At 44.0% G+C, this 69,837-nt stretch overlaps 1 protein-coding gene across 1 annotated transcript; it reads right to left on the reverse strand.

The window, feature by feature from the left end:
* Positions 1-22,049: 22,049 nt before the first annotated feature.
* Positions 22,050-34,557, reverse strand: ZNF260 (zinc finger protein 260). The gene is made up of 2 exons (XM_036885808.2): positions 34,422-34,557; positions 22,050-28,121 (listed from the first exon to the last, which is right to left on the reverse strand). Exon 2 carries the CDS (start codon positions 27,648-27,650, stop codon positions 26,421-26,423), a length of 1,230 nt encoding a protein of 409 aa, XP_036741703.2. The 5' UTR covers positions 27,651-28,121; positions 34,422-34,557; the 3' UTR covers positions 22,050-26,420.
* Between the last annotated feature and the right edge of the window lie 35,280 nt (positions 34,558-69,837).

Here is a 69,837-nt window from a genome sequence, read left to right on the forward strand (position 1 = left end):
AGAAGCAAAGGTGGGCATTGCCCTTCATATCCGACACATGCGACAGGCAGGAATTCTAGTCCCATGCCAGTCGCCTTGGAACACCCCTCTACTGCCTGTTAAGAAACCAGGGACAAATGACTTCCATCCAGTACAGGACTTGCGAGAAATTAATAAGTGGGTGGAGGACAAGTTGACACTGGGCCAGACTCTTGTGGTCATGACACCCCACGCCATTGAGGGAGTTTTAAAGTGCCCTGCCAACCAATGGCTGTCAAATTCGCGTGTCACCCACTATCAAGTTCTGCTCCTTAATCCACCTCGTATCCGCTTTGCTGCTAGCAAAGCATTGAATCCAGCCACCTTGGTACCAGATCCAAACCTAGATTCACCCTCACACGAGTGCAAGGAGATCCTCAGCCACCTACAAGGAACACGCCCCGATCTGGGAGATGTTCCCTTGTTGGATCCCAATACTACTTGGTTCACGGACAGAAGCAGCTTCATCAAAGATGGGGTAAAATATGCAGGGGCAGCAGTGACTACAGAGACAGAAGTCGTATGGACATCCCCCCTACCCTCAGGAACATCAGCTCAGAAAGCAGAACTGATAGCCCTCACCAAAGCTCTTCAATTGACAAAAGGTAAGCGGCTAAACATATATACTGACAGCAGGTATGCCTTTGCCACAGCCCACGTACACGGGGCCATTTACAAAGAAAGAGGACTATTAACAGCTGAGGGAAAAACTATCAAAAACAAGCAAGAGATCCTAGACTTGCTACAGGCCATTTGGCTTCCCCAGGTGATTGCTATCATACATTGTCCCGGGCACCAAAAAGGTGAAGGGCAAGTGGCCCAAGGAAATAATAAAGCAGACTTGGCAGCTAAAGAAGCCACCCTAGCAGAGGCACCCAAGGCCCTAGTAGCAGTCAACACCCCACCCCCAGCTGCTATTTCTCCCACCTTACCAGAAGTACCAGAATACACTCAGAAAGATCAGTCTGAGATCCAGAAGCAGGGACCACATTATGCACATAAAGATGGACAATGTATCGAGACCCAAGAGGGGACTACATTCTACCCTCCCTCCTAGCTGCCCACCCAACTAGTCTCACACATTCATCAGATCACACACCTGGGAGAGCGTAAAATGACAGAACTGCTCTGGAGCTCCCATCTCCGGGTCTATGGCCTCCGATTATTAGTCAATCAGGTAGTCTCTCGGTGTAGAGTTTCCCAGTTGGTCAACACGAAGGGAGGAACAACTGAAAAGGGGGTCTGAGAAAGAGGTACAAGACCTGGAGCCTATTGGGAAGTAGACTTTACCAAGGTCAAACCAGGAAAATATGGTTACAAGTATTTGCCAGTATTTGTAGACACCTTTTCCGGACGGGTAGAAGCCTTTCCAACCAAAAGAGAAACTGCTGTAGTAGTTGCCAAGAAATTCCTGGAAGACATTATTCCAAGGTATGGCCTTCCTGCTTTTATTGGGTCAGACAACAGACCAGCTTTTGTCTCTCAGGTAACATAAGGGCTGAGCCATATATTGGGGACTAATTGGAAGCTACACTGTGCATATCATCCCCAAAGCTCAGGTCAAGTAGAAAGGATGAATCAGACCATTAAGGAGACTTTAACCAAATTAATTGGCGGTGACTGGGTGACTCTTCTCCCCTTCATTCTGTTCAAGGTCAGGAACACTCCCTATAGACTAGGCATGACCCTGTTTGAAATTCTATTTGGCAGGCCTCCCCCAATTCTTCCCAACTTGCGAGCTGATCTGTTAGCTGAGCAAAAAGATAAAAACTTTCTTTCCTCCCTACAAGCTTTGTTTCAGGTCCAAGAAGCCTTACATCAGAACTTACAGGCGGTGTACTACAAGCCTCCCCCAGAGCCCCATAATTTCCAACCTGGAGACTTGGTACTGATCAAAAGGCATAAAAAAGAAACCTTAGAGCCGCGTTGCAAAGGACCTCACACAATCATCCTAGCAACTCCCACAGCGATCAAAATTGATGGGATAGCAGCGTGGATCCATCACACTCAGGTCAAGGCCGCTCCTAGAGATCAAGAGTCTGCATGGACAATTCGAGCCCATTCGACTGACCCTCTGAGAGTAAAAATTACCCGACATGTGGCTGCTTCTAGTTCTCCAGGCTTTATTTAACCCTGGAACTAATGGTGGCAGCAGTGGCTGGAAGTCCCCACTTCCCAAGGAAACTTGAGTGGATCATCATCAAGTCCGAGACTGGAGACATTATCAACTCTACAGAACAAGAAGGACACCCTAAGTCATGGTTTCCCAATCTGTACTTTGATGTTTTTAAGTTGTTTGGGACAAACTGGGGCTTAAGAGGGGACCCCATATACCCACACCCAACCCAAAGAATAGGGTGTAGGACCCCAGGGTACTGAGACCTGAAACATCAACACAATTTCTATGTCTGTCCCAGACATAGCCGAAGTCAGTCTCAGCAGGCTAAATGTGGGGGCCCAGAACACTTCTGTGCTGTCTGGGGCTGTGAGTCTATGGGAAAGATAGATTGGAAACCCTCTGTACAAGGTGACTGGATACAAGTTAGCCAATCTAAGGGGCCTACCTGCTGGAGTAACCCAGACTGTAACCTGATCCGCATTCACTTCACCTCCGTAGGAAAAACTAAGTGGGAAGAATGGAAATCAGGGAGGATGTGGGGCCTTCGCTTTTATGCAGAGGGAGCAAACCCAGAGTTCTTTTTATGATTATGCTCCGGGAGGCCCCACTCTTAAATAAACCACCAGTCATTTGGGGACTGAACCCAGTGCCTCCTCCTCCACTCCTGGAGGAACTTCAGAAATCTACTGCAGGACCTACCTACCCTTCACCTAGGACAGATCCAAGGTCAGATTCAAAGCTACGCCACTTAACCTTCTCCCCATCCCTAACCGGACCCAGTCTCTTCCACCTAGTAGAGGCCACTTTTCAGGTATTAAATATCTCCAAACCAGAAGTAACCCGATCCTGCTGTCTTTGCCTAGACTCTAGACCCCCTTTCTATGATAGCATTGCTCTAGTAGCCAATTTCTCTACTGAGACTGACTCCTCCAAATGCCAGTGGTCCCAAGGGAATTTTGAGTGTGCTCCTAGAATTACCCTACAGGCCCTCACAGGGCAAGGACTTTGAGTTGCCACCAACTGACTGCCTCCTTACCTTCACTTATGTAGCCAGACTCTAAATGTTAAGTCCAAGATCCAATCATACCTAGTAGCCCCTCCCAACACTTGGTGGGCCTGTAAAACAGGAATAACTGCTTGTATCCATGCTGACACCCTTAGAACTCATGATGATGTCTGCATTCTTGTGCAACTCATCCCCCGGATAGTAGTGCATGGTGAAGAAGAAATCATTGATAGCTATTCCCTAAGTCAAAGGAGTCTAAGCAGGCAAAAATGAGAAATTATTTCCACCATAGTAGTCTCTGCCATTTTGGGGGCCGGGCCGGCCGGTGCTGGTACAGGCATAGCATCTCTAGTCCTCCAAGATAAAATTTACAAAGCCTTCAGTGATGCTATCGACCACGATTTCCAAACAGTAGAACTTACTCCAGCCTGGCTAGAAGAGTCTTTGTCCTCCCGAGCAGAGGTTGTACTACAAAATAGAAGAGGACTTGACTTACTGCTCTTGCAACAAGGAGGACTATGTGTAGCCTTAAGAGAACAGTGTTGCTTCTATACCAATCACTCAGGTGTTATTCAAAAGTCTTTGACTGAACTAAAAACTAGAATTCAAAACCAGCAGAGAAAGAGCAGCCACCCAAAACTGGTATGAAAGCCTTTTCAGTTGGTCCCCTTGGCTACCAACTTTATTATCAGGAGTAGCAGGCCCCCTCTTACTTCTGATACTAGCTCTTACATGTGGCCCCTGCCTTATCAATGCCCTCCTCAAATTTGTACAGAAACGGATCTCCACCGTCTAGCTCCTGGTCCTTAGATCTCAGTACAGGCCCTCGAATAAGGAAGACCCTATTCCATTACTTCAAAAATTTGAAATAGAACAAAACTCAAGGGGGGAATGAAGAGTCCTGACTAAAGAGTCTGGGCATAAGCTACTCCATTTTTTTAATGACTTCGTTTTGTGAGAAACAGGTCACGCCCACTCTGTGCATGGCCCGCTCTGCACACGGCCCATGTCTACTCACGGCCCGCTCTAGTATAAAAGAAGAATAAACTTGTACTTTGCGGTCTCCACCTGCGCGTGCGAGACCCCAGCATGCTGGCTACCCAATAAACGCTCTTGCTTTTGCATCCATGCGTCTCCCAGTTATTTGGAAGTCGATTACACGGACCCAACATACCTTCTACTGCCTAAGAGAAACCTTTTCTCCATGGTTTGAACCATCTTAGGTCCAAGTATTCAGTCCCCTGATCTAGAAAGTGAGTATGGGGTTTTCTCATTCATCCTTACAGATCATGTTGTGGTAAGTCTGGGTTTTTTTCTCTTTCCAAAAGCTATTGAAGGAAAATACTACAAGGCAAGATGATAAAGGCATAGGATAGTCTAAAATATTTTTATGTGATGTGTCCAAATGATATTAAGTGCTGAGGTTTTTGAAGAGTCCAAATATATATCACCCCACTTTGTCCCATTAGTTGTTATCTGAGATGTAAGACAAAGAGATAAGGCACATGGAGGCCAAATAATACCTTTATTATAGATAAAGGCAAATTGGAGGATAACCATCAGTGAATTATGACACCACTGAATCATGACAGCAGTGAATTATAGTGACAAGTGGATGTCACCAGTGAATCATGACAGTGACAGAACAGGCTCTTAATCCCCAATCTCACGGCATGGCCTAGAGCACTGGGGAATGAATGCCATATGCAGACAGGCAGATTCCCCAGCAGAAGAGAAAGAAGTATGACCAGGGCAGCTTATGCCCAGGTCTTCTTCCAAACTCTGTTTCAATCTGGGTCCAACAGAAAAAGAAGAAACTACACAGTAATTTAAACAGGGAAAGTTTAAAGAATTATTAAGCAATGACAGTAATATTACTAATAAGATAGAAAGGGACTCAAAGGTCTCTAGGGCTGAGGCAGAGGACAAAGGAACAAACTCAGAAGTTGGGGGGTGGGGGTTCATACCTTATCAAAGACCACTGGATGGCAGAGAACTTTGCTGGGTTGCCCAGGATAGATATGATTCACACTTACTAGGCAGTAGGAGATGAGGCTGATAGTAGGCATGTAGAGGGAATTGGGACACCACTGTGGATACTGCTAGAATCTGGAGCCATAGAGGCTTCCTTTTGCAGGGACCTAGGACACATCATGAAGGGCTTAGGTTAGGACAGCTCCAGATATCTCTGTGAGACAGAAGGCCAGATACTGGCTTGCTGGCTGGCTGGCTGCATGGGGCCCCCAGTGTGCATGTGTAGGGCTATGGAGAGAGGGCAGGGAGTGGAGGCCTGGCTGGGGCACAGATACATGATGTCTGCTATGATGCCTCTGACTGAGTAAAGAATGGAGAAAACATGGTGGCCAAATGCTAGAAAAAGCTGTTACTCAAAAGTACTTTGTACTGGAGAAATCTGTGGGGCCAAGCAGGGGAGAAGATAGCTTACTTTCAGGGACCTGAGTAGGTGCCCTACCAGAACCAAGGAGAACTTCTTCCTGTGATGTCTCTCCAGCAACCTCTAATGTCAAAACTTAACATCATGCAATCTGGTAAAAGAAAAATGGTTAAAAATAAAGATCTGTTTTCACAGGTCAGGGCTAATTTGAAGCTGAGAGGCAAGAAATTGTCTAATCAGCAATTTTGTTCCATCTCTCCAGGAGAGAAATTAAGAGGTAGGGCAAGCAGTTAGAAGTGTTTAGGTAAAACCTCTCTTCTTGAAAAATAGGTAAGTGGGGAAGATGCATTCTTCACTAAAAATTCCTTTACTTCCAAGGAGTTCCTCTCTTGTTCTCCTCCCTTGTGATTTGATGATTTTCTTGGTATACTTATATTCCTTTGTCTCTTTCTTTTATGTAGTTACTACAGTTGTTTGATTTGTGGTTACCATGAGGCTTAGATATAGCAATTTATATTCTACAACAGTCTACTTTAGGTTGTGTTCCACTTGGGAGAGCAAACCAATCTCTGAAATCCAAACGGGCCGTGAAAGTAAAGGAATAAGCTGATCAATTTCAGTTTGAATTCAGTAGAGGTTTATTGAGGGGATCTTACCTGTAGAATATTGCCCTGGGCATCTACAAGACACATAGATCTCTTTGCACTGCTTTGTATTTAGGGAGGCTAACTCCTAGAGACAAGGAGGAAGGGTCTGCTTGCAGGGCAGTCACTTGTATGCTCAGTGCTAACTTCTCAATATTATCACTGGAATAGAGCAAGGAGTCCTGCCCCAGGCAGCAATGTATTGTTTCAGTCTGGATATTATAAGAATACTTAATTGCATGTCAAAGAAAGGAGTGCAAGGGTGATTCATCAGTCAACTTGATGGATTTGACAAGATGGTATTGCTCTTGCTCAGACAGGTTGACAATATAAGTTTGATTCCATTCTAAAGCTCAACATTTTTACTCCCCCTACTCCATAATTTGTTTTTATGTCACATTTTACATCTTTTTGGTATTCCTTAGTTTTATTTGTAGATTTTTACTACTCTTGTCTTTTAACCTTCATACTAGCTGTATAAATGATTAATCCACTACCTTTACTATCTTTTTTACCTTTCCAGTGAAATTTACTCTTTCATATGTTTCCTTGTTAATAATTAGCATCCTCTAGACCAACTGGGGAGAGTCGACATCTTGACAATAGTGAGTCTTCTCATCCATATACGTGGAATGCCCCTCCATTTAATATGTCAGCAGTGTTCTATAGTTGTCAGTGTACAAGTCATATGGTTCTTTTGTTAAATTTATTCTATTTTATTCTTTTTTGATGCTATTGTGAATGAAACTGTTATCTTAATTTCATGTTGGGATTGTTAATTGCTAGCAAGTAGAAATAAAATTCACATATAAAAAAATAATTAGCATCCTCTCTTTTCAGTTTAATCAGTCATTTAACATTTCTTGACAGGCCAGTCTTATTGGTGATGAACTCCTTTAACTTTATTTATTATTTTCTTTTTTTAGATAATTATTTTTTATTGAAGGGTAGTTGACGCGCAGTATTACATTACATTAGTTTCAAGTGTACAACACAGTGATAAAACATTTATATACATAATTCTAGGTTCCAGCTATCACCCTACCAAGCTGTTACAATATTTTGACTATATTCCTTATGCTTACATTACATCCTGGTTACTTATTTATTTTACCATTGGAAGTCTGTTCGTTTTTTTTTTTTTTTTTTTTTGTGAGGGCATCTCTCGTATTTATTGATCAAATGGTTGTTAACAACAATAAAATTCTGTATAGGGGAGTCAATGCTCAATGCACAATCATTAATCCACCCCAAGCCTAATTTTCATCAGTCTCCAATCTTCTGAGGCATAACAAACAAGTTCTTACATTGAGAACAAATTCTTACATAGTGAATAAGTTCTTACATGGTGAACAGTACAAGGGCAGCCATCACAGAAACCTTCGGTTTTGCTCATGCATTATGAACTATAAAGAGTCAGTTCAAATATGAATACTCATTTGGTTTTTATACTTGATTTATATGTGGATACCACATTTCTCTCTTTATTATTATTATTTTTAATAAAATGCCGGAGTGGTAGGTAGATACAAGATAAAGATAGAAAACATAGTTTAGTGTTGTAAGAGAGCAAATGTAGATGATCAGGTGTGTGCCTGTAGACTATGTGTTAATCCAAGCTAGACAAGGGCAATAAAACATCCATGTATGCAGAAGATATCTCTCAGAACAGGGGGGGTGAGGTTCTAAGCCTCACCTCTGTTGATCCCCAATTTCTCACCTGATGACGCCCCTGCGACTGTGCCTGTCTTAGGTTGTTCCTCCCTTGAGGAATCTTACCCGTCTCTGGCTAACCAGTCATCTTCCGGGGCCATACAGGGAAATGTAAAGTTGGTAAGTGAGAGAGAAGCCTTATTGTTTGAAATGGTTAGCTTTTTATTTCTTTGCATATTTATGCCCTGTGGCTTCTATGCCCAGCATTTGTCTTGAGGTATCTTTACCACTTGGAAGAATTATGATACTCGGTAAATTTGATATGAGGCACGAATTCTATTTAAGGGTTGTAATTAGGAAGGAAGAAGAAAAGCTATAGAAGTAGCAGGTGGAAGAAAACATGGGAAGATTGATTATTTCTTTGACATATCTTCTTATAGAGTAACTTCAGCATGTATAGGTTTTAAGCTACTACTTAAATTGAGCACACACATTAACATAATAGGAGTATAGTTACATAACCAAAGCATACCTGTAATTACCAGCCATCTCCAGTGAAACCAAGAAAACCAGTTAGGCACCTTAGGCATTTGTGAAAACTTATCGATAATATGGTGGATATTGTCCAACTGAACTTGAACAGTCTGAGAGAAATCAGACAAATTAAAACAACCCATTCCTGGGGAATGTTCACATCCCTTATGTTCTCTTAACAGTAAATAGTCTGTAGTTGTAAGATTTTGGAGCGCTACAATTTGCACTTCTCCTAATTCTTGGTTGAGTTCCAACAGTATAGATCCAGTCAAATTTGTTGTTTTACTGTATGCACAGGCCAGCTTAGATATCTCCTTCATTCCCATGGCAAGTCCAGGAGCTGGTGGGATGAGTGCATCTACAGCTCTAGCAGTGCGTGGATCTTTGTTGGGGTTTTTTGATGATCATCTTCTGGCATGAGTCTTCCAGAGAGTGCTGATGTTGGACGTTCTCTTTCACGTCGTATCTTAGTTCATTTTCGGGGTAGCCCAATTAGGCTTTGATCTTCTGTATAAACGCAAACAGACCCTTTGCCTACACTTTTATATGCCCTTTATACCCTTGTGTAGAACTCATTGAAGGTTACCACACAGGAACTGCCCTTTTTTTGTTTTGTTTTGTTTTTGGTATCACTAATCTACACTTACATGACGAATATTATGTTTACTAGGCTCTCCCCTATACCAGGTCTCCCCTATAAACCCCTTTACAGTCACTGTCCATCAGTATAGCAAAATGTTGTAGAATGACTACTTGCCTTCTCTGTGTTGTACAGCCCTCCCTTTTCTCCTACTCCCCCATGCATGCTAATCTCAATACGCCCCTACTTCTCCCCCCCCTTATCCCTCCCTACCCACCCATCCTCCCCAGTCCCTTTCCCTTTGGTACCTGTTAGGCCATTCTTGAGTTCTATGATTCTGTTGCTGTTTTATTCCTTCAGTTTTTCCTTTGTTCTTATATTCCACAGATAAGTGAAATCATTTGGTATTTCTCTTTCTCTGCTTGGCTTGTTTCACTGAGCATAATACTCTCCAGCTCCATCCATGTTGCTGCAAATGGTTGGATTTGCCCTTTTCTTATGGCTGAGTAGTATTCAATTGTGTATATGTACCACATCTTCTTTATCCATTCATCTATCGATGGACATTTAGGTTGCTTCCAATTCTTGGCTATTGTAAATAGTGCTGCAATAAACATAGGGGTGCACTGATCTTTTTCATACTTGATTGCTGAATTCTTAGGGTAAATTCCTAGGAGTGCAATTCCTGGGTCAAATGGTAAGTCTGTTTTGAGCATTTTGATGTACCTCCATACTGCTTTCCACAATGGTTGAACTAACTTACATTCCCACCAGCAGTGGAGGAGGGTTCCCCTTTCTCCACAGCCTCGCCAACATTTGTTGTTGTTTGTCTTTTGGATGGCAGCCATCCTTACTGGTGTGAGGTGATACCTCATTGTAGTTTTAATTCGCATTTCTCTGATAATTAGTGATGTGGAGCATCTTTTCATGTGTCTGTTGGCCATCTCTATTTCTTTTTTGGAGAACTGTCTGTTCAGTTCTTGTGCCCATTTTTTAATAGGGTTATTTGTTTTTTGTTTGTTGAGGCATGTGAGCTCTTTATATATTCTGGACATCAAGCCTTTAATGGATGTGTCTTTTTGAAATATATTCTCCCATACTGTAGGGATCCTTTTTGTTCTATTGATGGTGTCTTTTGCTGTACAGAAGCTTTTCAGCTTAATATAGTTCCACTTACTCATTTTTGCTGTTGTTTTCCTTGCCCGGGGAGATATGTTCAAGAAGAGGTCATTCATGTTTATGCCTAAGAGGTTTTTGCCTATGTTTTCTTCCAAGAGTTTAATGGTTTCATGACTTACATTCAGGTCTTTGATCCATTTTGGGTTTACTTTTTTATATGGGGTTAGACAACGGTCCAGTTTCTTTCTCCTACATGTAGCTGTCCAGCTTTGCCAGCACCACCTGTTGAAGAGACTGTCATTTCGCCATTGTATGTCCATGGCTCCTTTATCAAATATTAATTGACCATATATGTCTGGGTTAATTTCTGGATTCTCTTGTCTGTTCCATTGGTCTGTGGCTCTGCTCTTGTGCCAGTACCAAATTGTCTTGATTACTATGGCTTTATAGTAGAGCTTGAAGTTGGGGAGTGAGATCCCCCCTACTTTATTCTTCTTTCTCAGGACTGCTTTGGCTATTCGGGGTCTTTGGTTTTTCCATATGAATTTTTGAATTATTTGTTCCAGTTCATTGAAGAATGTTGCTGGTAGTTTCATAGGGATTGCATCAAATCTGTATATTGCTTTGGGCAGGATGGCCATTTTGACGATATTAATTCTTCCTAGCCACGAGCATGGGATGCGTTTCCATCTGTTAGTGTCCCCTTTAATTTCTCTTAAGAGTGACTTGTAGTTTTCAGAGTATAAGTCTTTCACTTCTTTGGTTAGGTTTATTCCTAGGTATTTTATTTTTTTGGATGCAATTGTGAATGGAGTTGTTTTCCTGATTTCTCTTTCTGTTGGTTCATTGTTAGTATATAGGAAAGCCACAGATTTCTGTGTGTTGATTTTGTATCCTGCAACTTTGCTGTATTCAGATATCAGTTCTAGTAGTTTTGGGGTGGAGTCTTTAGGGTTTTTTATGTACAGTATCATGTCATCGGCAAATAGTGACAGTTTAACTTCTTCTTTACCAATCTGGATTCCTTGTATTTTTTTGTTTTGTCTGATTTCCGTGGCTAGGACCTCCAGTACTATGTTGAATAACAGTGGAGAGAGTGGATATCCCTGTCTAGTTCCCGATCTCAGAGGAAATGCTTTCAGCTTCTCGCTGTTCAATATAATGTTGGCTGTGGGTTTATCATAGATGGCCTTTATTATGTTGAGGTACTTGCCCTCTATTCCCATTTTGCTGAGAGTTTTTATCATGAATGGATGTTGAACTTTGTCAAATGCTTTTTCAGCATCTATGGAGATGATCATGTGGTTTTTGTCTTTCTTTTTGTTGATGTGGTGGATGATGTTGATGGACTTTCGAATGTTGTACCATCCTTGCATCCCTGGGATGAATCCCACTTGGTCATGGTGTATGATCCTTTTGATGTATTTTTGAATTCGGTTTGCTAATATTTTGTTGAGTATTTTTGCATCTACATTCATCAGGGATATTGGTCTGTAGTTTTCTTTTTTGGTGGGGTCTTTGCCTGGTTTTGGTATTAGGGTGATGTTAGCTTCATAGAATGAGTTTGGGAGTATCCCCTCCTCCTCAATTTTTTGGAAAACTTTAAGGAGAATGGGTATTATGTCTTCCCTGTATGTCTGATAAAATTCCGAGGTAAATCCATCTGGCCCGGGTGTTTTGTTCTTTGGTAGTTTTTTTATTACCGCTTCAATTTCGTTGCTGGTAATTGGTCTGTTTAGATTTTCTGTTTCTTTCTGGGTCAATCTTGGAAGGTTGTATTTTTCTAGGAAGTTGTCCATTTCTCCTAGGTTTTCCAGCTTCTTAGCATATAGGTTTTCATAGTATTCTCTAATAATTCTTTGTATTTCTGTGGGGTCCGTCGTGATTTTTCCTTTCTCATTTCTGATACTGTTGATTTGTGTTGACTCTCTTTTCTTCTTAATAAGTCTGGCTAGAGGCTTATCTATTTTGTTTATTTTCTCGAAGAACCAGCTATTGGTTTCATTGATTTTTGCTATTGTTTTATTCTTCTCAATTTTATTTATTTCTTCTCTGATCTTTATTATGTCCCTCCTTCTGCTGACCTTAGGCCTCATCTGTTCTTCTTTTTCCAATTTCGATAATTGTGACATTAGACCATTCATTTGGGATTGTTCTTCCTTTTTTTAATATGCTTGGATTGCTATATACTTTCCTCTTAAGACTGCTTTTGCTGTGTCCCACAGAAGTTGGGGCTTAGTGTTGTTGTTGTCATTTGTTTCCATATATTGCTGGATCTCCATTTTGATTTGGTCATTGATCCATTGATTATTTAGGAGCGTGTTGTTAAGCCTCCATGTGTTTGTGAGCCTCTTTGCTTTCTTTGTACAGTTTATTTCTAGTTTTATGTCTTTGTGGTCTGAAAAGTTGGTTGGTAGGATTTCAATCTTTTGGAATTTTCTGAGACTCTTTTTGTGGCCTAGTATGTGGTCTATTCTGGAGAATGTTCCATGTGCACTTGAGAAGAATGTATATCCCGCTGCTTTTGGATGTAGAGTTCTATAGATGTCTATTAGGTCCATCTGCTCTACTGTGTTGTTCAGTGCTTCCGTGTCCTTACTTATTTTCTGCCCGGTGGATCTATCCTTTGGGGTGAGTGGTGTGTTGAAGTCTCCTAGAATGAATGTATTGCAGTCTATATCCCCCTTTAGTTCTGTTAGTATTTGTTTCACATATGCTGGTGCTCCTGTGTTGGGTGCATTTATATTTAGAATGGTTATATCCTCTTGTTGGACTGAGCCCTTTATCATTATGTAGTGTCCTTCTTTATCTCTTGTTATTTTCTTTGTTTTGAAGTCTATTTTGTCTGATATTAGTACTGCAACCCCTGCTTTCTTCTCGCTGTTGTTTGCCTGAAATATGTTTTTCCATCCCTTGACTTTAGTCTGTACATGTCTTTGGGTTTGAGGTGAGTTTCTTGTAAGCAGCATATAGATGGGTCTTGCTTTTTTATCCATTCTGTTCCTCTGTGTCTTTTGATTGGTGCATTCAACCCATTAACATTTAGGGTGACTATTGAAAGATATGTACTTATTGCCATTGCAGGCTTTAAATTCGTGGTTACCAAAGGTTCAAGGTTAGCCTCTTTAGTATCTTACTGCCTAACTTAGCTCGCTTATTGAGCTGTTATATACACTGTCTGGAGATTCTTTTCTTCTTTCCCTTCTTGTTCCTCCTCCTTGATTCTTCATATGTTGGGTGTTTTGTGCTGTGCTCTTTCTAGGAGTGCTCCCATCTAGAGCAGTCCCTGTAAGATGTTCTGTAGAGGTGGTTTGTGGAAAGCAAATTCCCTCAGCTTTTGTTTGTCTGGGAATTGTTTAATCCCACCGTCATATTTGAATGATAGTCGTGCTGGATACCGTATCCTTGGTTCAAGGCCCTTCTGTTTCATTGTATTAAATATATCATGCCATTCTCTTCTGGCCTGTAGGGTTTCTGTTGAGAAATCTGATGTTAGCCTGATGGGTTTCCCTTTATAGGTGACCTTTTTCTCTCTAGCTGCCTTTAAAACTCTTTCCTTGTCCTTGATCTTTGCCATTTTAATTATTATGTGTCTTGGTGTTGTCCTTCTTGGATCCTTTCTGTTGGGGGTTCTTTGTATTTCCGTGGTCTGTTCGATTATTTCCTCCCCCAGTTTGGGGAAGTTTTCAGCAATTATTTCTTCTAAGATACTTTCCATCTCTTTTCCTCTCTCTTCTTCTTCTGGGACCCCTATAATAAGGATATTGTTCCTTTTGGATTGGTCACACAGTTCTCTTAATATTGTTTCATTCCTGGAGATCCTTTTGTCTCTCTCTATGTCAGCTTCTATGCGTTCCTGTTCTCTGATTTCAATTCCATCAGTGGCCTCTTGCATTCTATCCATTCTGCTTATAAACCCTTCCAGAGTTTGTTTCATTTCTGCGATCTCCTTTCTGGCATCTGTGATCTCTCTCCGGACTTCATCCCATTTCTCTTGCGTATTTCTCTGCATCTGTGTCAGCATGTTTATGATTTTTATTTTGAATTCTTTGTCAGGGAGACTGGTTAGGTCTGTCTCCTTCTCTGGTGTTGTCTCTGTGATCTTTGTCGGCCTGTAGCTTTGCCTTTTCATGGTGATAGGAATAGTTTGCAGAGCTGGGACGAGTGACGGCTGGAAGAACTTCCTTTCTTGTTGGTTTGTGGCCCTCCTCTCCTGGGAGAACAGCGACCTCTAGTGGCTTGTGCTGGGCAGCTGCGCGCAGACGGTTTTCTGCTTCCTGCCCAGCTGCTATGGAGTTAATCTCCGCTGTTGCTGTGGGCGTGGCCTGGCTCGGGCAGCTACTCCAAAGTTGTGTAGTCGCGTTGGAGCAGGAGCGGCTGGGAGGCTATTTATCTCCGTAAGGGGCCTCCTTGCTCCCTGCAGCCCAGGGGTTAGGGTGTCCAGAGATCCCCGGATTCCCTACCTCTGGATTAAGTGTACTGCCCTGCCCCTTTAAGACTTCCAAAATCACCCGCCAAAACAAAGCAACGACCACCAAAAAAAAAAAAAAAAAATGGTCGCACGCTTTTCTTATGTCCTCCGGCACCCGGCCTCCTGTGCCCGCTCACTGTTCTTGCTGCCCTGTTTCCCTAGCATCCAGGGCCCCCTGGGCACGTACTGTGTCTGCACTCTGGCCCGGATGGCTGGGGCTGGGTGTTTGGCAGTCCTGGGCTTCGTCTCCCTCCCGCTGTGCCTATTCTTCTCTCGCCGGGAGCTGGGGGGAGGGGCGCTCGGCTCCCGCCGGGCCGGGGCTTGTATCTTATCCCCTTTGCGAGGCACTGGGTTCTCTCAGGTGCGGATGTGGTCTGGGTATTGTCCTGTGTCCTCTGGTTTTTATTCTAGGAAGGGTTGTCTTTGTTATATTTTCATAGATATATGTTGTTTTGGGAGGAGATTTCTGCTGCTCTACTCACGCCGCCATCTTCCCCCCCTCTCCTTTAACTTTCTTGTCTGGAAAATTCTTTCTCTCTCCTTCAATTCTGAAGAACAACATTGCCAGGTATTCCAGTATTTTTTTTTCAACACTTTGAATGCATCATGCCACTCCCTTCTGGACTGCAAGATTTCTTCTGAAAAATCTCTTTGTAGTCTTCATGGTAGTTCACTTGTATATAACAAGTTGTTTATCTATTGATGCTTCTAATATTCTGTCTTTAACTTTTGACTCCTTAATTAGAATGTGTCTTGCTGTGGGTCTCTTCGGGTTCATCTTTTTAACTCGCTGGGCTTCCTGAGTCTGGATGTCTGTTACGTTCTCCATGGTAGGGAAGTTTTCAGCCATTATTTCTTCAAACAAGATTTTCATCCCTTTCTCTCACTCTTCTTCTTCTGGGACCCCATTTTAATGCAAACGTTAGTCCCTTTCATGTTATCCCATAAGCCCCTTATCTTCATTTTTTCCTGTTTTTTTTTTGTTTCTCTAACTGTGTGAGTTCTATGCCTTGTCTTTGAGTTGACTGATCCTTTCTTCTGCCTCATCTAGTCTGCTATTAAACTCATGTTTTTCTCAGTTCAGTTATTATATTTTTCAGCTGTGATTTCTATTTGGTACTTTATTAAATTTTCCATCTCTTGTTGAAGTTCTGTGTTAATTCATTCTTCTCTCCATTTTGGTGAAAATCTTTAAGACTATTACTTTGAACTCTTTATTAGGTAAATTACTTTTCTTCAGTTTATTAAGGTTTTCTTTGCCTGAGGTTTTTGTTCTTTCATTTGGAACATCTTCCTTTTTCTTTATTTTGCTTCATTCTCTTTGTTGGTTTTTATATAGTGGATGAAAAAACCACCTCTCCTAGTCTTGAAGGAGTGGCCTTGTATAGGTGAACCTTGTCTCTCAAACCTTTGTGCTTGTTCAAGAAGCCTATTAAGTATTTAATAGTCCCCAGTAGCTGAGGGGCTAACCCTGTCAGCATTCCTATGGGGAGGATCTTGAATTTATCCTCTTTGGAAGCCAGACCCTCAGACATCAGGTTGTATAAGTATGAAACATATAAAGTCCTGTGAGCCTGCAAATTGAAGTCCCACTGGCTAGGCTATCTGGCAGTATTCCCTCAGCAGCAGTTGGGAAACTGTGGCTCCAGAGAAGTTCATAAGCTCTTCTCTGGGAGATACCAGTGAGCTGAAGACAGAGGGAAAGCACCAGGAGAGGGTCCACAACCTACATTCTTGGAGCATAGCTCCATATCCACTAGATATATGCCAAACCTGAAGCCTATCTTTCTGGCTATAGCTCCTGGATAAGGAAAGAGAAAGAGGACCCCTTCAGAGAAAAACTTGGGTGGTGTACCTCAGCCTATTTGTGCAGTGCTTTGGGGTGGCAACCTGCCAAGACCTGTCTCTCTGATTGCCATAGTCCTCAGAAATGCAAGTTCCCCTGGCCACGAGAGTCAGGCCATCACAGGGCATCTGCTGGGTGGCAGGCACAAAATCCAGGGCACCAGACATATAAACCAGGGCACCAGAAGTGTATAACAGACTCCAGGATATACTAGTGCTCCGCAGTGTGGCAGAGAGTGTGCAAAGGTTACGCCCACCCTCTGAGGTCTTTGAAGAGGATTAGAGTTAGCCCCTAGGTGCATATTTAATCAGAAACCTGCCCCTTGGGCCACAGTCAAGATGATTAGCTAATAGGCCTCCTTCATAGAAAAACTGAGCTCCTGGTTGTGTTGCCTGTTGCTGTGTCCTGGGCATGGTAGCTGTTTAAGAACTCTTTCTCCATTGGTGACAGTCCAGTGTTACCAATGAGTGTAGAGTTACCACTGGCTACCAGAGCCAGGTGATGTAGAGGTATCCCATTAGTAGCTGCAATAATTGGGCTGCCAGATAGGGGTTTGAGCTTTTTTCTGGGTGACACTGATTATTACAGTCCAGGAATGCAAGCTCTTCTGACTTCTAGAGCTAAGCAGTCAAGAGGTATGTACAGTAGCTGCAAAGACTGGGGCACAAGATGCACATAAAAGCCCCTGTGTCTCACCTGAGGGGATTACCCCAAGGCAAATTCACTCTGGATTGAGACAAAGAAATGACAATGAAACATTCTTTGAGGGGGAAAGGGTTTATATACTTTATTCCCACAGTGGCCAGTCAAGCACTAGAATCCTGTCCACCGCAGAAGAAGCCTGCATGCAGTAAGCCAGTCTCTGCCTCTGGGCCTCTCCACCCCCGCGACTAACTCTGACTCTGTCCTAGGTGCTGCCACCACTCTAGCCACTGCTTTCCTGCAGCCATGCAGCCCAGCGCACAGGGTGGAGCTCTTAATATAGAGTCAGTAATAACATATTGCTCACACATGTGTAGTGAGTGAGCGGATGAGAATCTTGGCCATAGGAACTTTCATTTTCTCTAGACCAGTGCTGGAGCATGACCCAGTGGGCTTCTAGATGTATACTAAATTAGATGCCTGCCATTCAGGCTGACACTCTTAAGCAGGTGAGCCCCCGTAAGTCTGAGCACAGTCAGCTGTTTCTGAGTGGACCCTAGAGTGGATAAGTCTGAGTGGGCCCTTTAAGAGCTGCCTCCTAGATCACTACAATCTTGTGGGTCTTGGGGTACAAGCCCAGCTGTTTTTCAAAGTTAGATGTTTTGGCGGCTTGTGTCTCAGGTACAGGTCCTACAAATTATGAGTTTCCTGACATGTGGTCCAAACCATTCATTCCCAAGGGAGATGCACTGGAATTTGAGTTTTCTCCATGTGGGGCTGTGTGTGCTGGAGGCAGGGTTTAGGAGTTTGTCCTAGACTGTCTGTCTTGCCAATGGCTTTCAGCTCCAGGCAAGTTCACTATGGATTCAACGTGACTACAGAAATGATAGTAGAACATTCTTGGGGTCAAAGTGTTTATATCGAACTTTATTTCCACAGTGGCAGGTCAATCAGTAGAGTCTCGTCCATTCACAGTGAGACTGCATGCAGCAAACCAGACTCTGCCTCTGGGTCTCTCTGCCTGCACAGCTGTCTCAGTCTCTGTCCTCGGCACTGCCACCACTCCAGCCTCTGCTCTCCTCTCTTGCAGCCTTGCTGCTGTGTCACCATGTCGCCCAGAGCACTGGGCAGGGCTCTTTATTATAGAGTCAATAACGATGCATTGTATGGGCAGGGCCAGCTGAGACTCCTGGCCACAGGAACCTTCATCTTATCCACACTCTCCTGACTGCTTCCGTGTGGTTCTTCTCATTTGCCCAATATGTAGTTACCATTCAGTTAGCCTTTAGGTGTTTTTGAGGCAATTTTTCCACATGTAGCTGTAGACTCAGTTCATCCATGGGAGGTGGTGATTCAGGCTTCCTATATCACTATCTTGAACTGGAACCCATTTTTCAGCCCCAAAGATGCACATAGGGGCTAACTCTAAATTTTATTGAGTTCCAGAAGTTGAAACAAAGCATGCACGTGCACGCACACACATATATTTCAGATTGGCTCTACCTCTTGACTACTTAAGCGAGGATTGCTCTGAGCCTTGGGATCATCCCAAAGTGAAATCTGTCTTCTCAAGTCTTTTACTTAGCATCTTGTGTGATATGTATCTTGTATGTCTTTCTAAAGTCTCCTATATATAGACCCACTTTTGAATGTCCTCATGTCTTGCCAATGGGTTTCAGCCCCAAGCAAGTTTGCTAGGGATTCAATGTGACCAAAGAAATTGACAGCAAAACGGTTCTTGGGGTGAAAGAATTTTATTTTATTTTTCAACTTTATTTTCAGGTGGCAGGTCAAGCACTAGAGTCCCGTTCACTCAGAGCGAGTCTGTGTGCAGCAAGCCAGTTTCTGCTTCTGGGCCCCACTGTCTGCACAGCTGTCCTCTGGGCCTCTCTGCGCAGTCATCCCATGCAGCCATCCTCTGGGCTACTGTCCTCAGCACTACCACCACTCCAGCCTCTGCTTTGCTCTCCTGGAGCCTTGCAGCACTGCACCATGTCACGCCCAGAGCACTGGGCGGAGCTCTTTATATAGAGTCAACAGCCATGTATTGCCCACAGGTGTGCAGTGAGCTAGTCAACCAGGGCCAGGTGAGAATCCTGGCCACAGGAACTCTCATTTTATCCACACTCCACCCCTCCATGATTCTCTCTCAATCTATGTGCCCTTAGTCCTCTGCAATGGTCCCTGTGCAAGGAAGCTCCAACATTGTTCTCCAGCCTCTCCAGCAAAAAGTCTTGCAGACACACAGGCCAGACTCATGGCTCTGTCTCTGACCTCTGCCTTTTTAGTCTTAATGGCTGGAACTGCTGCTCTGGTTTCAGTTGTTGCCATAGCTCCAGTAAGATCCTATTTGGCTTCTGGTCTAATTTCCTTCCATCTGCTCCTGCCCGTATCAAATCAATCCACATCTGGGTCCTTGTAACCTTCATGGGTCCCCTGAAATTCTTGTAATAGGTCTTATTTCTTTCCAAGTTCTTGTTGCTTCAGCTACTGTACATGTCACCTGGCATTTTGTAATCTCTGCCTCAAGGCAGGCTGCACCGTTAGGGAAAACAGCTTTCCCATATCTGATCCCAACAGAACAATTCCATCCACCCCTAAGTCCCACAGCCACAGGCTCAGCCTGAGCAGAGGGGCGGACCATAGAGTGCTCCACGACCTGGGGAGGGGGCTGCTGGTCTCCTTAGGGAACTTTCAGCTGCTGGGTCTTTATTATCTTTACAACCACTGGGCGTGCTTTCAATACAGGAAGCGACAGTGCCTCTGGCACCACCCCTTCATCCTTCCCCAGCTCCTCCATTCCTGGGGCTGATGGCACCTTTCTCTCCTCTCCCCCAAGTGCCTCTTCTACTACTGTGCCTCACAACAATGCCAGCTCAGTCTTCAGAAGCTCTCTTACCTTCACCTCAATGCTTCGCAGTTGATGTCCTCATGCCACCTCCACCTGTGCTTCCCTCAGTTCGTCCTTTTTCTTGGTGGCCTCTTCCTCCTTCAGAACACCTGGCAGAGCTGCCATCTTGTCTCCAAACTTTGCTGCCAGCACTCTCGTGCTGTCTCCTCCTGCCGCGTCCAGGCCACCTCCTTCCTCAGGGAATCCAGAGGTTTGCAGCTCACATTCTCATACCGCCATTTCTTGGGTCTCCTCTGTAGACTTTTTTAATACTGTGAGAAGCAGACAACCCACAGTCCCCACTGCCTCCCGGGCACTCTTTCTCAAAGGATCTGCTTACTATACCCAAGGGCCACCCCTACTGCCTCACGTGTCACCTCCACTCCTCTCCAGTCCTGGGATGGGGCCCAGTCCTCTAGGAGGCAAGCCACCTCAGACCATATACCCACTGGGGGACGATCCACTGTCTTCCCATTCACAGTCCTGGGATGGGGCCCAGTCCTCTAGGAGGCAAGCCACCTCAGACCATATACCCACTGGGGGACGATCCACTGTCTTCCCATTCACAGGGGCAGCCCGCTGAAGCACCCCTCCCATGAGGGCAGCCTTTTTCCTTGGTCAACAATGAACCCTGCTGAGTTTCGCCAATTGTCTTGCCAATGGGTTTCAGCCCTGGGCAAACTTGCTATGGATTCAGTGTGACCAAAGGAATTGACAGCAAAGCGTTCTTGGGGTGAAAGGGTTATACTCAACTTTATTTCCAGGTGGTAGGTCAGTCACTAGAATCCCATTCACTCAGAGCAAGTCTGCATGCAGCAAGCTAGTCTCTGCTTCTGGGCCCCTCTGCCTGCACAGCTGCCCCACACAGCCGTCCTCTGGGCCTCTCTGTGCAGTCGCCCTGCACAGCCATTCTCTGGGCCTCTCTGCACAGTCATCCCACACAGCCGTCCTCTGGACCTCTGTCCTCAGTGATGCCACCACTCCAGCCTCCGCTCTGCTCTCCTGCAGCCTTGCAACCGCGTAGCACCCAGAGCCCTGGGTGGAGCTCTTTTTAGAGTCAATGTATTGCCCACAGGTGATCAGTGAGCTAGTCAACCAGGGCCAGGTGAGAATCCTGGCCACAGGAACTCTCATTTTAGCCACACCTAATTTCCCAAGGTCTTACCCCAGCTTCTCCTTTAGACCATAGATTATCTATTTTGTTTCCAGCCATAATCTTTCTTTAGGTATCCGTAGGTTTCTAGTACACCTTAGAAATTTAAGCAGTGCCTGGTGCTTTTCCCACCTGCTTTCCGAGTAATTAGAAACAGATGAGTTACATTAGTCCTTTTTGCATCAAGGCAGGTTAGAACAGATGTACGTAATTTGCAAACACGGTCTGTTCTAGTCCCTCCAGATCGACAGGGAAAATGGGTGCTGCTTACTCAGACTAAGATCACTTCCATGCTGGGAGAGTGGGGCAAGAGTAAAAAATGCCACAAAACATTTTGAAAATGGCTTTTTCTTGACTGGTCATGTTTCTGTAAACCTTTTACTGTTTTCCAGGGGCACCACAAAGTTGGTGCAGAAAGCTTGGATATTTTGTTTGTAGTGATTCTCACCTGGCCCTGGTTGACTAGCTCACTGCACACCTGTGGGCAATACATGGCTGTTGACTCTATATAAAAAGCTCTATCCAGTCCTCTGGGCATGACATGGTGGCACGGCTGCAAGGCTGCAGGAGAGCAGAGCAGAGGCTGGAGTGGTGGCAGCACTGAGGACAGAGGCCCAGAGGATGACTGCATGGGATGACTGTGCAGAGGGGCCCAGAGGAAGAGACTGGCTTGCTGCATGCAGACTCGCTCTGAGTGATGGGATTTTAGTGACTGACCTACCACCTGGAAATAAAGTTGGGTATAACCCTTTCACCCCAAGAACATTTTGCTGTCAATTTCTTTGGTCACAGTGAATCCACAGTGAACTTGCCCAGGGCTGAAACCCATTGGCAAGACAATTACACTCTAATGAAAAGTGCCCTTGTCTTATTTATATATTAGTATGAGTACATTACCCCATATGTAATTGAATGGAGTTAAATTAAACAAGAAAGGGTTTTAGTTTGGGCTGCTTTTAACAAAATACCATAGACCAAGTAGTTTAATAGGCATTTATTTCTTAAATTTCGAGAAGCTGGGAAATCAAAGATCAGACCACTGTCAACTCCTGGTGAAGGCCCAATTCCTTCATTGCAGACAGCTTCCTTCATTGTGTGCTCACATGGCCTTTCCTAAGTGCATACACCTGGAGACAGCTTTCTCTTCTTCTAAGGGCACTATTCCTATCATGGGTGTCCCATCCTCATGACACAGTCTAAAACTAAATACCTCCCTAAGGCCCACCTCCAAATACCATCACACTGGGGATTAGGACTTCAACATCTACATTTTGAGGGGATACATTCAGTCCTTAACTGGGATTTTTTTAATTCACCCAAGTAACAAACCCTCTTTGAATATAACAGTATAAAGCAGGGATGGGTTTCAAATATCTTGTTCAGAATGCTCCTGATGAATGACATGAATCACAATCTCAACAAATGCAAAGGTATACTATGTCTGGGGGCAGAGCTAATATAAATGTTATTACTCTCAAAAGAAATGTATATATTTAATGCAATTCCAATTAGAATACTAAAGGATTTTTGTAATTGAGAAAATTTTCCTCATTTGATAAAAAGAAAGTTAGCAGAATAGCCAATAAAATTGAAAAACAGCAAGGAAAACTTGCTCTATTATGCAGTATCAAAATACAAGAGGGCTCATGTTAAATAAATGTTATCAATTAATGTTATTAGTATAGGAATAGAAAAATAGTTTAGTGAAGCGAGAATACAGAAATAGATCTTGGTATAAATAAAAATACAAGGCAGTTTCAGGTGAAGAAAAGATCATATGCTTAAAGGATTATACAACAGAAGTTTTACTTGAATAGGAAAAGGATGGCATCAGTAAAGAATTAAGAACAGGCCATTCTCACTGACCCATGTCTGCAAAGTTGACTGTAGACTTTCGATTTGCTTTTCTACAAGTTTTCTTGAATACCACCGAAAATTCTTCATTTGCAGCCTGTACCTAGATGGGAACCTGCGCTGTAAATTGGCATGTAGACACTGACAGCCTATGTGACTCATGCATCAAGTCTTGGGAAACCTTGAGCAGCTTCCCTGTTTTGAAGTGGTTATCAGTTTTACAACTGTGTGTGCTCCCATGTGATGTTGGCACACCATGCAGATACAGATGCAGTGGATTACTGTGAAATATCCTGGATGAGAATGTTGATGTTCCTAGGTGCTGAGGTAAACCACACACATTCTTTTTCTCCTGTGTAGTGCTTAGACCCCAGGAGCTGTGCTTGCTTGGGGAGTAGCAAGACTGATGAACATGCTGTGAAGACACTTTCTTGACAGGACAAAGCTAGTAAGAAACCCAATCCTGGGTTAAAGCCTACTCTGTTGTTTGACTGCCAGTTCAAATCTGTGATTTCTGCTCGTGGACATTTAGACTGGAGTCAGAGATGTGTGACTTGCTCCTGAACAGATAGATAAAACAAATTATGCTGTACAACCAGAAACCCATCTGGAAGAAAACATTGAATTTTCATTTCACATGACAAAAATTAAATTTTAGAAATATAAATTTCAGTATATATATTTACATACTGAAAGAAAACAACTTGCAAGAAATCCTAAGAAATAACATATGATCTAGAGATTAAAATCTCTGTAACCAATTTATAAGCTTTGAAAAAATTAATGTTTGATTATATAGAAATTTTAAAAATCTTAATGGAAAAATCATTTATTATATAGACAATTTCCTAATGTCTAACATATGAAGAGGTCTTCAAACTTGACAGAGATAAATAATACTATAGACAAATGGGCTGATTATGAAAATTTACAATGAAGTAAATCCAGGAATGGATGAGGTTTATAGTCATCAGACACGCATGAATTTAAGTAGTATAATGCCATCTATTTCAGGAATAGTGTTTTTTAACAAAATGACTAATAGCATCTATTAAAGTTTAAAAATAGCATATATCCCTTTATCTGCCAATCTCTTGCCTGTAATCTATTCTCCAGAAATAAAAATGCCTCAAATGTAAGAGCCACTTATAAGGGTGTTAACTATAGTGCTGTTTGGTGGCAAGATGAATCAAGAGATGGCTAAATAAATTTATAGTACACAGTATCACAGAATAATATGCAGCAGTTGCTCATCCTAGTCTATCTGAGAATCATAATTCCTGTTCCTGGGCCTTGGCAATGGTCAACTATAGGCACCAAAAGGTAATCCTCCTAGCTTGGTCTGAATTAGAGCTCCTAGTTGCTCTGGTGACTTTAAAGCTGTGTAAGCACAAAAGCAGAGAACACTTAAGGAAAACGAGAGAATGCTTAAATGAGGAATAATAGAAAACATAGGATAATTTAAACTCATGTAAAAAGATATGCATGTTATTTGGATACATTACTTCAGATACCCATGAAAACAACCCATGGCATATATAATCCTAAAACTAACCTTCAAAAATGCAAACAAGCAGTGTAGTGCTATAGTTATATTAGCATTTCATTACTGTGAGCTTTAAATTGATATATTTGAAATCAGCCTAAGGTGTTAAATGTTGCATACTCATTTTTATCACTATTCAAAAAGAGCACTAACAACTTTCTATATGTCAATTTGTTGTGGAAAGGAATCAAGTAAACAAAAATCCTCAAAAAAATTGCTTCAAATAAAAAAATACTGTTTAGTCTGAGCTTCCTTCTCAGCACTATTTTCTCTGAGAAAACAAACAAGGGGGCTTGGAGGCTAGCTGGATTGTGTCTGGCAGAATAGAGAAAAAAATTTAAGAGTAACATGGTTTCCTCATTTAAAAAATGTCACATTTCTAATGCCAACACTGGTTATGTGGACAATTAAAATTTTTGATAAATATTTCAAGTGAAACTCAATCCTACCAAGTTGGCAAGCATTATCAAATGATATGAACCTTAAATGTACATGATCTAATACATCTGTTGCAAAATCATGCTGTAACTTCTGATTATACAGATTAGTGATATGACAGAATTTAAATAATTGATTTAAGCTAACATCCTAATTAAAAATTTCATATTTTAAAGATATTATTTCAGAAGTATTTTCTATAAAATATTAGCATCTAACTGGGAATGAATATATTATAAAATGTACACCATATACAGCTTTCCTATTCCTCTTTTACAATTTCCAGAAGTTTAAAAAGAACAAACTTAGAATAAACATACATATTACAAAGCCCAGAATTTACTAATTTTTTCTTACATTTACTTGGAATCTTTATTTTTAATAAGAGTTAGCATTTAGATATAAAAGTGAAGTATCCTTTAACTGTCATGCTTGGTCCCATTTCCCTTCTATCACCTTTCTTTCTAGAGGCAATCATTTTCGGGAACTGAATGTGTATTCAATTCATTCTTCAGAATTTTACATAAAAATGTTCACCCATACAAATGCTTAATACTAGTGTTGGTTAGTATTAATTCCAACTCACACAGGTATGATTATATTAATCACTTCATTTTTTACATGATTTTTCAGATCTTTCCATTAATACAGATAAAATATATGAACTGCTAGAAAATGTGCTTTCATTCATCCATTTCACAAGCAACATTTATTTCCAAATTTTGTTAACATAATTATTGCTGCAATGAATAAAGGTACATGAATCAGTTTCTTGGGTACATGTATAAAATATACTCAGGAGTGGGTACTCTGGAATCTATTTTAGATATTCTTTCCTAGCCAAGGTTTTAACAACATTCTCTTACAAAATTTTCATATTACTAAGTTTTGCTTTTTAAATTCTAGTAAGCACTTTGGGATTTCATAATAATGTACGATGATAGCAAAGATCTCATATTTTTCCATATGAAGAATCAATTACCCTAAGACCATTTTTTCAGTCACTCATGATTTCCCTTCCAACTTGTGATACCACCTCTATCAATTTATCAATTCCCCATAAAGACATGCACACATTTCTGGATATAGTATTTGTCACAATCTCTTTTCTATGACTGCATCAAGAGCAAATAATTTTGACGATAATATATGTAGCAAAACATGTAACAGAAAATGACAATTTTGTCTCTTAATTTCAAATATTTATACCTCTCATATCTTTGTCTTAATGCATCAGGTAGGCCTTCCAGAACCACATTGATTAGTGTCCATGACTGGATTCATGGACACTTCAATGATATCACTCCTCAAAATACAGCATTAACAACGTTTGTTGTGGAGGTTCAGGTTTTCATACTATGACTCATTAAAATTCTCAGTATTTTAAGTTTTGAGTTGTCCCTGAAGGACTTTCCACATTCACGTCACTTCACTTTCAAATGAATTGTCTCATATATTAACAACTATGAATTCTGTTGGAGGTTTCTCTGATTCCAAGACATTCATAGAGCTTTAATGAGTATGAATTCTCTGGTGTCTAATATGATGAGACTTCTGGCTAAAAGCTTTCCCACATTCGCTACACCGATAAGGTTTTTCTCCAGTGTGGATTCTCATATGTAGAGCAAGAGTTGAGAACTGAGAGAAGGCTTTTCCACATTCATTACAACCATAGGGCTTCTCACCTGTATGACTTCTCATATGAACAGTAAGAGATGAGCTTTGACAGAAGGCTTTCCCACATATTTTACATTCATAAGGTTTATCACCTGTATGAATTCTCACATGTACAATAAGTGACGTGATTCTAGAGAAGGCTTTTCCACATTTATTACATTCATAGGGCTTCTCCCCTGTATGAATATTGTGATGTTTAATGAGGTATTGCTTCTGCCTGAAGATTGTTCCACATTCATTACATTTATAAGGTTTCTCTCCAATATGAATTTTCTCATGCTCAGTGAGATTCGATTTTCCACTAAAGGCTTTTCCACACTCCTTACATATATAGGGTTTCTCTCCTGTATGACTTCTCTGGTGTCTAATGAGGCTTGACTTCTGAATGAAAGCTTTCCCACACCCTTTACATTCATAAGGTTTCTCTCCAGTATGTATTCTTTGATGGATAATGAGGTTTTCCTTCTGGCTAAATGCTTTCCCACACTCATTACATTTAAAGGGTTTCTTCCCACTATGGATATTCTGATGTTTAATGAGGTACTGCTTTTGACTAAAGGCTCTTCCACATTGATTACATTCAAATGGTTTCTCTCCTGTATGAATTTTCTCATGCTCAGTGAGATATGACTTGCCATTGAAGGCTTTCCCACATTCCTTACATGCATAGGGTTTGTTCCCAGTACAGTTTCTCTGGTGTTTAATGAGGCTTGGCATCTGAATAGAAACTTTTCCACATTCATAAGGTTTCTCTCCAGTATGCTGTTTCTGATGAGAAAGAAAGTTACCCTTCTGGCTGAAGGTTCTTCCACATTTATTACATTTATATGGTTTCCTTCCTGTATGACTTCTCAAATGTAGAGTAAGGGATGAGACTCGAGAGAATACTTTACCACATTCAGTACATTTATGTGATTTCTCTCCAGTATGCATTTTCTTATGCTCTATGAGGTTTTCTTTCAGACTAAAGGCTTTTCCACATTCATTACATTCATAAGGTTTCTCTCTAGTAAGAATTTGATCATGCTGAAGGAGATCTGTTTCAGGCTGAAGGCTTTCCAACATTCTTATGCACAGATATTTTCTCTAATAGGAAATCCTTAGTATTTCTTGACATGTGACACAGACTAAAGCTTTTCCACATTCACTAAATTCATATGGTTTCTCTCCAATATAATTCTCAGGTTATCTATTGAAGTTGAATTTATGGTGAAAGATTTTTCACACTGGTTATCCTGAGATTAGACGATTACAAACTGGGATGAAATAGAGCATTCCCATTGCATTCACAATGGTCCTTTCCTAGACAGCTTCTCTCATATTTAAGTATAAATTATGTTCCAAACTTTTAAACTGAGTTCCATGCACTGGGGTGTAGTCTTAAAGAATCAATGTCTGTGCTCAGAGAAAATACTTTTCCATTGCCCAGCTTTTCTGAGTTTTCCTTAGCTGTATTTTCATGGAGAAGGATGACACTTAATTCAGAACTCTTTCATGGTGTATCTTTATCTATTTATGAATTTGTCCAGGCCTTTTCTATAAAAGGGAGTATAAAAAAAGTCATCATGACAAGAGTTAATAACTGTGAAATATCTGGTGCCTGACATGTAGTGAATGTCCAATAAAATAGCTATTTTCACCATTAATTCCAATCAGTACCACCTGTGAAATTATCCACTATTTTAAATAAAAGTTCAGAAATGTGCTACTGTAAAACAGACTATTTCAAACCTAGTCTACCAGTATCAAGAAAGTTCAAGTACAAATAACATTCATGGGTGCATGTAGCTTAAATTGCATTTAAATGTACCCCTGTATACTTCATAAATCAGTAAAACAAGGGAAAACAAAGAACAGGTAACAAACAATATAAAAGGACAAAAATAAAAATAAAAAATGAATACAAGGATTATTAAGGATACTTACATATGAGACTCCATCAAAATGACAGTAAGGGGATGAAGAGCATATGCTCATAAAAACTAAAAGGTTGGGGAGACACCAAAGGATGAAAAGTATTAAGAAATCTTCAAAGCAAATAAAGGACAGTAAATTAGCTGTAGAAATAAGTGGCTTAAATAAAAAAGCTGAGGATGCCACCAGGAAAAACAAAGTAATTTATGACACAGTTGTCAACTGAAAGGTTCTCTAATTGGAGATTGCCTGAGAGTGGAAGGTGGGGGGTTATAGAATTATTACAAAAGGAGCAAATGATGCACTCAATGCTTCTAAATGGAAGGAAAGAGAAATTTACTATCCAAAGTATAACTGAAAGCCACCAAATTTAGTGATGACAGGCAAAGTGGATGAGAGTACCATACTGAAAAGAAGGGGAGGAGTAAAAGCGTATATGCAGAATAGGATCCCAACCCATTTTTACTGCTGGACTCCAGGAATGCTGGTGGTTGCCAGTGTCAAACAATGGAAGGATTTTTTCCTGAAAAATCTGAAGATCATGGGAATACCTACAGATACTGACATTTGAAGTCATATAAAAGAAACATGTAGATATGACTGAATGTTGTACAGTGAAGCCCAGTTTTATAAGCCCCACCCATGCACACAGATATTATAAGTCTTTCTGATATTACAATGTTAAATACTAATGTAAGAGCTAAAGATCACAAAGGTTTGATGAAAAGCCCTAACATGAAAAATAAATGAAAACAGGAAAAAACAAACAGAACACACTCATTCAATACTAAAGCTAGCATCACAGAAAGCTAAGAAATTATATAGCAATGACATATTAACAGGATTCTAATAAAGAAGTGCTTTTGGAAATAATATGATGCAACCTTAAAAATTCAATAGATTAAGGGGGGAAATTCCAGGAAATCTCCTAGAATAAAAAAAGGAAGACTGGAAGAGAGAAAGGAATAGAGAGTAATGATTGGAAAATGAGTGGATTAGTTGAGGAACCCAGGAGGTTCAATATATACACTAAAGGAGTTCCAGAGGAAGTATGAAGAAAAAAATGAACACAGGAAATTATCTGAACCCTATCTTCCATATTAGCATGATGTTTAAAAATAATTAAATCAAAAATAGGCAAAACAGCTATATAACATGTGGGAATAAACACCTATAGACACAGTTTAGTGAGTTAGAAATGGCTGCCTATGTGGAGTAGGAACTGTGAGTGAGGAAGACAGAGAAAGCACAGCTTCATTGTAATCCTGTTTGACTTTTAAAAGCCCCTATTCCTTATACCTACAGAGATGTCCTTGAAGACTCGGCCTTTTAACTTCAACCAATCTATAACCATATAACTACAGATAGTGCTCTTTTTATCTAATTGTAATTGAGTTTCATATGGGCTAACAGCAAAGTACAGATACATTTAATAAAAAAAAAAAAAGGAAATAGAAAGCAGCCATTTTTACTTCCAAATCTGATTTACTGCAGTGTTTTGATTATTGACACTGTCATTTCTGGATACAGAAACTGTCATTGACATCAATTTCAGCTTTCATTTATTTTTTTCTTTCATTATGCCTGATATATTGACACCCAAGCTCTTCTCTTGTTAAGAGTCCTTTTCTTGGCCTCTCTCTAAATACTTTCTTTTATAATTATTTTCTATCTACTAGCTGGAATCCTTCAACATTATCCTGATCTATCCCTCTCAAATATTGTATCCTCATTTTCTTATAAATCATTGCAAGAACTGACTCAATAATATACGGTCACTCATATCAACGCTGTGATTTCCATAATTAGAAAAAAAACTCAACTCTTACTGCATGTCATAAGCAAAAATTCACTCAAAATAAATAGACCTCAACATAAGCATTAAAACTATTAACATAAAGAAAAAATTGTAAAGTAGGCTTCATCAAAATTAAACACTGATGCCCTTTGAAAAATACAGTTAAGAAAACAAAACAGTAAAGACAAAGATTGAGAGAAACTAATAAAGGGCTTGTATCCAAAACATATAGAACTCCTGAAACACAGTCATAAAAAGATAAATAATCTATTTTAAAATGGGCAAAGAACTAGAATAGACACTTCACAAAATAAGATATATGAACGGCCAATACGTACATTAAAAAAATTCTTAATTAGTATTCAGAAAAAATGCCTATTAAAGCCCCAATGAGAAAATCCTCAATAAAATATTAGCAAACCTAACTCAAAAATACATCAAAAGGATCACTCATGACCAAGTGGGATTTATTCCAGGTATGCAAGGATGGTACAATATTTATAAATTAATCAATGTGATACGCCACATTAACAAAAGGATAAGAACCTCAATAGATGATAAAAAAGCATTTGACAAAATTCAACACCATTCATGACAAAAACTCTCAACAAAATGGATGTAGAGGGAACATATCTCAACATAAATGCCATAAAGACAACCCACAGTCAACATCATACTCAATGGTGAAAATCTTTAACCTTTTCCACTAAGACTAGGAACAAGACAAGGATGCCCATGCTCTCCACTTTTATTCAACATAGTACTGGAGGTCCTAGCAACAGCAGTCAGACAAGAAAAACAAAAGGTATCCAAATTGGTAAGGAAGAAGTAAAATGTCACTACTTGCAGATGACATTATACTATATAGATAGACACCCCCAAAGACTCCATGAAAAAACTATCAGAGCAATAAATGGATTCGGTAAAGTTGCAGGATACAAAATCAATAAACAGACATCTGTTGCATTTCTACATACTAGTAATGAACTAGCAGGAACTAAGAGAAATGAGGAAAACAGTTCCATTTATAAATGCATCAAAAGGAATAAAAACCTAGGAATAAACCTAACCAAGGAGGTGAAAGACCTGTACTCTGTACAAGGCACTAATGAAAGAAACTGAAGAAGACACAAATAAATAGAATGCTATCCCATGCTCATGGACAGGAAGGACTAATACTGTCAAAATGGCCACCCTGCCCAAAGCAATTTACAGATTCATCGCAATTCCCATCAAAATACCAATGGCATTTTTCTTGGAACTAGAACAAATAATCTTAAAATGTATATACAATCACAACAGACCCTGAATAGCCAAAGAAATTTTGAGAAATAAGAACAAAGGTGGGAGTATCATGCTCCCTGACTTCAAGCTATACTACAGAGCTACAGTCATTAAAACAGTATGGTATTGAGCCAGTAACAGAACCATAGATCAATGGATAAGAATAGAGAGCCCAGAAATAAACCCATGCACGTAGTCAATTAATATATGACAAAGGAGACAAGAATATATAACAGGGAAAAGATAATCTCTTCAATAAATGGGGTTAGGAAAACTGCACAGCTACAGGCAAAAGAACAAAACTGAATCACTGCCTAACACCTTAAAAAAAGTAAACTCAAAATGGATTAAAGAGCTAAATATAAGACATGAAATCATAAAACTCTTAGAATAACACAGGCAGGAATCTCTTGAACATCAACACGACTAATTTTTTTCTGGATATGTCTCCCTGGGCTGGAGAAACAAAAGCAAAAATAAGTAAGTAGGTCTACATAAAACTTTTAGCTTTTTAAGCTTCTGTACAACAAAGGAAATGACAACTAAATGAAAAGGCAACCTAGCGGATGAGAGAATATATTTGCAAATGATATGTCTGATAAGGAGCTAATACGGACAGTGACTGCAATGGGGTATGGGGGGGACTCGATAATCTGGGTGAATGTAGTAACCACATTGTTTTTCATGTGAAACCTTCATAAGAGTGTGTATCAATGATACCGTAAAAAAAAAAAATGCAGATAACTGTTGAATCACTATGTTGTATAACTGAAACCAATATAATATTATATTATCAACTATATTTCAATAAAAAATAAGTAAAAATAAATTCTACATGGAAGGAAATTAAAGGACTGTCAATCCAAGTGTGAGAGTGTGAAGCAATTTGAACATACATTTTCAGTTGGAATAAATAATACATGTACTTTGGAAATTTGAGAGTATTATATAAAGTTAAATATACACTTACTATTCTTCCCAACCATCCTACTTAGACATTTACTCAAGAAAAATGAGTATGTATGTTCACACAAAGACTAGCATGTGAGTATTCATAATAGCATTATTAATATCAGCCCCAAAACGGAAATAATCCAAATGGCCATCAACTGTTGAAAAGACAAATTATGTCCATACTATGTAAAATTAATCAGCAATAATCAGCAATAAAAAGGAGTGAAATATAACAGCAACATGAATTAATCTCAAAAACATAAAATTAAGTCAAAGAAATTCAATGCAAAAGATTACGCCCTGTGTAACTACATTCATATGAGATTCCAGAAAGGGGAAAGCTATTATGACACAGAGCAGATGAGTGGTCACAAGGAATGGGGAAGGTGTGTGGTTCAACTGCAAAAAAGCACAAGGAACTGCTGATGGAATTGTTCTGTATGTTGATTTGTGGTGGTGGTGTATGACTACACACAAGTTACCAAATTTATTAAGTAACATATACTTAAATGGGTGACTTATATTTTGTAAAATAAATTATATAAAGTAAATTGTATCTCAATAAAATTGAAAAAGTAAATGCTTGGAGAAGTTTTAGCGTAAATGTTTACATTATTTTGACAAGAAATAATAATAAAGTAAGCATTCAAACTAATGATTTATAAATAAGTAAACATAAGAAAAACAAAAATTAGTAAAGATAAAAGAAATTATTACAAATAGAAAAACAAATAATAAATTCATGAGTTGCCACTTAGGGAAAAGCTAAATGGAATAAAAGCAAAATTACAAAAATAAAAAATGACCATTTGGAAATAACCACAGGCAAATAAAGACTGTAGAGACCATTTTGCTCAACCCGATTCAAATAAATTTGTAAAAACAGCAAGTAAGTTTGTAAATATCTATCAAATATACCTGGAAAATGGAGACTAGAAAAGACAGAAAACTTAAACAGAGAAATAAATATAGAAAAAAAATAGAGACAATTCTTAAGATCACCCTAAAGCCCAAGGCATAGATGGCTTAACATGTATTTTAGTAAACTTTTAAATTACAGTAATACTATAAATTTAAAAACTTCCAATTAATTCTTAAATTCATTAAATTTGCAAGATTATGATGATCAGTACTAAAGGTACTATAATATACCAAAAGAAAATGCAAAAATTACATCTCCTTGTTAATTAAAGCCCCTGTAGTTTTATAGCTTACCACAACATACACATACTTATCAAAACTGAATTTTTTATACTGTAAAATGACAGTTCTGAACTGAACATCATCTGAATACCGTGCAAAATGATCCTTTTAACAGCCATTTGTTTTGTCATTTAAAAAACATTTTCAAATTATAAATCAAAATGCTCTAATGCTAAGCAGTCCTTTGTGTTAGAATGTCTTGAGTTGCAAGCGAGATTCTATGGCCTACAAAGCCTAAAATATTCACTATCTGGACCTTTACAGAAAAAGCTTACTGAAGCCCCTGCCCTAGAGAGGTGACTCCTTCCTCTTCCACATGGATGGAACCAGGATACAATGTTAAACCAGCTTCAATCTGGAAGAAATCTGGGTCTTTAAAGAGCCAAAAAGACTAAAGCTACCATGCAAATATTGATACTCACCATGCAACACCAAATCTAAGCTGTAAAAACAATACAATTGGGACTGCAGATGAAGCTGGCATCCAGAATAGAGGTTAGATGGCAACAAGTCTTCAGGTTTAGAGAAAAGAAGAGCGCTAATCGAGGAAGAGTATCTGGAAATGTTATGCAGGCACCTAAAGACTATCACTCCAAAAGCCAAGGGCTGATAAAATTTCAAAAAAAATTTCAGAGATTGCAAATTCAATGTATAACTGTAATGAGCCTTTATCCCATTCATACCTGCTAGGTTCTTTCTTACTCAGCTGGAGAGCACCTCCTTTACATTTCTTCCTTAATCATCCATTGCTCTTCTGATTTAAATCGGTGACTTTAAACTTCTAAATACTGACACAGGACTTGTACAATACTGTTGAGGGTCAGAGCAGCATCCTGGTATTCAGGCTGAGCCCTTAGGGCCCTCAGAGATTTTGAAGAATAGGAAAGGGCAGCTCCTAGGAATGCACAAGGAAGCTACCTGTGAAAAAGAACAAAGTAATGATCACCCTTAGGCTTGGAAGCTCAAGTACACAATACTTATCTGCACATGGGCAAAAGAGTATTTGTACTTTGCATCTCAGGCCAAATCCATTATGCCATTTAAATGCTCCACACATTTCAGAAGTAGGAAACAGAAGGCACCTTATTTTGAGAATTTAGGTTATAGAGAGCAACTGTGAGACTGAGTTGTTAAGAGTTCTCCAGAATCACAACCTCTACAGGTTCCTTTTAGCAGGGGTATGACAGATAAAAAGGTCAGACTTACTCAGCTCTTCCCATACACAGATGTAAGAGGCTTAGAATCTGGCTGAACGGTGCTGTGAATTAATGAAACAGGTAATACAAAAGGCAGAATGGATGTAGGCAGACTGCAGGAGGAAGGAGACATCAGTATGATATTTTGGATATAAAGAGTTTGAAGTTCATGTGCAACCTCCCCATGGAGCTGTCCATTTGGATATAGGAATGATGAGTTCAGGACAAGCCTCAAGTAGGAATGGACATTTGTGAGTCATCTGTGTCAGCTGAAGTCATAGCAGTGGTATTTTTTTGTTCATAGAGTTTAGAGGTAAAAGAAAAATATGATCAAAATCAGAAACTCAGGAACACTCATAGTTAAGCAGAGACATAAATCGCTAGTGGTGTTTTTTTTTTTTTGTGGGGGTGGATGGGTGGGAGGTTGTTCCACAGTTTTGATGGGAATTTAAAAAATGAGAGTATAATCATGGAAGTGAAAGAAACATTCAACAGAATGAGGCAGTGAGAAACATCTGAAAAGGAATGGAGTGACGAAGAAATTTTAATTCCTCCATCCCAGTTAAAAATGGAAATGTACAAAACAAATAAAAGGTGATTCTTACCTCTGCCCCAGCTGCTGCATCTCCTTCCCAAGGCAGTTTTTATTTTGTGTTAATGTCAAAAGTTTCTTAATGCCACTACAAATACACATACCCACTTATTCAAAAATGTAGTATATTACAGCAAATGTGCACCTTGCATTCATGTTAACAAGTATCTTGCTGACTTTTAATATCTAAGATATGATATATATATTTCCATTTGCTCAAGTCTTTTGGGCCCTTAATTAACATTTAAAAATAACATTCATTTAGTTTTATGCAGTTCATGTTTATGTTTTATCTTATTTGTCGTTTTAAGTAAAATGCTGTCTTCTCTACAACTATGATTACTTTTTGTATATATCAAAGCTGTTATTTCTGTATATGAATTTATGTACTATTTTATTCAAATATGTTTCTGTGATAGAATATTGGAAGAAAGTGTCTTTGGAGATAGAAGATAATTTATTTCACATTTACCAAGGCCATTTAGTCTGGAGAAAATCTGTCAAATTAGAAGTCAGATTGCCATGCTCATTGATAAACTAGGGAACCTTAAATCGGTTACTTGATCTCTCTGCACCAAAGAAAGGACATGCTTCCCAATTCTGTGCTGTCTGCACTACTGCCAATAACCTTTTAAATCTATTTCTGGGTTCGGGGCTTCTCAAAGCCAACTTCGCCTAAGTTCTCCAAAGAATTAAGGAAAGTCAATACCTTTTGTTAGTCTAGACACCAAATAACAAAATTTTCGATGTATTTTATCGTACAAAAAAAGTAATGCTGATTTTGTTTTCTAAATCACAGTCTTTTACATTAAATTCGCTTTAAAAACTACCTGTCGCTCAATTGTTTAGCCTTTACCCTTATCTTTCGGAAAAACGGATGCTCCAGAAAGATTCACAATTATCATTATTTAGAGGTTACTACAACACAAAGCTCACAATGCCATCCACCTTCACAAACCTGGAACAACACAGCTTCTCAAACAGGTTGTAACTCTACAACCTTCTCACACCCTAGGCAACCAGCCAGCAAACCCGCCAGTTTCCTGGGCCCCCACCCCCATTTCAGATAAGCTTTGAACAGTGTACGTCGTAAGAGGCGATTCTTCTCCTTCGGCCTCTCCAGCCCTGTCGCGGGCTCCGCGAATCCTTCCCTACAGCCTCCCTGGTCGGATTCGGAGATCAGAACCCAGGTCCCAACCTAGGCCGGCGCTTCGCGGAGCTGAAACCACACTCACCAGCGGACAAAGGCTACGATGGCGGGACAGAAAGCCTGCGCCTGCGCACTCCGTGAGTTTGGCTAGCACTCCCAGAGGGCTACTGGGCGCCAAGCCCGGGGTCAGCACCCGACGGGATCAGTCGGTATTGGCCGGTCTACCACTTTCTTTTCGTGGACTACATTTCCCAGAAGTCCCAGTGACTCCAGTCAGCTTTTGGCGCGTTCTCTTCCTCCGCCGGAGCTCGTGATACTGTCTCCTTGGTAGGGGGAGCTGTGTAAATAGGTCGAGTCTCCTAAGAACTTGTTAACTCATTTCTGGAAGAAGGCAGTGGTGTGCCTTGGGATATAATAAACCCAGCTCAAGCATGCCGGGCTGACCAAGTAGGAGCCGGGGTCGGAGGCTACCCCGGGAAACCGGAGGACTGCCGGGCGCTGTTGGAGGCTGGGGGAGGGTAAGGGTGGGATCTCGGGCGCAGCTACGGCCGGGCGCCATCTTGCCCATCGCGAGTGCCCACGAACTACATTTCCCAGAGAGGGCTGCGTCCCCTGGTCCTCCCCACAGCGGGGGAGCTGGCTCTGAGCAGAGCTGTCACTGGACCCAGTTAGTGGCCTGCGTACTGTTCCGCCCAGCGAGATTTGAGTTGCACTTACTGTCGGAATGGGCTGAGGTGGGGCTGTTGTGAAATTGAGTGACTGTACCCCTGGTGTATGTGTGATTTGTAACTGTGTGTGCTACGGTTGGGTGCATATGTGAGGAGCTTTATGCGGGTGTGACTGGGTCCCCATGGTGTACTTGTTCATGTGTGACTGTATAGGTGTGGGTTACCTGTAACTGTCTCTGTGGTGGGTATGTGATAGTGTTGTATGACCTTGTGTTCCTCTTTGGGTGCAGGTATAGGGAAATTTGTGACTATTTCTATGACTGCAGCACTGTGGGGAAGGGATGGAGAGTGTTTGTAACTGAGAGTGTTACTTTGTGTCAAGCGGTGGGTGTGCAGCAGTCTGTGGAGTGGGGGGGAGTGTCGTACACAGTCACACAAGGGAGCACAGGACTGCTCTAACTCTTGAGAAGTAAAGACCCTGACTCTTTTCTATGACACTGAGGTTGAATTGGAAACCTCATTCTCTTCTGATAGTGCCCCCTTCGTGGGGGAGACGAAAGGGGAACATGATTACCTTGCCCTTGGGCCCCAATAAAGGTCTGTTGTCTCCTTCCCCATCTCCATCCTTTCTCAAGAGAGTTCTGCAGAAAAGGAAATAATGGTTGTGACATCTAAAAGCCGTGTTCAATGTGCTCTGGTATTTTTCTGATATTTTTAATTTTTTTCAGGTTGTGATTATTTTTTTCTTTCTTGGCAAATGCCTAACAAAAGCCAATCAAATAACCTGGAATCTACTGTAGGCATACCTCTTTTACATCCTTCCCAAGTATTTCCTTTTCTATACATTGAAGGTTTGTGGGCAACCCTGTTTAAAGCAAGTCTTATCTGTGCCATTTTTCCAATGGCATTTACTCACTTCTTGTCTCTATCACGTTTTAGTAATTCTTGCAATATTTCAAACTTTTTCATCACTATTATATTTGTGATGGTGATCTGTGATCAGTGATGATTTACTGAAATCTCAGATGATGTGTAGCATCTTTTAGAAGTAAATTTTATAAATTAAGGTATGTGCTGTGAAAATTAATAAAGGGAAACCTCACTAATATGGCATTGGGAAGCCAGCAGGGGGAGGGAGCTCTTACACCCACCACTCAGAAATCTCAGACCCCAGGGAAGAGACAGATGCCGTACTGTTTTAGCTACTTTGCTAATCAGCAAGATAAAGGTTTCTGCCTTCCACTTCTGGGACTCTAAATTTACTGCTGTGGACTTTTGCTTCTAACAGTTCTCCCAGTTTGGCCCTTTCCTCTGTAAGAGTGTTCCTCTCCTTTGTTCAGTGGACATGCCTATGGTTTTGCTGTATTGTAGCCACCATGTATCAGATGCAATTCTCTGCTATTCCCTAAAAACACTTATTTTTTCTTTTACTGCTAAAATAGCTGTTTTATTCTCAAGGTTAACATTACATGGGGTCAGGAGTGGGATCCAGAGAATACCCCAACAACTTCAAGGCTGGTGAGCAAACAGGTGCCAGTACCCATGGAGCCCATTGACCTCACTGCTTTCTCTATGACCCTAGAATTTGAGGGTACGTTTCTCTTGGATTTTGAGCTCCGTCTTTGCATTTTTGAGCTCTTCAGGCTTTATTTGGGATCTGCTCAAAGGTCTTGTCTTTTCTGAGAGAAGTCATTTGGCCTTCTAATTCCGAATTAGACTGTTCTTGAAGAAATGTACCAGCCTTCAGACTGACTCCTGTTTGGAAGTGGACTGTTCCTTTTGGAACTGTGCTACTCTTTGGTCCATGTCCTTTCAGGACTGTTCCCATGAAACTGTGCTAAGCCTTCCATCCAACTCCTATTTGGAAACAGACTGTTCCTGTTGGATGGAACTGTGCTGGCCTTTGGTCCATACATATCTTTTTGTTGCCAGACAGCTGCATCTGGGGAGGTCTCCCCCTGTGCACTAGGTGAAGCACTAGGAGAAACCTGAACCTGGATGGGCGAGGGTTCTTGACTCTGAATGGGAAAGAATTCTTGAGCAGGTCAGAAGAGTGTAGGTAAAGAAGGAATTCATTAGAGTGAGAGCAGCAGGGAATGGCAGCTGTCTTGCAGGTAGAAGAGAACAGGAAAATGCAGAGGGAAAAAAATTCATGGCCTAGGTCAGATTCCCTTGCCAACTCCTGAAGCCAGGGTCACCTGGCATCCTGTGTCTGCTTGGATCTGCATGGCATGGGGACTAGCCCCTACCACCGTGGGATTTGGGGGAGCCACAGAACACAGGATGGAGTGAGATTATATTCTGAGAACTTCCCAAAGAAAGGAGATTTTCAGACAGGCTACTAAGAGCAGATTGCACAAGCAGCAGTTTTGTCCAGGTCATCCAGGTGCCAGAAACATGCGAGTCCAAATCTGAGCTCTTAGCAGCCCCCTTCCTACTTACTATGAATAACGTGGAGAGAGAGTGAAGACTTGGAAATAAAATGAAATTACAAAGAGACAAACTGCAATAATTTGGACTGTGAGAAAGCTTTATTTGAAGTATGTGCTTAAGGAAAGTGTGGGCATCCTCAGGAGGTACACTGAAAGTTTGGGGATTCTCTTTTAAAGCTTTCAAGAATGGGGCAAAGGGAAGGGGGGTGTTGTTGGGCGTAGGCTTGACTTGTGGTCTCAAGGTGCTTATCTCTGGTGAGAGATACCACGTCTCCTTTCCTTTATTATCAGTCCTCCAGCTAATTCTGCTAAATAAGCCCAACACAAGGGATTTATTTATCCTGTTCTTCTCCAGCATAGTAGTGGGGACATATCAGTTAAGACTGCCTGCCCTGCCTTAAGATAGGCTGTTGGGCTATTGTCTGATTATTAGAGAATGTTAGGAATTTTACTTCTCAACATTCTGCTTTTTAAAATGGAATCTTAGCCTTAAGATGGGGTCCCTCCTGTTCCTACTATACTGTTTCTATCTTGGCATTTTTCATTGTAGGCAGGAAAAATTAATTATAATGCTTGTCCTACGTCTCTGCCCTACTTCACTCCTTAGTTGGCTCAGAGTGGAATGAATTTCCAGAGTGGAAATCAATCTCTCTTTGTCTTTTTTGTCACTGCAGCTACACTCTGTGTGCCCAACCCTCCTGCCTCACAACACTGAAACTGTGTAAATAGCAGGGTCTGAAATCTCAACAGGTTTCCATCTCTGAAAGAATTCTCTTTTGTTGAATCCCTTGAAAGGTTCCCTTTTCTTCTTAATTTCTCTGCCCTATTCATCTATTGGGCCAAGATTTCTTAAAAATATATGTACCATGTTGGAATTTATTTCTCCCAAAAGGAGGGAAAATAATTCTAGAATTTGACAGTAGTAATCAAAGTAGCCAACTAGGGTAATTAAATGAACCTTAAACATCTTTTATTTGCTCTGTCTTTTATGGCCACTACAGCTCAGTGTGGGGACACTGATTATTTGTTCTTCCTGGAACAGCTACCATCCTCTCTATGGGCAAGATCTTCAATTGATATTGGTGGGATCCATAGTGCACCTCCCGTCAAGTTTCAAATAGATTCCTCAAAACCTCTCCCCAGAATTAAATAATACCATGTAGGTGAAGAAGCTCTTCAAGGCATGAAGCCCATATTGGAAGATACAAGGTTCAGGGCCTTATCCCTGCATTAGTTTTTGTGATACCCCTGATTTACCTTTGAGAAAACCCAATGGCTAAAGATGGAGGTTTGTCCAGGACCTCTGAGCATGAATAACATGTTATCCCTCCTAATTCCCATAAGCAACTGGACATCCATTCCCACTGAAAAGCAAACTTCATCTGTAATTGATCTATGTGGTGCATTTTTAGTATTCCAGTTGATAAGGATAGCCAATATCTTTTTGCTTTCACTTGGAAGAACGGAAAGACACCTGCACAGTAATGCCTTGGTTTTACACACAGTCCTTACTTTCATAAACCCTGAAGGTTGATTTGGATGATACAGAGTTTTTTCTATAGGCTCTGCTTTGTTACAATATCAAGATAATTTGCTTCTCTGCTTCACTTCTCAAAAATCTTCATAGGAACACCATACCTGTGTACCTGTTAAAACTTTTGTCCTTTAAGGGGCATAAGGTATCCAAAGAAAAATTGCTATTTTCTCAAACACAGTTTTGATACTTAGGTTTTCAGATCTTGGAATAGGACTACATTCGGATCTAGATGAAACCCCTCACAAATGACAGATCACTTTTTTAAAATTAATTTATTTTGTTGTCATTAATCTGCAATTACATGAAGAATATTATGTTTACTAGGGTCCCCCCCTTCACCAAATCCCCCCCACATACCCCATTACAATACTGTCCATCAGAGTAGTAAGATGCTGTAGAATCACTACTTGTCTTCTCTGTGTTGCACAGCCCTCCCCATGCCCCCCCCACATTATACATGCTAATCATAATGCCCCCAGTCTTTTTCCCCACCCTTATCCCTCCCTTCCCTCCCTTTCTCCCCAGTCCCTTTCCCTTTGGTAACTGTTAGTCCATTCTTAGGTTCTATGATTCTGCTGCTGTTTTGTTCCTTCAGTCTTTCTTTGTTCCTATAGTCTTTGGGTTTGAAGTGAGTCTCTTGTAAGTAGCATAGAGATGGGTCTTGCTTTTTTATCCATTCTATTATTCTGTGTCTTTTGATTGGTGCATTCAGTCCATTTACATTTAGGGTAATTATTGAAAGATATGTACTTATTGCCATTGCAGGCTTTAGATTCGTGGCTGCCAAAGGTTCAAGGTTAGCTTCTTTAGTATCTTACTGTCTAACTTAACTCGCTTACTGAGCTATTTTAAACACTGTGTGGTCATTCTTTATTTTTTTCCCTTCTTATTCCCCCTCCTCCATTCTTTATATGTTGATTGTTTTATTCTGTGCTCTTTTGTGCTTCCTTTAACTGCTTTTGTGGGTAGTTGATTTTATTTTTTGCCTTTAGTTAGTATTTGGTTGGTCTGCTTTCTTTGCTGTGATTTTATTTTCTCTGGTGACATCTATTTAGTCTTAGAAGTGCTCCCATCTAGAGCAGTCCCTCTAAAATACCCTGTAGAGGTGGTTTGTGGGAGGCAAATTCCCTCAACTTTTGCTTGTCTGGGAATTGTTTAATCCCTCCTTCATATTTAAGTGATAATCATGCTGGATACAGTATTCTTGGTTCAAGGCCCTTCCCTTTCATTGCATTAAATATATTATGCCATTCTCTTCTGGCCTGTAATGTTTCTGTTGAGAAGTCTGATGATAGCCTGATTGGTTTTCCTTTGTAGGTGACCTTTTTCCTCTCTCTAGCTGCCTTTAAAACTCTGTCCTTGTCCTTGACCTTTGCCATTTTAATTATTGTGCCTTGGTGTTGTCCTCCTTGGGTCCTTTCTGTTGGGAGTTCTGTACACTTCCATGGTCTGATCGATTATTTCCTCCTCCAGTTTGGGGAAGTTTTCAGCAATTATTTCTTCAAATACACTTTCTATCCCTTTCTCTCTCTTCTTCTTCCGGTACCCCTATAATGCAGATATTGTTCCTTTTGGATTGGTCATACAGTTCTCTTAAAATTGTTTCATTCCTGGAGATTCTTTTGTCTCTCTGTATGTCAGCTTCTATGCATTCCTGTTCTCTGGTTTCTGTTCCATCAACAGCCTCTTGCATCTTATCCATTCTGCTTATAAATCCTTCCAGAGTTTGTTTCACCTCTGTAATCTCCCTCCGGACATCTATAATCTCCCTCTGGACCTCATCCCTTTGCTCTTGCATATTTCTCTGCAGCTCCATCAGCATGGTTATGAGCTTTATTTTTAATTCTTTTTCAGGAAGACTAGTTAGGTCTATCTCCTTCTCAGGGTTTGCCTCTGTGACCTTGGTCTGTATCAGTTTCTTCTGCCTTTTCATGGCAATAGATATATTTGTGGGGAGCTGGCGCATGTGTTGGGTAAGAGAAAGTCCCTTCTTGTCAGTTTGTGGCCTTCCTCTCCTGGGAGAACAGCAGCCTTTAGCGGCTTGTGCTGGGCAACTGCGTGCAGATGGGGCTTCTGATCTTGCCTAGCCGCTGTGGAGTTTATTTAGCTCTGCAGTTGCTGTGGGCGTGGCCTGCCTCAGGCTGCTTCTCCAATATGGCGGAGCCGCGTTGGAGGGGGAACAGGCGGGAGGCTGTTTATCACGGTGAGGGGCCTCCGAGCTGCACTGCAGGGGTTCAGATGCCCAGAGTCCCCCAGGATTCCCTGCTGCTGGGCTAGTTGTCCCGGGGCACTTCCATCCAGCTGTGGGGTCCCTGTCCCTTTAAGACTTTCAAAAAGCACTTGCTTTTCTTTGTCCCGGGTGCGCCGGCTGCGGGGATCCACTTACAGGTCTTACTGTCCTGTTTTCCTAGTTTCCAGCACCCCATGCATGCACTGTGTTTGCGCTGTGGTGTGGATGGCTAGGGCTGGGTGTTCAGCAGTCCTGGGCTCCCTCTCCCTCCCCACTCCAACTCCTCTCCTCCCGCCAGGAGCTGGGGTGAGGGGCGCTCCGGTCCCGCCGTACCGCGGCTTGTATCTTACCCCCTTCACGAGGCGCTGGGTTCTCGCAGGTGTGGATGTAGTCTGGCTATTGTCCTGTGTCTTCTGGTCTCTCTTTTAGGGAGAGTTGTATTTGTTGTATTTTCAAAAGTATATGTGGTTTGGGGAGGAGATTTCCGCTGCTCTATTCCTGCCGCCATCTTGGTTCTCTCTCCTGACAGATCACCTTTTGACTCCCTGTGGCAGTTCACATGAAACTCCTCTAACCAATGCAGATGTTTCATGGTTTACTGACAGTATTTATTTAAAGGATGAAAATTGTAATATTGTGCTGGGTATGTGTTTGCAACTACTTTTGAAATCATTGAGGCAGTACCTCTACCTCTGGCTACTTTGGCCCAATAAGCTGTGTTCTGTGCCCTTGCTCGAGCTTGTACCTTAAGCCAAGAGTAAAACTGAAAATGCTTATACTGATAATTGGTAGGTCTTTGGGGTAGCTCATGACTTAGGAATATTATAGAAACAGTGAGTTTTACTAACTTACGATGGGGATAAAATTAAAAATGGCTCCTATGTCCAAAATTTATTAGGTACCATATTTTTGCTCAGGAGTCTGTCCATTAAGTATTATGGTTCCTGGGCATTCTAGACTTGACTCCCTGGAGGCCAAAGGAAGTACTTTTGTTAAAGAAGCCAATAACCAAACCTCTGGTATGTTTCAAAGGGATGTTTTCCCAAATGTGCATTTGAAAAAACTGACCAGCAATGCCAAGCGGTTGGCCTCAGAAAAGGAAAAACAGTATTGAAAAAGCAATAATTGTTGGTTTGATAAAAAGAGTGAACTTTGGTTTGGACCAAATAACAACCTGGCCCTACCAGAAATTCTTAAATCCCCTCTTGTAACTCCAGGGAGGAGAGTGTTCCTGACCTGGGGTGAGTGCCCTGTGAATCTGATGAGTTTAAGTCAAGGGAAGAGCAGGTTGGGAGAAAGGATTTTATTTTTTAGAGTCACTAGCCAGGCTCCGGTCCATCCCTTCTGGCTGCGGCAAGCTCTCTTCTTCCCTGCCTGCCCCTTCCAGGAGGAACTCCATGGGCAGGTCTTGGTGACTGGGAGATGCCAGACTAATTATGTACCCGGAATGGAGGGAAGGACAGAGTGGCCATTTTCTCTCCATCACTTGCCCGGATCAACCAGAGGCTCTGAAACATCCATTGGTATGTAAATGGACTAAGACCAGGTGGGAAATTCTGGAAACTGCCATTTACCCCACACCTCTACTTACCATTGTATGTGCATTAAAAATGATAGCATTCTACCCTAAGAATGCAGCACTCCAGTTTGAAAAAGACAGATGCACCCCTATGTTTATTGCTGCACTATTTACAATAGCCAAGATACGGAAGCAACCTAAATGTCCATCAGTAGATGAATGGATAAAGAAGATGTGGTACATATACACAATGGAATATTACTCAGCGATAAGAAAAAAACAGATCCTACCATTTGCAACAACATGGATGGAGCTAGAGGGTATTATGCTCAGTGAAATAAGCCAGGCAGAGAAAGACAAGTACCAAATGATTTCACTCATATGTGGAGTATAAGAACAAAGGAAAACTGAAGGAACAAAACAGCAGCAGAATCACAGAACCCAAGAATGGACTAACAGGTACCAAAGGGAAAGGGACTGGGGATGATGGGTGGGAAGAGAGGGATAAGGGCGGGGAAAAAGAAAGGGGGCATTATGATTAGCATGTATAGTGTGGGGGGGGCACGGGGAGGGCTGTGCAACACAGAGAAGAGTAGTGATTTTACAGCATCTTACTACGCAGATGGACAGTGACTGTGAAGGGGTATGTGGGGGGAACTTGGTGAAGGGGGGAGCCTAGTAAACATAATGTCCTTCATGTAATTGTAGATTAATGATACCAAAAAAAAAAAGCATTCATTAACCAATACTGTTGGTGAAATAATAAGGCCGCAAAAAAGTGCCTACCTCACTTGTCCCACCTGTACATGAAGCCCCCAGACATTTTAAGTTGCCCAACTGGCCATTTACGATTTGGGAAAGGAATTTCACACAGCATCCCCATCTCATGGATAAAAAATGGCTTAGTCATGGTTTGTTTTCTCACTGGACCAAAACTTTCCCTTGTAGACAGCCTATGCTGCTTCTGTGGCTAAAATTTCTGTTAGAAAGAATAACGCTACTTGGGAACCTGTCTCTAACTTCATGGTGGCCAGGGAACCCATTTCTTGGTCGTGTATTTTAGCTCTGTGCTGTCTGGTCAGTTTTACCACACTTTCATTATGCATACTATCCTCTAAATTGTCATGGTTAGTGGAATGCACTGTTGGACTATGAAAACTAAATTGGCAAAATTTATGAGGACCAAATAGCTTGGCCAAAAACATTGTCATTAATCCTGAATAGTGGACTGTCACCTTTTGAGATAGTCCAGTGTACTTGGCCCCTGCCTCCTTTAACTCACAGCTGATAAAAGGAGATATTTCAATACTGTAAAGGTCCAATTGCTTCTATTAAAAATAACCATGCTTTTTCTCTAGTCATCAGGGAAATGCAAATCAAAGCCACAATGAGATATTGATGCCAGGGTTCTTGTTTGCAGAGTTGAAGAATGAACTTAGCAAACAGTCAAGGTAGGAGAGCCAGGGAGACTTTTATTGAGAGATACAGTGAGAGGACAGACAGAGCTCCTGGCGTGAGCCAGGAGGGGACAAGAGAGCCCATGGTGGTGCATTGTATAGGGGTTTTATAGGCAGTTGAGGATATTTGGAAATGTGAAAAAAAAAGCTTTAAGGTGTGGACTTGTTTAGTGGTCCATGAGTATTAAAAATTAACATAAGGAATTTCCTGCCTTGATTTCTTTGGGATACTGGCGTCTTGGTCTGGGAGTATATCAAAAGGCTTCCTGCCCTACCCCCAAGCTGGGCTGAGGTATTGTCTGTTTGCTAAAGAGTAAGTTAAGAATCTTATTTGTTAAACTTCCTGGGTGTTAAAATGCAATCTTATCTTTAAGGTGGAATCCTTCCTGCCTTTTACTATGTTGTTTACAGCTGGGTCTGCATGCTAAATTAGTTGCCCAGTTTGCAAAATCACCTCATCAGATCTGAAGGAGGAAAGACAGCACATAGGCCTGGGCCTTTAAGCATACTAAAGTGAAACTTACACATGATTACAAATGATTAGCATAGTAAAAACATGTGCTACTCTTTCTTATCTGGTGAATATTAACTGATCTTACTGAATAATGACTCTAGAGCTTAATGTTTAACACAAAGTTTTGGTAGGGGGTTTCCTTGCATGTAGTTAGTTACATTGCTCTGACTGTAAATAGGCTGCCTTGCTTTTTCCAGAGGCCCTCACCCTATCCTGTCTAAGCCCATGGTCCTTGTCTCAATATTACTTCGTACCTGTTAGAATGACCACTATCCAAAAGACAAAAAAATAACAAGTGTTGGAGGGGATGTAGAGTGTATGAATGGGTTAGCATGAGAACGGCCATCTTAAAGGCCGGGAAGTCATTTTCTGAGTACGTGACTTGAGGGAAGAGGTTAATGATAAGCACCTGGTTGTGGGCGGTTGCAACACGGGTCAGATGCATTAAGAGCTTATCTTGCTAAACCACTCTGTACGGGTCAGAGAGAGCTTATTTTGCTAAACCACTCTCGCTTAACCCCCAGGAAGTGGCGCAAGCCAAAATAATATGTAACTGTGGAAAATTACTGTGAGTTAAGTGCTTTGAAAATGCTATATAAACCCTTGGCTTTGAGTGCTCTGGGTCCTTGTTGAAACCCACTGCGTCGGGCAGACACTTGGACCCCAGCTAGCTGGAAATAAACCTCACTGTGTGACTTGCATTATCGTGAGTGTCCTCTGTCTGATCAAGTAGTGATCGACTCCAGACCCTAACATTTTTGGGAGCTCGTCCGGGTTCAAAGACCCTTCCTCAGGGAGACAGATGATGCCCCTGATACCGAGGTTTGCTCAGAAGCCATGGCAGGAGGTTTGGCCACCTCCAATAGGGGAGGACTGAAACAGGTCCTCGACCGGAGAGACTGAAACAGGTCTCTGCCTGGTCCCAATTGAGAATTCTCGCAGAAAGAAAGGAGCGGGTTACAACCCTGGAGGCTCCGTTGCTGAAAGTCGTGGGAGATGTCCCCGATGAAAGGGTGCCAGAACGACGTCTGCAGTGGACGCCATTTGGACAGCTAGGTAAGGATCCTGAGCGTTGTGTGATTGAGATGGCACCTGTGGATGTGGTGTGGCTGACCGGCCGGTGGGTGTTAGAAAACTCAGTTTGAATTTGTATGTTTGCTGGCTTTGTGTCCCTTGTCTTCTTATGGCTTCTTTTTATTTATTTATTTATTTATTTATTTTTTATTTTGGTATCATTAATCTACAATTACATGAAGAACATTATGTTTACTAGGCTCTCTCCTTCACCAAGTCCCCCCCATATACCCCTTTGCAGTCACTGTCCATCTGTGTAGTAAGATGCTATAAAATCACTACTTGTCTTCTCTGTGTTGCACAGCCCTCCCCGTACCCCTCCTACACTATACATGCTAATCGTAATGTCTAGCTTCTTTTTATAATAATAATGGGACAGGATCAAGTAATGCGTAAGACCCTACTTCTGAACCACTTCCCTGAAATCCGTGCCAAGGCTCACAATTATGGCGTGTAAGTAAAAAAAAAAAAAAAAGATACCTTCTGCTTTGCAGAATAGCCTACTTTTAAGGCGGGCTGGCCACCCCAGGGGACCTTTTCCCTAGACATTATTAAGTAAGTACGAGAGGTGATCAACCGGCCCCGATTACAGGGCCACCCAGACCAATATCCCTATATTTTGATGTGGCAGGCTTTGGTGGAAAGTCCTCCCTCCTGGCTAAAATCATTTGTCCCCAAGAAGCTGGAGGATCCCCCCAGGTACTGGCCGTCTCTCGGGGCCCCCACCACCTGACTGTGCCCACTCTTACGGCCCGCTCGAAACTCCTGGGGGACCCGTCCAAGAAACCCGTCTTACACAAAGGGTCAGACCTGTACCCCTCCCTGATAGACCTAGATCTTGAAGAAACCCCCCCTCCATATGCGCCTATGGCACCGCTCCAACCTGAGTCAGCCGCCCCTCCCAAGGCCCCTCATCCATCTCCCCGTCAGCACCCCCAGCCCCAACCCAGAGACCAGCAAGGGGATTGAGACCCCGCAGACAATGGGAAGAGACCCCAGAAGAGGAACCGTCCTCCTCCACCTCAGCCGGGGCACCCGTTCTCCCCGTACGGGCCCTGGGAGGTACCAGCCCAGATGGGGAGCGCTCTTACCAGTATTGGCCCTTTTCAAGTAGTGATCAGTATAACTGGAAGGCTCAAAACCCCCCTTTTTCTGAAGACCCAAGGGGTCTAACTGACCTATTTGAGTCTGTCATGCATACATATAACCCTACCTGGGACAATTGTCAGCAGCTCCTTAAGACCTTGTTCACTACCAAAGAGCACGAGTGAATCCTCACCGAGGCCAGAAAGAATGTCCCCGGTGACAACGGGCAGCCGACAACCTTGCCAAACCTGATCGACGAGCGCTTCCCCCTGAATAGACCAGATTGGGACTTTGGGAACATGGAAGGTAGGGAGTGTCTCCGAGTCTACCGCCAGACTCTTATGGCAGGTCTCCGAGTGGCGGCACGCCACCCCACCAATTTGGCTAAGGTAAAAGCTGTAATGCAGGGAGAAATGGAAAGCCCAGCCATGTTTTTAGAACGCCTCTATGATGGTTATAGACAGTACACCCCTCTAGACCCCCTGGCAAAGGAGATTCAGTCAACTGTGATTATGTCCTTTATAAACCAAGCTGCCCCAGATATTAGGAAGAAATTATATAAGCAGGAAGGATTGGGGGAAATGACCATTCAAGATCTGATGAAAGTGGCAGAGAGGGTTTTCAACACTCAGGAGACCCTGAAGAAAGAGAGAGGATCAGATCAGAAAAGAATATCAGGAGTTACAGGAAAGGATTAGGAAAGAAGACAGAGAGCATCTGAGTAGGGAAAACAGAAGGCACCAGAAGGAGATGGCCAAAATCCTGCTAGCAGGGGTGCAAGGCAGCCTGGGCAGGACCAGGTCCAACCAGACTGGCCCGACCTCGGAAACCGTGGCCCAGGCTAGATAGGGGACAATGCATGAACTGCAAAGAATATGGACATTGGAAGAGGGAATGCCCCAAGTGCCAGGGCCAGACCGGACAGGACGCTTGGGTTTTGCTGGCGGGAATGGACAGAGACTAGGGGGAACGGGACTCGGGTCCCCTCCCTGAGTCTTGGGTAACTGTGTATGTAGAGGGGAAACCAATGGGATTCATGGTGGACACAGGAGCCCAGTACTCAGTTTTAAACAAGCCTACGGAGCGTCTGTCTCAGAAAACCAGCCTGGTGCAGGGGGAACTGGGTCCAAGGCTTATTGATGGACCAGTAGGCGCCAGGTGGACTTGGGCCGCAATCAAGTGACCCACTCCTTCTTGGTTATCCCTGAATGCCCGGCCCCCTTGTTGGGGCGTGATCTCCTAACCAAGGTCCCAGCCTGTATCCACTTTGAGCCAGATGGCATCAAAGTGATGGATGGCCAAGGACAGCCCCTTCATGTCTTGACCCTGTCCCTCGCGGATGAGCATTGCCTATTTGCCCTGCAAGGCACCTCTCCCCCTACAGAGTGGCCCCATGAGATGGATTACTGGCTTAGAACGTACCCTCAGGCATGGGCAGAAATAGCAGGTATGGGTCTGGCGACCCGCCAAGCACCAGTAGTGGTCAAAGTCAAAGCCTCGGCCCAGCCTATCCAGGTCCGCCAGTATCCCATGTCCACTGAGGTGCAAAAAGGGATTGCCCCACACATTAACCGCCTCTTAGAAGCTGGGATACTGAAATCCTGCCACTCTGCCTGGAACACCCCGCTTCTTAGCGTTTAGAAACCGGGGGGAAAAGATTACAGGCCAGTCCAGGACTTGAGGGAAGTAAATAAGAGGACCGAGGACATCCACCCCATGGTCCCCAACCCTTATACCTTACCAAGTCACTTGCCCCCTTCACATGTTTGGTACACCACCCTAGAGCTAAAGGATGCTTTTTTTAGCATAGCCCTGGCACCCAGCACCCAACACATTTTTGCCTTTGAATGGCATGATGACAACACGAGAACCCCCGGACAGTTGACCTGGACTAGACTACCACAAGGCTTCAAAAACTCTCCAACACTGTTTAATGAAGCCTTAAATCAAGACCTGGACTCATTTAATCAGAGCCATGATTCAGTTACACTCCTGCAATATGTAGATGACTTGCTTCTGGCAGCCCCCACTGAGGCCAAATGCCGACAGGCCACTGGAGACCTCCTCCAGGAACTGGGGCAGTTGGGCTATCGAGCCAGTGCAAAGAAAGCTTAAATATGCAGGCAGACAGTCACTTACCTGGGATATGAATTAAAGGGAGGAACCAGATGGCTAAAAAAGGCCATGAAAGAGACTATTTTTAGGCTTCCAGTCCCGACCTCAGCCCAAGAGGTCCACGAGTTTCTAGGGACGACAGGCTACTGCCGACTATGGATTTTGGGGTATGCTGAGATAGCGAGGCCCCTGTATGAGGCAACCAAGGATAAGGCCCCCTGGGCCTGGGAGCCAGAAAAACAAAAGGCCTTTGACAAACTCAAGACCGCCCTCTTAAAGGCGCCAGCCCTGGCATTACCAGACCCCCTGAAATCCTCCACCCTCTTTGTTGATGAGAGGAAAGGAATAGCAAAAGGGGTGCTAGTGCAGCGTCTGGGGCCATGGAAGCATCTGGTTGCCTATTTATCCAAAAGACTCGACTCAGTTGCAGCAGGATGGCCCCCATGTCTAAAGATCATCATGGCAGCAGCCCTAATGGTAAAGGATAGAGACAAACTCACTTTCGGCAGCATCTAAAGGTGGTAACTCCTCATGTGATTGAGGGAGTCTTAAAACACCTCCTGGTAAGTAGATGACCAATCCCCGCCTGATCCATTACCAAGGACTCCTGTTAGATGCACCCTGGATCATCTTTGCCGAACCTGCTGCTCTAAATCCAGCCACCCTTCTGCCGACCCCAGATCTAGAGGCCCCCCTGCATGACTGCCAAGAAATCATGGCAGAAATCACCCAGGTGCGCCCTGATCTCCAAGACGCCACCCTCCCCAACAGTGAGTTGGTATGGTACACTGACGGAAGCAGCTTCATCATGGATGAGATGCGAAGGGCGGGTGCAGCAGTAGTGGACCAAGATGGGAATGTCGTTTGGAGTGCCTCGCTTCCCCCAGGGACCTCAGCCCAAAAGACTGAACTAATTGCACTGGCGGAGGCGCTAGAACGGGCTGAAGGGAGATGAGTGACTGTCTACACCAATAGCCGCTACGCTTTCGGCACTGTTCATGTGCATGGCGCCATCTACCAGTAAAGGGGCTTTGTTACAGCAGAAGAAAAAGAACTACACAATCTCCCAGAGGTACAGAGGTTGCTGATGGCTGTGCAAAAGCCCCGGGCAGTTGCAGTAGTTCACATCCCTGGACACCAGTCTGCCCAAATCTTGGAGGCTGAAGGAAACCGGCGAGCAGATGAGGCCGCCAAAAAGGCGGCAATAGCTTCACCAGCTTTGGCACTCGCCCTGCCCACGCCCGAGCTTCCACGCCTGCCCCCACGACCTGATTACACCCCCAGAAGATCTCCAGTGGATCCAAAACCACCACTGCCCAGAGCCTGATCAACATGGGTGGCATCGAGACCCAGAGGGAACACTAATACTGCTGGCAAAACTAGGACTGCTCCTTCTTTCCAACTTGCACCAAGCCACCCATTTAGGAAAGAGGAAGTTGCTGACAGTTCTCGAGTCCGCCTGCCTTAAGTTCCCCTGACAAGCCATCCAGATCCAGGAAATCGTGGACCAATGTGTCGGGTGCCAGGCTATGAGACCCAGTAGGAAGGGACCCCTACACACAGGTACAAGGATATGGGGGAGGGTGCCGGGACGGAGCTGGGAGGTGGATTTTACTGAAGTAAAACCTGGGAGGTATGGATATAAGTACTTGCTGGTATTTGTTGATACTTTTTCAGGCTGGGTAGAGGCCTTCCCCACGAAACGTGAGACTGCCCAGGTTGTTGCTAAGCCATTATTAGAAGAAATCATACCCCAATATGGAGTCCCCAAGGTTTTAGGGTCTGATAACAGTCCAGCTTTCATCAGTAAAGTCCTACAGGGACTGGCCCAAGCAGTGGGGACCAATTGGAAGTTACATTTTGAATATAATCACCAGAGCTCAGGGCAGGTAGAAAGAATGAATCAGACCCTAAAGGAGACCTTATCTAAATTGGCCATCGAGACTGGCGGGGACTGGGTGACCCTCTTACCCTATGCTATCTTCCGGGTTCAGCACTCCCCTCATGTGCACGGATTGACTCCCTTCAAAATCCTATATGGGAGACCACCCCCCATTATTGTCCATGCCTTGCCAGATCAAGACCCTAATGTGACCCCAAATTATCTGGCCAGTTTGAAGGCCCTGCAGGAAGTCCAACATGAGATTTGGCCCTTGGTGCACTCTCTGTATGAGACAAAAGACACCGAATCCGGAACATGGCATCACCCCAGGGGATTGGGTATGGGTAAGGGGGCACAGGACCCAAACCTTAGAAGAAAGATGGAAAGGTCCTTACGTAGTAGTTCTGGTTAACCCAACTGCCTTAAAGGTTGATGGCATTGGACCTTGAGTCCACCACTCCCACTTGCACCGAGCCACCCAGCCAGAGCAAAGACAAGCCAGAGAGTGGACCGTGTGGCAGCACCCTGATAACCCCTTGAAACTACAGATCTTGAGACCTCGGGAACACACCGAATCTCCCGCCCGGCCTGATGATGAAGTGGCTGCTGGTCCTGACCCTGCTCAACAACTGGAGAGAAAACCACGCAGAGACCAACCCTCATCAACTTTATAAGCAGACATGGATCCTGATGGATGGACAAACTGGTAAAACTGTCAGTGAAACCTCCGGCACGGCCCCACTAACCACATGGTGGTCGGATTTATATTTCGACCTCAGGGAGCTTTTCGGACTCTTGCAGGGGAGAGAACACAATTATCATGTCCTACAGAAATGGGCACTTATTGACACAGCTCAAGGACAAGCACAGGGGTTCTGGGCCTGCCCTGGCAATCTAAGAAATAGCTGGAAGACCTGTGGTGGCTTAGAAAGTGTTTACTGCAAAAGCTGGAGTTGTGTAACCTCTAATGATGGGCCCCGAAGTGGGCAGTCAGAAATCGAGATTTAGTTAAATTCACCCTCAGAGATCCCAACAGCAGGGTACCCCAAGTGCGTATATAATTTAACCAAAAACAGGCTAAAAAGGAAAATTCCTGGATATCTGGAATAACTTGGGGTTTTCAGCTTGATATGGGCCAGTTTGCCTGGGTCGGCCCTTACCCAAGTGGACTTCTAACCATTAAACTGGTTATCCATAAGTCTCAGACAAACATGACTTCTGTGGGTCCAAATCAAGTATTGGCTCCTCCTGCCCCTACTAAGAACCCAGATAACAAGAGCACCTAGAAAAAAATAACAGAACCCTGGACTAATACCTCAGTAATCCCCCCTGGCACCTGCTGCACAGGCCGCCAAGGACCCCCTATGGAAACTGATGCATGCTATGTATGAGACCCTTAATGCTACCAGCCCTGACCTCACAGCCTCATGCTGGCTATGTTATGATATAAAGCCTCCACTTCATGAAGCTATAGGCATAAAAGCCACTTATAATGTATCAACTAGTGAAAATCCCTCTCAGTGTTCATGGGGAGACTGTAAAATAGGCTTAACTCTACAACATGTGAGTGGTAAAGGGACCTGCCTAGGGAAAGTGCCACAGGATAAACAAAGTTTATGTACTTCCATAAATGCCACCCCTAGTTGGGATGACATAAAGTGGCTAAACCCAGAAAGTAATGGATGGTGGATATGTTCCAGGACTGGCCTCACCCCGTGCCTCTCAACCTCAATCTTTAACGCCTCTAAGGAGTTCTGTGTCCTAGTGACTGTGATACCCCGCATCCTCTACCACCCCGAGGAAAGCATGTATTCTCACTGGAGTGAAGGCACAAGCCAAAGAAATAAGAGAGAGCCCATCACTGCTCTAACCATTGCCACCCTATTCACTTTAGGAGTAGCTGGGGCCGGAACCGGCATAGCCTCCCTGGCCGCTTGTTGAGAGCAGCCATAGATGAAGATATAGAAAGAATAGAGACCTCCATTAGTCATTTACCAAAATCTCTCACCTCCCTATCCAAAGTTGTACTCCAAAATAGAAGAAGACTTGATTTATTGTTCCTCCAACAAGGGGGACTATGTGCTGCACTAGGAGAAGAGTGCTGTTTTTACGCTGATCATTCAGGAATAGTAAAGGAATCCATGGCTAAAGTAAGAGAAGGATTAGCCAAAAGAAAGAGAAAGAGAAGCACAAGAAAACTGGTTTGAAGCTTGGTTTAATAAGTCTCCCTGGATCACCACCTTAGTTTCTACCCTAGTTGGCCCATTTATTTTACTTGTATTCATTTTAACTTTTGGCCCCTGCATTCTAAACAAACTTATTAATTTCGTAAAGAACCGTGTTAATACCGTCCAACTCCTGGTCTTAAGACAACAATACGAAAAATTGCCCACTCCTGAAGGCCCCTATGACTGCCCTACAAATGAGCAGGATTCTGAAAGGGCAAGCTCCTGGATTCTACCTCAGCCAATCAGAACCCGGATCGTACTTCAGCCAGTCGGGACCCGGATCGTACCTCAGCCAGTCTGGACCCGGATTCTATTTTCAGCCATCAGAGTTTGGTCTCTCTCTCCCCTCCAGTCAGCAAGAAGTACACCCACCACCCCTAGACCCTGATAATTGACCAGAGCCACGACCTATCACCCCACCAACTATCCCTAAGCCCAGCCAATCAGCCAGAGCCAGGACCATCACCGCACAAACCACTCTGGAAAACCATAAAACCTTTGTGTTTTTGGAAGCTCTCTGTCTCTCTGGCACCTGGCCACTGCATTGGAGCAGGTGTGAGATTGAGCTCGGGCTGGCTCGAATAAAGGCTCTTTGCTTTTGCATCCATGTTGGCTCCCTGGTGGTCTCCTGGGATTCGCGACTTGGGGCACAACATTTTGGGGGCTTGTCCAGGATCCCAGAGACCCCCAGGACTCCCGACCCGGAGTGCCCAGTGCCAGCTGGTGAGTGCATTCAGTTATCTGTCTGTCTTTGTCTACCTGTGTCTCACTCTGTCATTATCTGTGTCTCACTCTGTCTTTATCTGCGTCTCACTGTTTTTGTTCATGAACAAGCCTGTATAAGCCTGTAGGAGCTCCAATTTGTATCAGGGTTGGCATTGACTTAGGCGGACGCGCTGGCGGGTCGCCGACCAGGGGTCTTGGGAGACGTCCCTTGCCCCCGTCTGGAGGACGAGGTCCTCATCTGTGAGGAAAGTTGACTGCCACTGCAGTCCGACAGGCCCTCAACTTACTTTTGGTTTTGCCTCCGCGGCTGCGAGAGATTCTTCTCTGTAGGCGCCTGTTTGTTGGCTATAGTGTTTATGTTAGTCTTGTTGTTGATGGAAGAAATGGGACAGATGCAGACGACTCCTTTATCTCTCATGACAGACCATTTTTCAGATGTTAGGGAGAGAGCTCACAATTTGAGCGCAGACGTCAGGAAGGGAAAAGTTTGTGTCTTCTGCACCTCTGAGTGGCCGTCCTTTAACGTTGGCTGGCTGCCAGAGGGAACTTTTGATCTAACCACTCTTTTACAGGTGAAAGGTGTTATCTTCAGGAAAGGAGCCCAGGGCCATCCAGGCCAAATTCCCTACATCTTAGTCTGGCAGGACCTAATTGAAAATCCTCCCTCATGGCTTAAACCTTTCCTTCCATCCAGGACAGGCTCCACGCCCAAAGTCTTGGCCCTACAAGGTCCAGTCCCAAAGTCTCAGAGAGACTCAGGACCTAAAGAAACCAAACCCTCCCTTTACCCAGTTCTGCAGGACACCATCTCAGAGGAGTTGATCTTTCCACCACCCTATCAGCCCCTCCCAACCACCCTGCCGGCAGAGCCAGTAGAACCAGATGGAGGGGAACCAGTTCCGGAAGAACCAGTTCCTGTTCCTGAAGGAGGAGTGCCTGCGCACGGACCTGCGGTGGGGACGCAGGGCTGGGTCCATCAAGCGGCCCTCAGTCAAGGACCCACTGACTCAACTGTCCTTCCCCTGCGCGCTGCAGGGCCCCCAGATGAAATAGGAGAGCAGCCAATGCACTATTGGCCATTCTCCACTAGTGACCTCTATAACTGGAGAACTCAGAATGCTTAGTTCTCAGAAAACCCCAAAGATCTTATTAACCTCTTAGACACTGTTCTTTTTACCCATCAGCCCACTTGGGATGACTGTCAACAGCTCTTACAGGTTCTTTTTACCACTGAGGAGAGAGAAAGGACCCAGATAAAAGCCCGGAAGTCAGTTCTGGGTGACAATAGACAGCCCACCCAGAACCCAGATCTCATAAATGCTGCCTTTCCCCTCTCTCGTCCAAACTGGGACTACAATTCAGCAGAAGGTAAGGAGAGACTCCGGGTCTATCGCCAGACTCTGTTGGCAGGTCTCAGGGCAGCTGCACGAAAGCCCACTAATTTAGCTAAGGTATATAATGTTCAACAAGGCAGGGATGAAATCCCAGTGGCATTTCTAGAGAGGATCATGGAGGCCTTTAGACAGTACACCCCCATGGATCCTGAAGCTCCAGAGAATAGAGCCGCTATAGTTATGGCTTTCATCAACCAAGCCACTCCAGACATAAAGAAAAAATTACAGAGAGTAGAGAGATATGGAGAAAGGAGCCTGCAGGACCTGGTAGTGGTGGCAGAAAAAGTTTTTAATAATCGAGAGAGCCCGGAAGAACTACAGATGAGAATAAACAACCGCCAAACTCGAAACTTGGCTAAAATACTGCTGGCTACGACTGCAGATAGCCCTCAGGAGTGACAGAGACACCTTAAGAAACTGGCCACTGGACAAGGTAAGGAAGACCTCACTGAAGGGAACCGCCCCAAGTTAAACAAGAACCAGTGTGCATACTGCAAAGAGGAAGGCCACTGGGTCAAAGACTGTCCTAGTAAAAGACCCAGAAAGGCCCCCATTACTATCCTAGGTACCAAAGGAATTGATGACTAGGGGCGACGGGGTTCGGCACCCCTCCCCAAGCCCAGGGTAACTCTAAAAGTGGGGGGGCAACCTATAGAATTCCTTGTGGACACTGGAGCTCAGCACTCCATCCTATTACAATCCCAGGGAAAATTGGCAGATAAAACCTCATGGGTACAGGGAGTTACTGGGATGAAACAATATTCATGGACTACCCAAAGGATGGTGGACCTCGGAGGCATGGGCCAGGTATCCCACTCGTTCATGGTCATCCCAGAATGCCCCTACCCCTTATTAGGCCGAGACTTGCTCACCAAGGTGGGGGCACAAATCAGCTTCCACCCAGAAGGGACAAAAATTCTAAACAAAGAAGGACATCCAATACAGGTGCTCACTATAAGCCTCGACGATGAGTACCGCCTGCACCAGGCACCCTTATTACCAATGCATGACTTAGAATATTGGTTACAGACATTTCCCGAAGCCTGGGCCGAGACAGGAGGAGTGGGATTAGCTCGACATATACCAGAAATATTTATAGAACTGAAATCGGGCACAGATCCAGTCAGGGTTCGGCAATACCCGATGCCACTCGAAGCAAAAGCTGGAATCACTCCACACATTAGAAGATTACTCGAGTTAAGCATACTGAGACCTTGCCAGTCAGCATGGAATACCCCCCTATTACCAGTCCGAAAGCCAAATTCAACTATCGACCAGTCCAAGACTTGTGTGAGGTAAACAAGTGGGTGACAGATGTACACCCAACGGTCCCAAATCCGTACACCCTCCACAGCTCATTGCCTCCTACCCGAACCTGGTGTACAGTCCTAGATTTAAAAGATGCCTTTTTCAGCTTGCCCCTAGCACCTAAAAGCCAGAACATCTTTGCCTTTGAGTGGATGGACCCAGAAAAAGGAATTAGCGGCCAGCTCACCTGGACCAGGCTCCCCCAAGGATTCAAGAACTTGCCCACCATCTTCGATGAGGCCCTACATGAAGATCTAAGTGAGTTCCGATCTAAACACCCAGAATTAACTCTTTCACAGTATGTAGATGATATCCTGGTAGCCACTGAAGACCAGGAGATATGCCTGCAAGGCACCAAGGACCTGCTTTCTACACTAGGAGCCTTGGGTTGCTGAGCCTTGGCCAAAAAGGCCCAAATCTGCAAGACGGAGGTAAGCTACTTAGGCTATAAATTAAAAGGGGGACAGAGATGGCTCACGGAAGCAAGAAAAGAGACTGTCTTAAGAATACCATGCCCACAAAATGTCCGCCAAATGCGTGAATTCCTAGGACCCACAGGATACTGCCAATTGTGGATCCCAGGTTTTGCGGAAATAGCTAGACCCCTTTATGAAGCCACCAAAGAAAAACAGGAGTTTACATGGACAGAGACTATAAAGAACTCATTCATTAGACTGAAGCAGGCCTTACTCTCTGCACCTGCATTGGGGTTCCCTGATTTAACCAAACCTTTCTACCTATACGTAGATGAAAGTAAAGGAGTAGCTAAAGAAGTGCTGATACAGTACATTGGCCCTTGGAAAAGGCCCATAGCTTATTTCTCCAAGCAGCTAGACACTGTTGCTGCTGGATGGCCCCCCTGTCTGCGAATCATCACTGCGGTGGCTACTATGGTCAAAGATGCAGACAAACTAACACTAGGACAAGAATTAAATGTCACTACCCCACACGCAATCGAAGGGGTGCTCAAACAGCCACCAGACAGATGGATAAGTAATGCCCAACTAACGCATTACCAAGGACTGGTCTTAATTCCCGCTAAAATTCTGTTCCAGACACCCGCCTCGCTGAATCCAGCCACCCTCCTCCCTGACCCAGACTGGGAGGCACCACTTCATGACTGTGGAGAAATCCTGGCTCATGTTCACGGAGTCAGAACTGACCTGCGAGATCAGCCACTGGCAGAAGCAGATGCCACATGGTACACTGATGGAAGCAGCTTCATGCAAGATGGAGTAAGGTATGCAGGGGCAGCTGTAACAACCGAGACAGAAGCTGTCTGGGCTGAGCCGCTGGCTCCAGGGACTTCAGCCCAGCAGGCAGAGCTGATCACGCTGACTAGAACATTGACTATGGCCAAAGGCAAATGCCTTAATGTCTACACAGACAGTAGGTATGCATTTGCCATTGCCCACATACATGGAGCCATCTATAGACAGAGGGGGCTATTAGCTGCAGAGGGAAAAACCATAAAAAATAACGAAGAAAATCTTGGCCTCCTATGGGCGCTTTGGCTGCCCAAAGCACTGGCAATAATTCATTGCCCGGGCCATCAAAAATTTGACACCCCGGTTGCCAAAGGAAATAGATTGGCAGGTCAGTGTGCCAAACAGGCAGCCCTTTCAGTAGACCATGCCCTAGTGACCACATTGCCAGACCCAGGGGCCCCTAACCTTCCAGACACCCCCTCCTACACTGATGAAGACACAAAATGAATCAAGCAGCTGCCCATGACCAACTACCTAAATGGGTGGTGGAGAGCCGCCGACTGCATCATTCTACCGGAAGAGTTAGGATGACGCATCCTGACCAAAATGCATCGGGCTACACACATGGGAATGAGAAAAATGGAAGACTTGGTGCGACATGCTCACATCACTATCAAAGACTCTTGATCAAAAATTGGACAAATCATAGCGAGCTGCAAGGCTTGCTAACTGACAAATGTGACTGCCCAGGCGCCCAACCCTGGTACCAGACTCCGAGGAGACAGACCAGACACCTATTGGGAAGTGGACTTTATGGAAGTAAAGCCCGGAAAATACAGGTACAGGTATTTGCTAGTGTTTGTAGACACTTTTTCAGGTTGGATCGAGGCGTTTCCCACCAAACATGAGACAGTGCAGACCATGGCCAAGAAGTTGTTAGAAGACATCCTGCCAAGGTATGGTTTTCCTGCCAAGATAATCTCAGACAATGGACCAGGATTTGCTTCCAAGGTAACTCCGGGAGTAGCACAGATTCTTGGGGCAGATTGGAAATTACATTGTGCATATAGGCCCCAAAGTTCAGGACAGGTAGAAAGAATGAACAGAACTTTAAAAGAGACCTTGACTAAATTAGCCCTGGAGACTGGCGGAGACTGGGTAACTCTCCTTCCCTTTGCCCTTTATCGGGTGCGTAACTCCTCATATAAGATGGGACTTACTCCCTTTGAAATCATGTATGGCATTCCTCCACCTATTATTCCCACTCTCAAACCCAAAGTACTTGCTGAATTTGATGATCACCAACTCCTTTTTTCCCTCCAAGTGTTGCAACGAACCCATGAGCAGGTCTGGCCTAAGCTGAAAGCTCTTTATGAGACCAGACCCCCTCAAGAACTGCACCGCTATTGTCCAGGTGACTGGGTGTACATCCGGAGACACCAACACCAGACACTTCAACCACGCTGGAAGGAACCCTACATCATGATCCTGACCACTCCCACTGCTCTCAAGGTCGACAGGATTACTCCCTGGGTCCACTGCACCCACGTCTGACCAGCTGACCCACACGCCATTCTCAAGGACTTAGTTCCAGAATGGAAAAGCCAGCCGGACAAAGACAATCCTCTAAAGCTAAGACTGTGCCGTTCTCACTTACCCCACTAATGTTGCTTATACTATGCCTTCCTCATGCCAAACCAAGCGACCCTAACCCCCATCAACCTTATAGGCAGACATGGATCCTGACGGATGGACAAACTGGTAAAACCCTCAACGAAACCGCACACACAGCCCCACTAAACACATGGTGGCCAGATTTATATTTCGACCTCAGGGAGCTTTTTGGACTTATGCGGGGGAGGGAACACAATTATCATGTCCTGCAAAAACGGGCACTTATTGACACAGCTCAAGGACAAGCACAAGAGTTCTGGGCCTGCCCTGGCAATCTAAGAAATAACTGGAAAACCTGTGGGGGCCTAGAAAGTGTCTACTGCAAAAGCTGGAGTTGTGTAACCTCTAATGATGGGCCCCGGAAGCGGGCAGTCGGGAATCGAGATTTAGTTAAATTCACCCTCAGAGACCCTGACAACAGGGTACCCCAAGTGCGTGTACAATTTAACCAAGAACGAGCTAAAAATGAAAATTCCTGGATATCCGGAATAACTTGGGGTTTTCAGCTTGATATGGGCCAGTTCGCCTGGGTCGGCCCTTACCCAAGTGGACTTTTAACCATTAAACTAGTTGTCCATAAGTCTCAGACAAAAACAGCTCATATGGGTCCAAATCAGGTATTAGCTCCTCCCGTCCCTACTAAAAACCCAGATAACAAGAACACCTTGAAAGAAATGACAGAACCCCAGATTAATACCTCTGTTAACCCCCCAGCACCTGCTGCGCAGGCCAGTGAGGACCCCCTATGGAAACTGTATGAGACCCTTAATGCTACCAGCCTTGGCCTCACAGCCTCATGCTGGCTATGTTATGATATAAAGCCTCCATTTTATGAAGCCATAGGCCTGAATGCCACCTATAATGTATCAACTAGTGAAAAACCCTCTCAGTGTTCATGGGGAGACCGTAAAATAGGCTTAACACTACAACATGTGAGCGGTAAAGGAACCTGCCAAGGAAAAGTGCCACAAGATAAACAAAGTTTATGCACTTCCATAAATGCCACCCCTAGTTGGGATGACATAAAGTGGCTAATCCCAGGAAGTAATGGATGGTGGATATGTTCCAGGACTGGCCTCACCCCATGCCTCTCAACCTCCATCTTTAATGCCTCTAGAGAATTCTGTATCCTAGTGACTGTGATACCCCGCATCCTCTACCACCCCGAGGAAAGCATGTATTCTCACTGGAGTGAAGGCACAGGCCAAAAAAGAAATAAGAGAGAGCCCATCACTGCCCTAACCATTGCCACCCTATTCACTTTAGGAGTATCTGGGCCTGGCCACTCAACAAGCAGGTATGAAATCCGTGAGAGCGGCCATAGATGAAGACATAGAAAGAATAGAGACCTCCATTAGTCATTTAGAAAAATCTCTCACCTCCCTATCCGAAGTCGTATTCCAAAATAGAAAGGAGCTTGATTTATTGTTCCTCCAACAAGGGGGACTATGTGCTGCACTAGGAGAAGAGTGCTGTTTTTACACTGATCATTCAGGAGTAGTAAAAGAATCCATGGCCAGAGTCCGGGAAGGCTTAGCCAAACGCAAAAGAGAACGGGAACAATGGGGATGGTTTGAATCTCTATTTAACACTTCCCCGTGATTAACAACCTTAGTCTCCACCTTAATGGGCCCTCTAATAATACTGTTACTCCTACTTACCTTTGGACCGTGTATCCTCAATAGACTGATGACTTTTGTCAAAAAATAGAATCAATACAGTCCAGCTAATGGTGCTAAGACAACAGTATCAGCCTTTATCCCCTTACAACTGTGAAACCTCATTAGACCCATGATTGGGTCCCTTTTTAGGATCCAAAGAAAGGGGGGAATGAAAGGGCAAGCTCCTGGATTCTACCTCAGCCAATCAGGACCCGGATCCTATTTCAGCCAATCAGGACCCAGATCCTATTTCAGCCAATCAGAGCTTGGTCTCTCTCTCCCCTGCAGTCAGCAAGAAGTACACCCACCACCCCTAGACCCTGCCAATTGACCAGAGCCACGACCTATCACCCCACCAACTATCCCTAAGCCCAGCCAGTCAGCCAGAGCCAGGACCATCACCCCACAAACCCTAGAAACCCATAAAACCTTTGTGTTTTTGGAAGCTCTCTCTCTCTGGCACCTGGCCACTGCTTTGGCGCAGGTGTGAGATTGAGCTCGGGCTGGCTCGAATAAAGGCTCTTTGCTTTTGCATCCATGTTGGCTCCCTGGTGGTCTCCTGGGATTCACGACTTTGGGCACAAAAGATTCCTCATTATAAACAACAAAAGTGGGGAATGTAAGAATGGGTTAGCATGAGAACGGCCATCTTAAAAGCCGGGAAGTCATTTTTCTGAGCACGTGACTCGAGGGAAGAAGTTAATGATAAGCACCAGGTTGTGGGCGGTTGCAACAAGGGTCAGATGCATTAGTAAAGAGCTTATCTTGCTAAACCACTCTGTACTGGTCAGAGAGAGCTTATCTTGCTAAACCACTCTCGCTTAACCCCCAGGAAGTGGTGCAAGCCAAAATAATATGTAACTGTGGAAAATTACTGTGAGTTAAGTGCTTTGAAAATGCTATATAAACCCTTGGCTTTGAGTGCTCTGGGTCCTTGTTGAAACCCACTGCTTCAGGCAGACACTTGGACCCCAGCTAGCTGGAAATAAACCTCACTGTGTGACTTGCATTATCGTGAGTGTCCTCTGTCTGATCAAGGAGTGGTCGACTCTGGACCCTAACATAGAGAAATGGGAATGCTCTTACACTGTTAGTGGGAATGTAAATTGGTACACTCACTGTGGAAAGCAGTATGATGTTCCTCAAGAAAAAAAACTAAAAAGAGAAATACCTGTAAAGGAGGGCAGAGAGCATGGAGAGTCACACTTAACCTGAATGCCCGGAGCAAGAGCCACCCAGACTTTGTATAAACTACCCGAGGCTAAGTTAAGGAATGCGCCGGCCCTAAGTTAGATAACTAGAAGCGGGCTAAGCCTGGGGACGTAATCCTTGATAAGTGAGGTAGACAGGCTTGTGTAAGCAAGAGATAACATCTGGAGCGGTCAGGCAACTGACGCGCTCCCTAAAAGGTTACAATGTTTTCCATTGGTTACAATATAAAATGTGTTTTAAAACTATTGGTTATAGAAATGCGCGGGCTTCGGTGCAACGGCTGTAAAAATCCTATATAATCCATACCTAAAGTTGCTTGGGGGTCGGCAGGTCGGACTCGACCTGCGTGTCAGGGGAGGTGCTGTCGGCCCCAGCTAGCTGGCTGAATAAAGAATTTGCTTGGATTTACATCTCCCGTGCCCATGTGGTTTGTTCTCTGGAGAAGCCCTGGAGTCCTGGACCCTAACATTTTGGGGGCTCGTCCAGGATCCAAGCGGCTTCCCTGAGAACAGAGGACGGCTGGAGGCAAGGTCTAATTGTCCGGACAGGGCAGTGTAATCCGAGGGTCACCCCCTCATGTCTGCATAAATCCATTATAAAGCGGGAGTCGCCATCCCGTGTATGGTCTTGGGTTAGTGACCCCGAGTAAGGAAGTCCGGGTTGATAGTCCCGGCCCTGAGGTTAGAGACCCTGGGTGAAGCCCAGGTAACCAATCCTGGCCCTAGGGTCCGAGTGACTCGGCCTTAGGAAGGCAAGTCTGATCGGCAGAAAACTGGCGCCCGAGGAGGAAAAGATCGAGCTCGTCACCCTGTGGCAGTCCGAGTGGACGCCTTTCGGGAGAGTTACGAGAGTTTTTGAGGATCCTGAAAGTGGTGAGTGTGGTGCGCACCAGCGTGAGAGAAGGACCGGTCCGAGCGAGTGCGATCAGATGTGGTGTGTGTGCTTAGTGTCATTGTTGATTGTTTTATTGTGTTTTGGTTTCGGTTTATATTTATTTCTGCGCTTCTCATTTTAAGTTTCCCCTATTCTGAGGTTCTCCTGTTCTTTCCGTCCCTCCTTTCTGCCACCGAATCATTCCCCCTTGGGCACGGGTCAGGCAACTAAGAGCCATTAGGGCGCCCGCTGCTAGAAGACTCCCGTGACAGGATAAGGGGGTCACAGCCACTAATCCCAGATAAATTCGCGTCCCCCGCAGAAGAAAAACTGTGCAACGACAGGCACCTGTTCACAAGCACATACACCAGTCATCTTGTTTGAAGTGGCATCTCTATCCTTTGCCTTTGTCTTCCTCGTATTTTTCACTATGGGCCAGACTCAGGCTACTCCCAAAGGTCTGATCCTTTCCCATTTCCCGAAGGTCAAGGAACGGGCCTTAAATATGGGTCTGGGCATCAAGAAAGGCAAGCTCGACACCTTTTGCTCGGCTGAGTGGCCTTCCTTTAGAGTAGGCTGGCCGACCCAGGGGTCTCTTTCCATGGACCTTATTGGCAAGGTCAAAGCCGTTATCTCCCGGTCAAACCCTGAGGGCCACCCTGACCAACTTCCCTATATCCTTATTTGGGAAAATTTGGCTAAGAATCCCCCCTCCTGGTTGAGGCCCTTTTTGGTGGGGAAACCTCATGCCGACCCACCAAAAGCCTCCGTCCTAGTTGCCCAGGAAGATTCAAAGCCCTCTGACCATAGGGCCAGAACCCCGAGTGCGACATCCGTTCTCCCTGACAGTTCTCCCCTCTACACCCCTCTGCCGATTGAGCGGCCGCCTCCGTATGCGGAGGAAGGGGGTGAAGCTGCTGGGAGGGTAGAAAACGAAGTTGGGGAGCCCAGCAGGGACCAGGCGGCCGCAGCTTCTCCAGACTCTTCAGCAGGAGAAGGCAGGAGGCCGGAAAGAGCTTCCCCACACTCCCCCGCCCTGGTCCCACGTTGGGCGCCAGGTAGAACAAGAGGAATGCAGTTGAGACCTCGAGGGGGGGAAGGGAGCAAGAAGGGGAGGCTCCCTCCTCCACCTCAGAAGGAGCAGTGCCGGTTCTGCCTGTGCGTGCCATCAGTGCAGGCGGTCCGGGCGGAGCTCAACAATATCAGTACTGGCCCTTTTCATCTAGTGACCTCTATAATTGGAGGACTCAGAACCCTCCCTTCTTGGAGGACCCCAAGTGTCTTATAGGTCTAGTGGAGTCCATTATGTTCACCCATTGTCCCAAATGGGACGACTGCCAGCAATTGCTCCGCACCCACTTCACAACGGAAGAGCGAGAGCGCATCCTCAATGAAGCCAGGAAAAATGTCCTCGGAGAAAATGGAAGACCCACTACCCTCCAGCCCATCATCGACGAGGCGTTCCCACTTACACGCCCAAACTGGGACTTCGGGACTGCAGAAGGTAGGGAGCATCTCCGGGTCTACCGCCAGACTCTGATGACCGATCTCCAGGCGGCCGCCAGACGGCCCACTAACCTGGCTAAGGTAAAAACCATTGTTCAGGGGGAAAAGGAAAGCCTGGCTGCGTATCTGGAAAGGCTGTTTGATGCTTACAGACAATATATCTCCATAAACCCAGAGGCAGAGGAACATAGATCAGCTGTAGTCCTCTCATTCATCAACCAGGCAGCCCCCGATATCCGGAGGAAACTCCACAAGTGGGAGGACTTAGGAGAAATCTCTATTAGAGAAATGCTGCAGCAAGCGGAGAAGGTCTTCAATGCTAGAGAGACTCCGGAAGATAGAGAGGAAAGACTGAAGAAAGAAAAATGGATAATGCAGGAGAAAAATAGGAAGGAGGACAGAGAATTTCAGAGGAGGGAGAACAAGAGGCAGAGGGAGGAAATGGCCAGGATATTTTTAGCCGGAGTGAAGGAGAGCCCTAGGTCACCTCGAAAAACGGGACCCCGCCCATCTCGACCAGGATGGGATCAGTGCGCCCTGTGTAAGAATATTGGGCATTGGAAGAGAGAGTGCCCCAGGAGGAAGGAACAAGGAGGAGGGAACCCCGATAAGACCCTACACCTAGGAGAGGAGAATTGACAGGGACAGGGTTCAGCACCCCTCCCCGAGTCCTGGGTAACCCTACGTGTGGAGGGGACTCCCATGGGGTTCATGGTAGATACTGGGGCACAGTATTCAGTTCTCAACCGAGCCCACGGTCCCCTAAACCCAGGACGCACGAGTATAGTCCAGGGAGCGACAGGGTCCAAGAAATGTGCCTGGACTACTAGCAGAAAAGTAGACCTAGGAAGGCATCAGGTCTCTCACTCATTCCTGGTTGTACCCGAAAGCTCCGCACCGTTGCTAGGCAAAGACCTATTAACCAAAGTCGGGGCACGCATCCATTTTGAACCAGAGGGGATAGAGATCATGGACAAAGAAGGGCAGCCCCTATGACCGGTGCATGTGTTGACCCTATCCCTAGCCGATGAACATCATCTGTTTAAGGCAGATCAAGAAAAGGGGGGCCAGGAGGAAATGGACTCTTGGTTGCAGAGGTTCCCCACTGCATGGGCCGAAACCGGAGGAATTGGTCTCGCCAAACATCTGCCCCCGGTTGTTGTTCAACTCAAAGCAGCGGCCCTACCCATCCGGGTCCGGCAGTATCCAATACCGGAAGAGGCTAGGAAAGGGATAGCACCCCATATCCACAGACTTTTGGAGGCAGGAATCCTTAAACCCTGCCAATCTGCATGGAATACGCCCCTGTTCCCAGTAAGGAAGCCTGGCGGTAGAGATTATAGACCGGTGCAGGAGTTGCAAAAGGTTAACGAAAGGATAGAAGACATTCACCCCACAGTGCCCAACCCTTACACCCTACTCAGTCACCTGCCACCCTCACATGTGTGGTACACTACTCTGGACTTGAAAGATGCCTTCTTCAGTATCCCACTCTCTGAAGTTAGTCAGCCTATGTTTGCCTTTGAGTGGCAGGAGCCAGGGGGAGGAAGAAAAGGGCAGCTTACCTGGACTAGACTGCCACAGGGCTTCAAGAACTCTCCCACCTTATTTAATGAAGCCCTAAGCCAGGACCTGGAGCCTTTTCGCAGGAGCCACCCCCGTGTGACACTGCTGCAGTATGTGGATGATCTGTTGCTGGCCACAGAAACCCGTGAGGAGTGCGAAGAAGCCACGGGAAACTTGCTAGCTGAACTAGGCGAACTGGGATACCGAGCCAGCGCCAAGAAAGCCCACATCTGTCAGAGGTCAGTGGTCTACCTGGGGTACAAAATATCTAATGGAGCCAGGTGGCTAATGCAGGCCATGAAACAAACTGTCCTGACTATCTCCGTCCCTTCCTCACCCCGGGGAGTGAGGGAATTTCTTGGCTCAGCTGGGTTCTGCAGGCTCTGGATTCCAGGGTACGCAGAAATAGCCCGACCGCCATATGAGGCAACCATAGAAGGGCTGGGCTGGCAATGGAATCAGTAGCAACAAGAGGCTTTTGACAGACTAAAAGAAGCTCTCCTCCGGGCCCCCGCCCTATCTCTGCCAGACCCAGAAAAACCCTTCATCCTGTTTGTAGATGAAAAGAAGGAAGTGGCTAAGGGAGTCCTGGCTCAGCAGCTGGGCCTGTGGAAGAGACCTGTGGCCTACTTGTCCAAGTGACTAGACCCAGTGGCCTCTGGATGGCCACCTTGTCTGCGCATCCTAGCAGCCATCGCTCTACTAGTAAAAGAGGCAGACAAGCTGACTTTTGGCCAGAACTTGAGGGTAACAGCCCCACATACTGTGGAGGGGATCCTTAGGCATTCCCCAGGAAAATGGATGATGAATACAAGACTCACCCACTACCAAGGGCTCCTACTAGACTCTCCATGAATTGCCTTCTCCGACCTGGTGACCCTAAATCCTGCCACCCTTCTGCCAAACCCAGGTCTGACAACCCCCATCCATGACTGTAGAGACATCCTTTCTGAAATTATCCAGGTATGAGCAGACCTGAAGGACACACTGTTACCGAACTGTGAGCTAAATTGGTACACAGATGGGAGCAGCTTTGTGCAGGAAGGGGTCAGGAGAGCAGGGGCAGCGGTAGTGACCCATGAAGGGGAAGTTGTTTGGAGCGCAGCCCTGCCCCCTGGCACCTCAGCACAAAAGGTGGAACTTATTGCTCTCACTGAGGCCCTGGAGAGAGCAGAAGGTAAGCGGGCCAACATCTACACAGATAGCAGGTATGCCTTTGGCACTGTCCATGTCCACAGTGCCATCTACCAGGAAAGAGGATTCCATTCCGCAGAAGGGAAGGAACTGAGGA

The sequence above is a fragment of the Manis pentadactyla genome, chromosome 15, assembly GCF_030020395.1.
Source record: "Manis pentadactyla isolate mManPen7 chromosome 15, mManPen7.hap1, whole genome shotgun sequence".
In the NCBI taxonomy this organism is placed as follows: Eukaryota; Metazoa; Chordata; class Mammalia; order Pholidota; family Manidae; genus Manis; species Manis pentadactyla.

Coding starts and splice junctions, on each gene's coding strand:
- ZNF260 (XM_036885808.2), bottom strand. CDS start 27,650: ATGTTGGAAAGCCTTCAGCCTGAAACAGATCTCCTTCAGCATGATCAA.